The sequence below is a fragment of the Chiloscyllium punctatum genome, chromosome 46 (genome assembly GCF_047496795.1).
Source record: "Chiloscyllium punctatum isolate Juve2018m chromosome 46, sChiPun1.3, whole genome shotgun sequence".
Taxonomy (NCBI): domain Eukaryota; kingdom Metazoa; phylum Chordata; class Chondrichthyes; order Orectolobiformes; family Hemiscylliidae; genus Chiloscyllium; species Chiloscyllium punctatum.
Genome location: NC_092784.1, coordinates 53,250,974 through 53,323,062, shown reverse-complemented (window position 1 = coordinate 53,323,062; position 72,089 = coordinate 53,250,974).

Genomic DNA, 72,089 nt, shown 5'->3' with positions numbered 1-72,089 from the left:
AACCAGAATGGCTTCTCCGCCAACAATCGTTTCACAGTCATCGTTTGACTTCTAATTCCAGATTTCTTTGACTGATTTCAAATTCCACCATGGCGAGATTCGAAACCCGAGTCACCAGAAAATTACCTAGGCCTCTGGATTAACAATCCAGTGGTAATACCTCTCGGCCATCACCTGCCCATGTGTGCTCGCTCAAGGAGGTAGCTCTGTACTACCTTCCCAAAAACCATTAGGGATGGGCAAAAAAATGTTGGGCTTGTCAATAAATATCTAAGAAGCTGAAAATTATCTCAGACTTCCAAAGAGCTCCGAATAAAACTGGGCTGGTGGCTTTGAGGCGCAGGGAATTGAATTTTACACTCTTCTCTTTCAGATTAGCTGGAAGCTGCCTCAAATCATTGCCATTTGGGGGCCTGAGGGGGGTGGTTTATTAGAAAGACAAGGGTGGGTCTGGCCCCTTACTTCGGAGGGCAAACAGAGATCCTTCCATTGCCCTCAGGGCACTCGGTCAGATGTCCCAGTTCAGCTGCAAGATCCATCTCTTTTCTTCATTCTCTTGGGTGGGGAGGGGGGGTGGGGGGTTGGCAGACGTAATGGGACGAATGGCCTCCTTCCGCATGGTAACATGGATGCAAGTCCGTGAGGGACAGTGGGTCGAAGGTCATCACTCACTCAGAAACCCTGCTGAAATGTGCCGAGCTGGTTTATTGAATCTGCAGCGGGCTGAGTTGCCCGGGCCAGGTGGCCAGAGGCATGGCACCTAAAAACACACCTGGGCCTTAACAGAGATAGGTAGGCCCCTGCATTTGCCTGCACTTAAGGTGCCAATTTTCAGTAAATGAGGCAGCCACCTGATAGGTATAAGGTTGTGTCCCATTCCTATGCTCAAATTATCAGAAAGTACCCTCCTGTTCAGCTGAAACCCTTTACTTGTAAACTATAGACAGATCTCAATGTCAATGGACAGACCAAACCATATTGTTTCCTTGTAAATAGGTCGGAAAGGATGTGCAGATTGGTGAACCTCTGACCTGTGCTCTTGTTAGTCAGAGCTGTGTTCTGGGTTCACTTCATTTAAAAATCCCCCTCAACACCCCCCCCCCCCCCCTCCCCTACAGTTATTACTGATACCTTGAAATCATATTGATTAGAAATAAGTGGTCAAGGAAAAGTATTTTCCTGAAATTAAACTGTGTGATGTTTTCTATTGATGGATTAACTCAGAAGGTAGTCGTGCTTACCAACAGACTGAATTAATTGCAAGTTGTCAGTCTGGCTGATTGACAGTACAAGTTTTAGAAGGGTGTATTTAAATATTTTATTTACATGGAAAGAATTTGTTAGTGAATCAGTGTTCAGATTAAACCTGTCAGTAGACTCCAGGTTTTTCTCTGAAAAGTAAACGTTAATGCGAGTGCAAAATGATCTGACTTCGACAGCGTGCATGTGAAAATTAAATTTTATATGTAGATAGCCAACAATTTCTCCTCAATCCATTGCTTATATTTCCTATCACCGATGACAGTCTGGGGAGGAAATGTAAGCAAAGAACTTGTCATTTAACTTAATGCAAACAAAATCCAAAAAATTCAACTTGACCCATTTCAATCCAGCTACCATCTCCTTAGGCCAATACAATCCAACCAAACCCGGCATAATTCAAGTCATCCCAGCCCCCCGTAACTCTATCCAACTCAACTCAACCCAACCCAATCTGACTCGACCCAACCTAACCCTATCCGACCCAATCCAACTCAACTCGATCAAACTCAGATCAACCCACTCAATTCAATTCAACTCGACTCAACTCATTTCAACTCAGGCAAAAGTGAGGACTGCAGATGCTGGGAACCAGAGTTTAGGTCAGAGTGGTGCTGGAAAAGCACAGCAGGTCAGGCAGAATCTGAGGAAAATCGACATTTCGGGCAAAAGCCCTTCATCAGGATTCCTGATGAAGGGCTTTTGCCCGAAACGTCGATTTTCCTGCTTCTCGGATGCTGCCTGACCTGCTGTGCTTTTCCAGCACCACTCTGATCTAAACTCTCATTTCAACTCAGCCTAATTTCACCCAACCCAACCTATTCTAACTGAGCTCAACCCAACCCAACGTAGTCCACCTCAACCAAACCCCAGCTAATTCAACCCAACTTTACCCAACCAAAACTAACTTAATCCAATTTAACATAACCCAGCCTAACTCAAATTAACTAAACTGAACAAAACCCAACCAAACCGAGGCTGATGCAATTGAATCCAACCCAGTAGAACACAATTTTAAACTAACAACTTAATCCTACTCAATTCAACCCAACTCAAACCCATCCAACACAACCCCATCCAACCCAACCCCATCCAACTCAATTCCCATTCAACTCAATCCCAACCAACCTAACCCCATCCAAAACAACACCATCTACCTCAACCTAACACAATCAAACCCAACTTAACCTTACCCTGTTCAAACTGATCCAACCCAAACCAACTCAACCCAATCTAATCTAACCTAACCTAGCCTATCCTAACTCAACCCAACCGAACTACCTGCTCTCCAAGTTAGCCTAACTCAATAAATCTCAACGCAATCCAACTCAACCCAATGTAATCCCATACAACCCAATTCAACTAACACAATCTAAATCAATTACCCCAGCTCCAAATAACCCAAGCTCCTTCAACCCAGGCTCATTTAGCCTTACTTAACCCCATCCAATCAGCCCAACTGAATTAAACTTAATCCAACCACACTCAATCGAAATGAACCCAACTTGACTTCACTCAACCCAAATCAATTCAATGCAACTCAATCGAAATAACTCAAAACAAACTTAGTTTAGCTGAACAATAATGACGGATGATGATACAATGAATAAAAATACAAGATACGGCTTGAAACAGTTTACAAGTGCAATTCGAATAGGGGATGGCTACCTGATGTCCAAGTCTGAGTTAATCCATCACAGCACATGCTTTAATTTCTGTGGAAATTGTGTGTTCCATCAGAGCTACACGACTTGATTAGTACAGCACGAAAGCATCAGCAGAAGCTACAGGAGCACGGCAGGGAGCGGAGGAGGTTTTACTCAATGGGGCACATTCAGAAAATCTTAGCATGACAGGAAATTCAGAGTTGTGGGCTAGCCACCTCGATAGCAGAACGGTTTAGGCTGTGAATAAATGCTGCCGGACCGGATGTGCCTTTCCAGTTCCGCACTCTTCGACTCTGATCACCAGCATCTGCAGTCCTCACTTTCGACCTGTTAAGAAAATAAGCTGACGTTGGGCTCAGGTTTGATGCATGCTCTCCTGTCGGTGGTGTATGTCCACCTTACATGTCATTTCACAGAATGGTTACAACAATCTAGATGTTCAGGTCTGGAAGAATGCTCAAAGATTGAAATTATGTTTCAAAACCACAAAAGTGCTGGCAAGATCACGTCTAAGGGACAATAGATAGGGAGAATCACAGCTTCGGTGTTCCCCCTTGTTGAGTGGAATAGCTGTGGTCTTCTGTAGAATGACAATCATCACACAGGGCAAGTCTCTTCATCCTCAGGCAGCTGAGAAAAATTGGTATGACGGCGAATACCGTTGCCAACTTTTATAGGTGCGCCATCGAGAGCATTTTGTCTGGATGTATCACTACCTGGTATGGCAACTGTTCCATTCAAAATTGGAGACAGAGAGTGGTGACAGAGACACTCAAAAAGACCAACCTCCCATCTATAGAATCCATCTTCCAGGCCCGCTGTCAAGGAAAGGCCGCCAGCATTCTCAAAGATCCGTCCCACCCTGGCAATGTTTTTCTACAACCTCTACCATCGGGGAGAAGGTACAGAAGCCTGAACACACGCACCAGCCGGTTTCAAAACAGTTTCTACCCTACTGTTGCTAGAATACTGAATGAACTCACAAACTTTTAACATTCACCTGTACCTGTGTTTCTGTTTCTGCCTCTGCTTACCTATTATTTACTGGTCCATGCTACTTAACTCTGTGATCTGCCTGTATTGTTCACAAGACAAAGCTTTTCACTGTGCCTCGGTACACATGACAATAAATTCAATTCCGTTCAAGTTGGTTGGCACAGCCAGTGATCAGCATGGCACTCCCTATAGTTAGCTGGCTTCACTAGTTGACCAGCTCCCAGTCTCCTCACAAAGCTGAAAAACATTGCTCACCTGGTTTTCCCAAATGCTATTGGGTGGGATTGTTGAATGGGATCTTTGGCAGATGCAAAGAGTGTGCCAGTTTTGAGTGGGAATGTTGGGTGGACTCAATGGATGGGATTGTTGCTTGGAATCAGTGAGTGGGAATGTTGGGTGGGATCAATGGAACAAATGTTGATCAGAAGTTTATGATGCAGTTCCTGAGGAATGACGACCTATTACAATATGGGATTGGTGAGTTGGAAGGTGATGACTCTCAGTCTGGCCATTTGGAACGATACAGTCCCCAGTTCAACACTCACTGCTTACATTGACTCGACATTGTTTAAATGACCTTTGTGGTAAATTTCTCTCGACAATTTATACTTCCTATTGCATAACTGAGGTGGGACCAATTTCTGCTGAGTCCCAGAGGGAATGGTATCTGATTAACATCTTTGAGCAGCATGGTGGCTCAGTGGTTAGCACTGCTGGCTGACAGCACCAGGTTCCTAGGTTCAATTCCAGCCTCTGGCAACTGCCTGTGTGGAGTTTGCACATTCTCCCCTGTGTCTGCATGGGTTTCCTCCGGTTTCCTCCCACAGTCCAAATATGTGCAGATTAGGGTGGATAGGCCATGTTAAATTGCCCATAGTGCTAGGTGCATCAGTTAAAGGGAAATAGATCTGGATGGGTTACTCTTTGGGCCGAAAGGCCTGTTTCCACACTGCAGGGAATCTAATCTAAACTCAGGAAAAGAAATATCCTCAGGTTTGTCACTTCTTCTTAATCCCCAGTGCACATGATGGATTGATCTTGGTTGTTTTGTGATGCCATTATAGGACAGAATGCTGCATTACTGTGTGTGAATGTGTGGGTGTGTGTGGGTATACGCACACATGCCACTGGACAAGGGTGTGAAGCCTTATAATGCAGGGAAGCTGTTGTGCACCAACTCCCACATGGTTCTGTGTAACTAGGACGCTCTCCCACACTTACTGCCTGCCACTGGGTGTATCAGACAGATTTACAGAGTGATAGCCAATCTTATTGGCTGCATTGCGATACACTTTCTACGGGATGTTGGGCTTATGCGCTGTCTTTTCCAGCAATATGATGCAACTAATTAACTAACTAACTAACAATTAATCTTCTAATACCACACCCCTGAGACCAGGTAGCTGGGGTGTGACGGGCTATTTGACTGGATAGTGCATCATGGTTGAGCCTCCTCTACATCTCTAGCAGAAATTGAGAGATAACAATCAGTAATGGGAATTTGAAAACATAGTAAGTAGGAGGAGGCCATTCAGCCCTTCGACCCTGCTGCACCATTCAAGATGATCTTGGCTGATTATCCAACTCAGTCGCCTGTTCCCGCTTTCTCCCCCATACACTTTGTTCCCTTTAGCTCTAAGAACTATATCTGACTCCTCCTTGAAAATATTCAATGGTGTGTCATAGAACATAGAAGAAACAGCGCAGTACAGGCCCTTTGGCCCTCGATGTTGCGCTGATCCAAGCCCACCTAACCTACACTAGCCCACTATCCTCCATATGCCTATCCAATGCCCGTTTAAATGCCCATAAAGAGGGAGAGTCCACCACTGCTACTGGCAGGGCATTCCATGAACTCACGACTCGCTGAGTAAAGAACCTACCCCTACCATCTGTCCTATACCTACCACCCCTTAATTTAAAGCTATGCCCCCTCGTAATAGCTGACTCCATACGTGGAGAAAGGTTCTCATGGTCAACCCTATCTAAACCTCTAATCATCTTGTACACCTCTAACAAGTCACCCCTAAACCTTCTTTTCTCCAATGAAAACAACCCCTTATCTGCTTTCTGTGACAGAGAATTCCACAGGCTCCCCCACTCTCTGGGTGAAGAAAATTTCTCCTCTTGAATCACAGAATCCCTACAGTGTGGAAGCAGGCCATTCAGCCCATTGAGTCCACACTGCCCCTCCAAAGAGCATCCCACCCTATCAGTGTAACCTTGCATTTTCTATAGCTAATCCACCCAGTTTGCACCCCATCGCTGGACACTGTGGACAATTTAGCATGGCCAGTCCACCCTAACCTGCACATCTTTGGACTGGGGGTGGAAACTGGAGTACTCCCACACAGACACGGAGAGAATGTGCAACCTCCGCACAGATCATCACCTGAGGCTGGAATTGAACCAGAGTCCCTGACCTCAGTGCCCTAATGCAAATCTTTAGTTCTGGACTCCTGGGTCATCAGGAAAATCTTTCCGATGTTAACCCTATCAGCCCTGTTACAATATTGTAGGTATCGATGAGATCTCTCTCTCATGCTTCTAAACCCCAGTGAATATGTCCTAACTGATCCAGTCTCTCTTCACCGCCTGTTCTCTCATGCAGTACAGTCAGGCTGAATTCAAGTCACGAGTTGTTAATCCCATGAAGGTACACTGCATAAATTGGTCCTCCCTTTCAACATGTTAACTCACCATTGAATCACAAATATTGAGCTTTCAAAAGACTCTGAATCGTTTTGAGTTAGGGCAAGCTCATGTGGTTCACAAATGTCCTTCAGGGAAAGAAACTGCCATCTTTACCTAGTCTGAACTACATGTGACTCCAGACCCACGGCAAGATGGTTGACTCTCAGCTACTCTCTGGGATGGACATTAAATACTGGTCAAGCCATGATGTCCTCATCCTCAGATTGATTTTTTAAAAAAATTCCATTAAAAAAGATACAGCAGGCTCTGATTTGGAGACACCAGTGTTAGACTGGGGTGTACAAAGTTAAAAAATCACATAACACCAGGTTATAGTCCAACAGGTTTAATTGGAAGCACTAGCTTTCGGAGCGCTGCTCCTTCATCGGGTGGTTGTCTGATGAATTACCTGATGAAGGAGCGTCGCTCCGAAAGCTAGTGCTTCCAATTAAACCTGTTGGACTATAACCTGGTGTTGTGTGATTTTTAACATAGTAGTCTCTGTCACTCTAAGCACTATGGGTAAGAATTACCACCAATAATCCTTTAACTCCTCATGGTCTGATGCTAAGTCTGGCAGCGGATAGCTACAATTGAGTGATAGCTACAATTCCAGCCCCTGTTAGAATGTGGACAGGATTGACCAGCCGCGAGGGGAATGGGCCATTTTGATTGTGCCCATGGTCTGGGACCCCTGACAGTGAGACACGAAGATTGCAAGGCAGTGATACCAACAGCATGGATTCAATTCCCACACCGGCTGAGGTTACCACAAAGGCTCTGTCTTCTCAACCTCTCCTCTTGCCTGAGGTGTGATGACCCTCACATTAAACCATCACCAATTGTCTCTCTCTAATGAGGGAGAAGAGCTTTCAGTTTTGCAGTTTGCAGGAGTTTTCTGGACACAAGTTAACAATTGCATTTCATAGACTGCATTGCGAAAATGTGTGGGGGACTTTTGGAATATCATGTGGCTGTGAAAGGCATATAGATGCAAGCCAATTTTGATTTGATCCTTGCCCTCCCCCTCACTGTTTGATCACACAGCATTGCCCTCTGAGAAGAGCACGGCTTGTACCTGGCCACTCGGGTGTTTCCTTTCTTCCTGAGGTGGAAATTGAATAAAGAATTGTACATCTTGTGTCTTTCACTGTGTCTCACACCTGCAGACACAAATACATAAATAGAAGGAAAACAAAAATACATATAAACGCAAGCCTTTCGTTCTAACTTGGAGGTGAGGATCTTGCTCTTGAATATAGGTATTTGCATCAATCTTCATATGGAGAACTCTAATAGTGTTCTCAAAATGCTAAATAATCATGGAACCGTAGGGGTGAGGAGGTGAAATACACACAATGACTAGGACTGGAGAAAATATATTCAGGGTAACTAATGACAGATAAGTTCCCAGCCTGATGGGATGTATCCTATGCTTTTAAAGGAAGTAGCTATATAGATAATGAATGCGCTGGTAATAAACATCCAAGAGCCCTTGCTCTGTTCTTTCTGCACAGAGACCAGTATCCCATCACCAAGTCAGCACAGTACAATGCCTGTGGCCAGCCAACTCAGAGTCAGTCCCTGAACTGAAGGGAGTCTGAATCCCCTGTTTATTTCTTCTTTGTTACTTTTACTCCCTGAACAGAAGAGATACTGCATCTCCTGTTTTTTTTTTATTAAAACAGTACAGTTTACAAACAATGAACATTAACAGCTGTATGCTGTACAGAGAAACAGCAATTTTACAAGGGCGAGGAGTGGCAAAGCCAGACCCTAAACCCGATCCTTCAACCAGTTTCAGGGAAATGAGGACAAACCTCAAATCCCACTTGTAGTCATCACAAAAGAAGCAGTAACAAATGATACAAGACAGTCTGATCAGATTAAAAAGAAGTGCACAGAATACAGACATGCCACCACCACAGCAAGCCTCCTGTCCCTCCCACCTTCCGGCCACTCTGAGGCAGCCTGCTCCATGTCCCTTCTGGCTCTCGGCCTGCACCTACGTACCACCGGGCTCTCGCTCACCCTGACACGCCATCCGGCCTGTGGACTGACCTGACACACCTCCTGGCCACCTCTAGGACAGCCCATCCCGGTCTTGGGACAACAGTGCTCAGCATGGCCTACCCACCTTCTGGCTCTCAGGGCGACTGGCATCGGGGTGACAGCTTTCAGGATGATCTATGAGCCTCCCAGCTCATAGTAAGGCCTGCCAGACCCTGGGACACACAAGGCAGTGCAGGTGATAAGCCCAACCAGCAATAAGACAGAGTCAATTATCAACAATCAGAGTCCCTTCTAGTGCAGAATTTTTGATCATAAATTGTTCTCTTCAAAACGTAGGGTCCATTCCAAGGAACAGAGTCCACAACCGAGGGCAGAATCCACTCTGAAGGCAGCAAATGCATACCCCACAGCACACAGGAGCTCAGTCTTCATGGAGTCTGGGCCTTTCCATAGAGAACCAGGCCCACTCACAGGAACAGAGTACATTGTAAAGGTGCAGTTAACTCACAGAGGTTTGGTCTACTCCCGAAGGCAGAGTCCGCTCCCGAACTCCAGGACACAGCGAGTGCTCACCTCCCAGCATACACACACACACACACACACAAGCACACACACACACATTCAATCTTTACAGAGGCCTCGTCCCTCCACAAAGGGCCAGGCCTACCCACAGGAACAGCTCATCTGGAAAGATGAACTTTCTGACAAGGACTCAGTCCAAACACCAAAGAATTGAAAGCATATTAAAAAAAAACAAAGAAACTAGAATGCAAGGGTTAAGCCCTGCCACAAAATCAGCGTCGTTCTTTTCTCAAAGTAAAAAGAGAAAAGAGCAACATCCAGGCTGTAACCAGCCAGTGAAACAACAATCCCCTAATGAAAACTGAGTTACACCAGGAACACATTGACTGTAGAGATCAGGCAGTTTAGAAATCAGCCCTCAACAGAAAAAGAAATACCAGTTAACAAACTGAGTGTGTGGATCAGCCAGTTCAGGAATCAGGTTTTCCCCAAACAAAACACAAACCAACAACAGCAGAACACACTGACCGCAGCCCAGTCACAGCCATGATGAAGGGCTTTCGCCTGAAACGTCGATTCTCCTGATCCTTGGGTGCTGCCTGACCTGTTGTGCTTTTCCAGCACCATACTCTCAACTGTGGCCCAGCCAACACAAAGCCAGACCCCTTGACTAATGAGATTCTAAATTACCTGTTTATTTTTCTTTATTTTATTTTAAAATGTTTTTTCCCCCGCACCCATGTTGTGTGTGTGCAGGTGTGAGTCACAGTGAGAGACACAAGGTGCACGAATCTTTATGCAATTTCCACCACCAGGAAGATAGGGAAAACACCCGAGTGGCCAGTGACAAGCACTGCCCTTCAAACCACAGGGCAATGCTGTGTGAGCAAAAACAGTGAAGGGGACTCTCCTGGTTATATCTTTTCTTTTTTTTAATTTCCACCACCAGGAAGATATGAAAAACACCTGAGTGGCCAGTGACAAGCACTGCCCTTCAAACCAAAGGGCAATGCTGAGTGTCCTGTTTATTTTTTTTTCTTTTTGTTTTACCCTTTTTTTCTTTTTTTTTGTTTTTTTTTCTTTTTTTTAATATATTTAACCCCCACACTACCGCCTAAGTGCGGTAGTGCTTATTTTGTCTCCTTTCTTTTCTTTTCTTCCAATTTCCCCCACACTACTGCCTACATGGGGCAGTGCTTTTTTTTTCTCCAGTTTTTTTTTTCTTTTTTTTTCTTTTTTTTTGGTAGTGCTTATTTTTATTCCCCAGCACCCATGATGTGTGTGTGTGTGCAGGTGTAAAACACAGTGAAAGACACAAAGTGCACGAATCTTTATTCAATTTCCACCACCAGGAAGACAGGAAAAACACCCGAGTGGCCAGTGACAAGCACTGCCCTTCAAACCAAAGGGCAATGCTGAGTGTCCTGTTTATATCTGTCAGCCTGGTCTTCCTGATTGGCCCAAGTCAACAACCTCTTCACTGCCTGTTCTGTCTTGCAATCAAGGATTTCATTGTCAATAAGATCCTCTTGGTTCCGGTCACCCTGTTGTAGGAAGGATATTATTAAATGAGAGAAGTTGCAGAAATGATTCACAAGGATGTTATCTGTTCTGGAGAACTTGCATTATAAGGAAAGTTTTTTTTCACTGGAGGGTCAGAAGCTGAGGGGTGAATTATCGAGATTTATAAAATCATGCGGGGCATAGATAAGGTGAGTAGCCAAGGTCTTTTCCCTGGGGCAGGAGATTTCAAAACTAGAGGGCTTATTTTTAAGGGGAGGGGAGGAATACTTAAAAGGGAGCTGAGGGCAACTTTTTCACCTGGAGGGTGTTGCATATGTGAAATGAGCTGCCAGAGGAAGTGGCGGATGTAGATACAATGGCAACATTTAATACATATTTGGACAGGTACATGGATAGGAAAGGTTTAGAGGAATATGGGCCAAGCACAGGCAAATGGGACTGGTTCACTTTGGGAAACTTGGATGGCATGGATGAGTTAGACTGAAGGGTCCATGTCCTGTATGACTCTATGGCTGGAGAACTGCAAAGCTAACACCCTTCGGTCAAAAAGGGGAGATGAAAAGTAGGCTACCAAATGCTAATTCCTCAACACTTAGAAAATGTTAGAGTCTATTATAAACTAAGGTAATAGCAAGTAGGATAGATAAAAGGTACTGTGCATAAGGCTCTTTAATAAGGGAAGAGCCCATGGTGTTGGGGGAAGTATATTAGCGTGGATAGAAGATTGGCAAACTAACAAACGATAGAGTTTGGATGTGATGGGTATTTCTGTAACTGTTGGAGGGCCAGTGCTGGGACCTCAGTTATTTACAATATATTAATGAGGAAAGTATGTGAAAAAACTTACAAATGATCTAAGAATCGGCGGGAAAATGAGTCATGAGGATGACACAAAGAGTCCATAGGAGGATTGATTCGGGGGGCAAAAACTTGTAAGATGACAGAACGTATGGTAAAATGCAAGGTTATGGACTTTGGTAGGAAGCATTAAGGAGTCAAATATTATTTAAATGGAGTGAGCTTGCAGAAAGCTGCAGTACAGTGGGGTTTGGGAGTCCTTGTGTGTGAATTACATAAAAGCTAGCGTACAGCAGGTAACAGGGAAGGTGAATGGAGTGTTTGTTTTTATTTCCACGGGAATGGCACATAAAACAAGGTGCACCTTGACAAATTTTCACAAGGCACTGGTCAGACCACACCTGGAATACTGCGAACAGTTTTATCTAAAGATGGATATAGAGGAGTCAGTCCAGACACTTGATGAGTCATGACTGTGGAGGGACTATCTTATGAGGAGAGATTGAGGAGGCTGGGCCTGTACTCATTGGAGCTCAGAAGAATGAGGGATAACATGACTGAAAAATCATTATTGTTCAAGGACTGGACAGGGTCGATGCAGAGTGGGTGTTTCCCCTTGAGGGAGAGTCTAGGACTAGAGGACATAACATCCAAGCATGGTGTCACACATTGAAAATAGAGATAGAGTCATAGAGTCATAGAGATGTACAGCACGGAAACAGATCCTTCGGTCCAACCCGTCCATACCGACCAAATATCCCAACCCAATCTAGTCCCACCTGCCAGCACCCGGCCCATATCCCTCCAAACCCTTCCTATTCATATACCCATCCATATGCCTCTTAAATGTTGCAATTGTACCAGCCTCCACCACTTCCTCTGACAGCTCATTCCATACACGTACCACCCTCTGCTTGAAAAAATTGTCCCTTAGGTCTCTTTTATATCTTTCCCCTCTCACCCTAAACCTATGCCCTCTAGTTCTGGACTCCCCCACCCCAGGGAAAAGACTTTGTCTATTTATCCTATTTATGCCCTCATGATTTTATAAACCTCTGTAAGGTCACCCCTCAGCCTCCGACGCTCCAGGGAAAACAGCCCCAGCCTATTCAGCCTCTCCCTACAGCTCAAATCCTCCAACCTTGGCAAAATCCTTGTCAATCTTTTCTGAACCCTTTCAAGTTTCACAACATCCTTCCGATAGGAAGGAGACCAGAATTGCACACAATATTCCAACAGTGGCCTAACCAATGTCCTGTACAGCTGCAACATGACCTCCCAACTCCTGTACTCAAGTCTCTGACCAATAAAGGAAAGCATACCAAACGCCGCCTTCACTATCCTATCTACCTGAGACTCCACTTACAAGGAGTGGGAATTTCTTCTGTGAGAGGGTTGTGAATCTGTGGAATTCTTTACCACTGATGACCGTTAGGGCAAAACTGCTCTCTGTCCTAACTTGGAAATCTATTGCTGTTTCCTCACTGTCACTGGGGTAGAATTCCCTCCCTAAGGGCATTGTGGGTCAAACTACAGCACATGGACTGCAGCGGTTCAAGAAGGCAGCTCGCCCCCACCGTCTCAGGGGGCAACTAGGGATAGGCAAGGTACTCCTGCTCCTGGTCCTGAGGTATTTCTTCTCTGATCCTGAGGTACTCTTGCTCCCAATCCTGATGTACACTTGCTCCTAGTCCAGAGGTGCTCCTACTCCCGGTTTTGAGGTATTCCTGCTCTGATCCTGAGGTAATCTTGCTCCAAGTCCTGAGGTACCCTTTCTCCCGGTCCTGAGGTAATCTTGCTCCCAGTCCTGAGGTACCCTTTCTCCCAGTCCTGAGGTAATCTTGCTCCCAGTCCTGAGGTACCCTTTCTCCCAGTCCTGAGGTAATCTTGCTCCCAGTCCTGAGGTACCCTTTCTCCCAGTCCTGAGGTAATCTTGCTCCCAGTCCTGAGGTACCCTTTCTCCCAGTCCTGAGGTACCCTTTCTCCCAGTCCTGAGGTACCCTTTCTCCCAGTCCTGAGGTAATCTTGCTCCCAGTCCTGAGGTACCCTTTCTCCCAGTCCTGAGGTAATCTTGCTCCCAGTCCTGAGGTACCCTTTCTCCCAGTCCTGAGGTAATCTTGCTCCCAGTCCTGAGGTACCCTTTCTCCCAGTCCTGAGGTACCCTTTCTCCCAGTCCTGAGGTAATCTTGCTCCCAGTCCTGAGGTAATCTTTCTCCCAGTCCTGAGGTAATCTTGCTCCCAGTCCTGAGGTACCCTTTCTCCCAGTCCTGAGGTACCCTTTCTCCCGGTCCTGAGATACCCTTTCTCCCAGTCCTGAGGTACCCTTTCTCCCAGTCCTGAGGTAATCTTGCTCCCAGTCCTGAGGTACCCTTTCTCCCAGTCCTGAGGTACCCTTTCTCCCGGTCCTGAGATACCCTTTCTCCCAGTCCTGAGGTACCCTTTCTCCCAGTCCTGAGGTACCCTTTCTCCCAGTCCTGAGGTAATCTTGCTCCCAGTCCTGAGGTACCCTTTCTCCCAGTCCTGAGGTAATCTTGCTCCCAGTCCTGAGGTAATCTTGCTCCCAGTCCTGAGGTACCCTTTCTCCTGGTCCTGAGGTACCCTTTCTCCCAGTCCTGAGGTACCCTTTCTCCCAGTCCTGAGGTACCCTTTCTCCCAGTCCTGAGGTAATCTTGCTCCCAGTCCTGAGGTACCCTTTCTCCTGGTCCTGAGGTACCCTTTCTCCCAGTCCTGAGGTACCCTTTCTCCTGGTCCTGAGGTACCCTTTCTCCCAGTCCTGAGGTACCCTTTCTCCCAGTCCTGAGGTACTCTTGCTCCCAGTTCTGAAGTACATTTGCTCGCAGTCCTGAGGTATTCCTGCTCCGAGTCCTGAGGTCTACCTCTCCCAATCCTGAATTATTCTTGCTCCTGGCCCTGAGGTACCCTTTACCCTGGTCCTGCAGTACTCTTTCCCCCGGTCCTGAGGTATATTTGCTCTCTGTGCTGTGGCACACTTGCTCCCGGTCATGAGGAACCCCTGCTCCCGGTCCTGAGATGCACCAAAGCTAACTACCACAATGACACCACGCTCTCGAACTGACTCAGGAGGATCCTGTTTATCTGGAGAGGTTTGCGGACGTGCGACACGCTCCCACAGGCAGTGAGGTGGATACAGCAGATATAGTTCAGGGAAATGTCGTTGACCAAATGGGGCAGGAGACTAGAGAAGGATGGCTGAACAGGTGTGGGAGCAACATCAATGACGTCAGGCCGAGCCCTGTACTTCCCTGCAATGGTGCGTTATCGGCCTGGCATTGACCCTACGGTAAGAGGTGCGGCCGATCCTGAGTTAACATCCCATAATGATGCCCTGTGAATGCGTGACTTCATGTTGTAAGCCTGCACTGTTCACCGCGTGATGTATCCCCTCTGATAGGAGGGAGCCTCTCGCCTTCACAGATTAAGCTCCGTGAAGGAGAATGTTAACCCAGCAGCACAGAGCCTGGATTGGTGAACTTTTCAACCAAACACTGGAGGCATAAATCCTATTGTCTTCCCGTATAAATGTTTTCTTATAAGCTCAACTTCTCTTTTCTTCGACCCCCCCCCCGACTTCATTTCCCCCCTGTTGTTTTTGTTTAACAGGAGCATACCCTATCTATTACACTGTGGCGTATTTACCTCAGCCAGTTCTCTCCCAGGACCTGAATCACGGCTGCTGCTCACTATATAACTCACAGAGCAGTACAAACCGCAGTTTGGGAAATAAATCATTCAGAGGGGGAATCTTGAACCATCTCTTCTAACTTGCCAGCCCCTGGGTTGCTCGCCGCTGTGTCAGAGAGTGGCGGCCAATGGGTGAGGGGAGGAACAAGACCTCGTGCTGCCCAGTCCTGGCCTGGGGCCAGTTTGGGAATTTAATAAAGAGAGGTAAAGCCGTGGGACGCTAATCGTCTCTGTCCCTCGGTGAGCTGAGGGCTGGACGTGTGCAAACGCTGGAGCGCCGTATGTGTTTTGGCAGATGAGAGCCCTCAGAGATGACAGATAGCTCTCGGTGCCCAGAGCAACTGGAAGGCTCAGGTCAAAGGGGGTTAAGAAAAGAAATAGGCCAAGAAACCTACAAATGAACCTTCCCCTGACACACTGAAATAGTTCTGTCTACCGCAAGTACATTGATTGCAGATGTTGGAGAGCCATACACGGCCTGCACTCAGCTTCCCAGGCGATTCAAGACTTTGTTTAACTTTCTTCCCATTGAAATGTTTAAGATGGTGGGGGGATGTGGGGATGTGGGGATGTGGGGGTGGGACTTTTCCCTGTGTCTGGATCTGTCGGCAGAGAGGAAGGAAAGGATCCCGAGTTCCCAACTCTGGTGTCTCCCTACCTGCTGAGTTATGGTGCTCAGGAAGATCCCAGGCCTTCTCGGTAGCCAGTGCTGGCTTGGTGCTGAACAGCCAACTGTTGTCAGTGTCCCATGTCCCCAGTCTTTAGTCAGTAGATCACACATATGTTTGTCCGTGTGTGTTGGGGGTTGGCGCATGGATGTCAGGATGTGCCTGAATGTAATCAGGGGCCGAAGCTTTGTGTGAGAACATGTTTGCATGTAGAGCACGGGATAGTACCACATTTGTGTGAAAATGTGTGTGTGTGTATTTGTGAGAGTGTGTGTATGAGTGTGTGTGTGTTTATGTTGCGAGTGCATGTGTGTGTGTGCACGCATGTGTGTAAATATGTATGAGTGTGTGTGTATATGTGTGTGTATGAGGGTGTGTGTGTGTATATGTGTGTGTATGAGGGTGCGTGTGTGTATATGTGTGTGTATGAGGGTGCGTGTGTGTATATGTGTGTGTATGAGGGTGCATGTGTGTATATGTGTGTGTATGAGGGTGCATGTGAGTTGTGTGCGTGTGTGTGTATGTATGTGTGTGTGTATATGTGTGTATATATGAGGGTGTACATGAATGCATGTGTGTGTGTGCGTGTATGCATGAGTGCGTATATGTGTGCGTGTGAGGGTGTATGTGAGTTGTGTGCATGTGTGTGTGTGCGCATGTGTGTGTGCATGTATGAGGGTGTATGTGAGTTGTGTGCATGTGTGTGTGTGTGTGTGTGTATATGAGGGTGCATGTGAGTTGAGTGCGTGTGTGTGTGCATGTGTGTGTGTGTGTATATGTTGAGTGATTTGTTTCATCGTCAGATGTACCTATATACAGTGAAAACCTTTGTTTGCAAGCAGTACAGACAGATCATAGTAAATGAGGACAGACCATAGGGTGAAAAATACTTGGACAGAGTGAGATGTACCAGTTACACGGCACAGCACGGGCGCAAGGCAAAATTAACATTAACAGGATCAACATTATTTGAAGTTAGAGGGTCCATTCATTGGTCTGATAATGACAGGGAAGAAGCTGTTCCTGAACCTGTCAGTGGGTATGATCAAGCTTCTGTATTTTCTGTGTGAGTTTTTGTATGTGTGAGCAATTGTGTGAGAGTTTGTATGAGGTTGGGCATGTGAGAGGCTGTGATATATATGTGTGTGTATGCGTTTGAGAAAGTTTGTGTGTGTGTGTTGAATGTGTGTGTTGCATGTGTGTGTTTGCATGTGTGTGTGTTGAGAGTGTGTGTGTGTCTATGTATGCGTGTGTGTGTGTCTGTGCATGCGTGAGTGTGTGTGTGTCTGTGTGTGTGCATGCGTGTGTGTGAGAGTGCATGTTTGTGTACGTGAGAGTGCATGTGTGTGTGTGCATGTGTGTCTGTGTGAGAGTGCGTGAGTGTGTGCATGTCTGTGTGTGTGTGCATGTCTGTGTGTGTGTGTGTCTGAGAGTGCGTGTGTGTGTGTGAGTGCGTGTGTGTGTGCATGTCTGTGTGTGTGTGTCTGAGAGTGCGTGTGTGTGTGAGTGCGTGTGTATGTGCATGTCTGTGTGTGTGTGCATGTCTGTGTGTGTGTGTCTGAGAGTGCGTGTGTGTGTGCGTGTGTGCATGCGCGTGTGTCTGTGAGAGTGCATGTGTGTGTGTGTGTGTGTGAGAGAGTGTGTGTGTATATACACACACGTGTGTAGAAGGCTGTGATGTACGGAGGAGTGAATGTAGGGAAGGCGAAACAGCTTTCGTTGAAGATTTGTCTGGGGCGCAGAAATGGTGTGCCCCCAGGATGCCCATGGACATGACTTCACTGAGGAATTCCCAGCCCAGCTCCACCCAGAATCCAGTATGAGCCTGATCACTGAGAAAGGTCAAGCCCTAACCAGAGGCTTTGAGTGAAGCCAGTGAGTGCCCATGAAGGTTCTCACCCCACTGCCACCGTGATGGACTCAGCGACTGATCAGCCAGCCTGAGACCAGTCTGTCATCTCTGGAGGCTGTGGAAGGCACTGAGTGTCTGAACGAGGCAGGGACCTGCCTGCTGAGAGCTACTCCCTGTTTTTGTTGCTCTATCCCCTGTCCACCTCACTGTGTGACCCCTGCCCCGTTAACCCTAACCGTCTCCCCAACCCCTGGCCAATGACTTACCAGTGCCCCGCTCTCGATTGGCCATTCTTCCCAAAGCAGCCACCACTTCTACCATGGTGCTGTTGAGCACACCAGCGGCTGGCCTCCTCCACAGCTCCTTGACACCCGGCCCAGGCTCCTGGTCTGAGGAAAAGGCCCACGCTCCACCATCCCCACTGTCTGTTTGCCGGACTGTCCCAAGGAGGGGCAATGCAGGCCCCTGACTGGCGCACTCACCAGAGGGTGAGACCCCTGAACACTTTCCCCGTGTTCTGCCCATACAGGGAGATGGCTTGGCCCATCTGCTCTGTACTCGCTTTCTGTAGACCAATCCTGAGTCCCAGTGCCCTGGTCTTGAACCAGCATCTGGAGAGTTGGGAATTGTTTGGTGTGTACCCTGTACCACATCATGCCTGGATTATAAAACCATAAGATGTAGCAACAGGTCCTTCAGCCCCTCCATCTGCTCTGCTATTCAGTAGGATCATGACCTTTCTGAGATTGCTAATGTACACTTTCCAGACCCTTTCCCTGTCACTTTGGACTCTCTTACTGATTCAGAAACTATCTCAGTCCCCACAAGGGCTCTGCCCCCACAGATCTCTGTGGCAAGGAGCTCCAAAGACTCACAACCCTCTGAGAGAAGGTAATCCTTTCTATCTCAGCCTTAAATTGGTGCCTTTTTATTCTGAGACTATGCCTTTGGTGCTGAACTCTCCCATAAGGGGAAACATCCTCTTAGCAGTGATATTTGTGATACCTTCCTTGAGTTGCTTTCTCCTCATATCAACTGGCCTGATCTGAATGAAATGTGAACATTAGGCAAATAGATAATCTCCACCATTTAATTTTAATCTATTCAATTATAATCTCCGTAGCTTTTACTTACTAGTGGCACGATGGCTCAGTAGTTAGCACTGCAACCTCACAGTGCCAGGGACCTGGGCTCAATTCCACCTTTGGACGACTGTAAATGTGGGTTTGCTCTGGTTTCCTCCTACAATCTGAAGATGTGCAGATTAGGGTGGATTGTCTGTAGTCAAGATGAGAGTGGTGCTGGAAAAGCACAACATGTGAGGAGCAGGAATATTGACGTTTCGGGCAAAAACCCTTCATCAAAAATGAGATTCCTGATGAAGGGCTTTCCCCCAAAACGTTGATTTTCCTGCTCCTCGGATGCTGCCTGACCTGCTGTGCTTTTCCAGCACCACTCTGATCTTGATTCTAAACTCCAGCATCTGAAGTACCCACTTTCGCCGGATTGTCCATAGTGTCCAGGGGTGTGCAGGTTTGGTGGGTTAACCATGGGAAATATAGGGTTGTGGGGTGGGTTTAGGTGGGATGCTCTTCGGAGGGGCAGTATAGACTCGATGGTCCGAATAGCCTGCTTCCACACTGAAGCAATTGTATGATACCTTAAGGTGAAGCATGAAAGGATATAACATAACCTCTCAACAGAGGCAGCTGCTGGCCCTTGTTAGATGTTATGGATGTGAACCAATCTATGTCCAGGACCCAGTTAAATGCCAACTATTAGCAGTTGTACCAAACATTCATCAGGATAAGTCTCCCAGTGATTTTCCTCTCCTCCTTTTTGATGGAAAACCTCTCAGTTGGGAGGCCAATGTGTCATTGACTTTTCGCTCTGACTCACGGAACTGCTCCTCTCTCTCTCCATCGAATTTGTGTGTGTAAATGGGGTCATGGCAGAGTCCTATGAGCTGAGCTGAACTCCTCTCATGGTGAATGCAATGAGAGACGGAAGGAGAGATGGTACCCAGAAACTGAAGAAGTGCAGACATTGTCTGACCTGCTCAAGTGAGGAAGATGTATAAAGAAGCCAATGAAAGACAGGTTTGCATTGAAGAGTTTGGTCAGTCACTCTGTCGATGGATTGACCATCTGAGACAAACCAAGGACATTTAAACAATGAAGATCATTATAAGACCATAAGACCATAAGACATTGGAGCGGAAGTAAGGCCATTCGGCCCATCGAGTCCACTCCACCATTCAATCATGGCTGATGGGCATTTCAACTCCACTTACCCACATTCTCCCCGTAGCCCTTAATTCCTCAAGACAACAAGAATCTATCAATCTCTGCCTTGAAGACATTTAGCGTCCTGGCCTCCACTGCACTCTGCGACAATGAATTCCACAGGCCCACCACTCTCTGGCTGAAGAAATGTCTCCGCATTTCTGTTCTGAATTGACACCCTCTAATTCTAAGGCTGTGTCCATGGGTCCTAATCTCCTTGCCTAAGGGAAACAATTTCCTAGCGTCCACCCTCTCCAAGCCATGTATTATCTTGTACGTCTCTGTTGAGTCTCCCCTTGATCTTCTAAACTCCAATTATGAGCCAGGACTGTTGTTCATTGTCTTAATAGACAAGTACCACATTCACTATGGCCAAGTTATTGCGTGTCATAGAGTCATAGAGATGTACAGCATGGAAACAGACCCTTTGGTCCAACTTGACCAGATATCCCAACCTGATCTGGGCCCATTTGCCAGCATTTGGCCCATATCCCTCCAAACCCTTCCTATTCATATACCCATCCAGATGCCTTTTAAATGTAGCAATTGTACCAGCCTCCACCACTTCCTCTGGCAGCTCATTCCATACACACACCACCCTCTGTGTGAAAAAGTTGCCCCTTAGGTTCCTTTTAAAACCTTCCCCTCTCACCTTAAACCTCTAGTTCTGGACTCCCCCTACCCCAGGGAAAAGACTTTGTCGATTTACCCTATCCATGCCCTGCATGATCATTGACACCTGCGCTAGAACCTTTAGATCGAATAAAAGGATCCTATCTAGTTCAGGTTGGGGGTGTTGGTGTCATTGAATAGTCTGTCTTTGATTGCCCCAGCCACCCTTCAGAGGGTATTAGTGACTGGAGTGACTATATCTAGCATTGAAGAGGTGCTCCTATCTGGGAGCAGTCTCCAGGATTTTAACCGAGCAATATTGAAGGATCAGTAACGTGAGTGGGAAAAATCCGACCCGGCCAATTCCAATCCCACCAAACTACTCTCAGTCTCAGTCACCAGCGAGGTGAAGGATGGGGTCATCAACAAAGCTATGAAGTAGCACTTACTCCTGAATAGCCTGACACTGGCTTGGGTTACAGCCTTGGCCTAAAACAGACAACAGAATGGAGTGCCTGAGATGAGGTGAAAGTGATTGCTCCTGACACCAAGGCAACTTTTAATGAGGAGCCCCAGCAAACCCAGAGTCAATGGGAGCCCCGGAGAAAGCACTCTGGTGGTTAAAGCCATGCCTAGTGCGTAGGAAGGTGGCAATGGTTGTTGAACATTTCGTCCCCAGGACATCTCTGCAGGAGTTCCTCCAGGTCCTAGGCCCAACCATCTTCAGCTGCTTCATTAATGACCTCCCCTCCATCATAAGGTCAGAAGTGGAGATGATAAGGCCTCAAGGCACAGAGGAATGGGAGAGACTGCTTCCAAATGACCTCGAAATAGCTGTACAACTAACAATAACGCTGCCAACTGGTTAACTCAGGCTGCCCTTCATTGCGTTAGGGTGTTGATAATCATCATACAACCTCCCCCCTGCCTCATTAATGAGGGTTACCAACTCTGCAAGATTGTCCTGGAGTCTCCAGGGGTGAAAGGTTAATCCCCAGGGTATCTGCAAGGAACGAATGCGGGAGCAAACTTAAAACCGGCTTGAAAGACATGTGTTTTGTTTTTAAAACCAATTTGTTGAGCCATTTTCATCATTGTGTTAGCCGTGGTGCAAAGATTGGAACCCTTCTGTCTGAGTGACAACAGTCTAACATTCAATTCCCACTCCTGGGCAATGCTGAGGGAGTGCTGCACTATTGGAGGTGCCATTGTTTGAGTGAGATCTTTAACTGAGGGAAAGCTTATCTAATTTGGAGTGGGGGTGGAGCTGTAAAAAAATTCCATGTCAGTACTTTGAAGGACAGAAGGGGACTTTTTTTCTAAAGTTCATCCTCAGGAAGTAGGCTTGTTGGCTAGTTTATTGTCCGTCTCTAGTTTTTTTTTTAAAAATTGATTCACAGGATGAGGGTCTCACTGGCCAGGCCTAGCATTTATTAACCAGAGGGCAATTAAGAGTCAGCCATATTGCCGTGGTTCTGTAATCTCACATAAGCCACACCACACAAGGGCAGTAGATTCCTTCCTGAAAATGAACCAGACAGACAAGTTTTCCCCAGTTAAAAATCACACAACACCAGGTTATAGTCCAACAGGTTTAATTGGAAGCACACTAGCTTTCGGAGCGACGCGCCTTCATCAGGTGATTGTGGAGGGCTCGATCGTAACACAGAATTTATAGCAAAAATTTACAGTGTGATGTAACTGAAATTATACATTGAAGAATTGATTGTCTGTTAAGCCTTTCATCTGTTAGAATACAGTGATAGTTTCACTTCTTTCATGTGTAAATCCCAAAACCCTTTTTTTTAAAGTTGCATTCTCGGGTTAGCTGTTAACAATGGTGATAGCTAGTCAATATGTTGAAGGTGTTAGCCCCCTGTGTTCTCTGTCTATGACCTGATGTTTAGATTGATTCTAATCTAAAAAGTGAGATAATAGAGTTTTACATAAATTCATGCAGTTTTTGAGCTCAGAGTTCTACATGAATGTATGCAGTTTTTGAGCAAAGTGCAATGTAACTCTGCAAGTACAAATTCACCCCACAAAATATATGTGTGCATGTGGGTCTTTGTCTGTCTGTGTGTGTGTTTGTCTGTCTGTCTGGGATGGGGGTTGTGAGTGTGAGAAATGTGTGTGTGTGTGTGTGTGTGTAGTGAGTGCAGAGTGTCTTAAGTCTGTGAGGGGGTGCATGTGTGGGAGTGTTTGTGTCTATAAGGGTGTGTGTGGGTGTCTGTGTGTACCTGTGTCCGTGTGTATGTGAGAGTGTGTGTGTGTAGGAATATCTGTGTGTGTGTGTGTGTGTAGTGCAATGGCGATCACCTGTAATGTGACATGAACCCAAGGTCCCGGATGAGGCCCTCCCTATGGGTACCGAACTTAGCTATCAGCCTCTGCTCGGCCACTTTCCTCTGCTGCCTGTCCCGAAGTCCACCTTGGAGGATGGTCACCTGAAGGTCCGAAGCTGAATATCCTGGACCACTGAAGTGTTCCCCAACTGGGAGGGAACCCTCCTGTTTGTTGATTGTTGTGCAGTGCCCATTCATCGTAGACTTTGCTCGGTTTCCCCAATCAAGTTTTCCCCAGCAATTGATTTGGTCAACACTACCCTCTTAGATCTATATTTACCGAGTTCAGGTTATACCATCTGCCATGGCAGGAATTGAACTCAGATCCCCCAGATTAACACACCAGCAGTGGGCCATTACACCAACCTCAAGAAGGTAGGGGTGAGCTGCCTTCTTGAGCTGCTGCATTCCAAGTGCTGTGGGTTGACCCACAATGCCACTGGGAGAGGGAATTCCAAGGATTTTGACCCAGTCACAGCGATGTAGCGGCGATATATTTCCAAGTCAGGACGGTGAGTGGTTTGGAGGGGAAACCTGAAGGGGGCAGTGTTCCCATGAATCTGCTTCCCTCGTCCTTCGAGGTGGAAGTGATTGTGGGTTTGGAAGGGGCTGTCGGAGGATCTTCGGTGAAGTGATCATTATTCGATTGTGGGAGCTTGCTGCACACAATTTGGGTGCATACTCTATTGGCTACAGAACATTCAGGATTTCTGCTCTAATATATATATGTACCAGTTTTTAATTTTAATATTAAAAAACATCAAAGAATGAGAAGAAGAAGGTATTTTTGACTAGGGGGGGTGTGCTTATGAGTCATTTGATGAAACCTCCACAGGTACATCCACTCATCATACCTCGTCAGCACAGATTCCCTTCAGTGTGGAAGCAGGCCATTCTGCCCATTGAGTCCATACCACCCATCCAAATAACATCCCACTCAGACCCACACCTCTACTCTATCCCTGCAACCCTGCATTTCCCATGGCCGACCCACCTAACCTACACATCCCTGGACACTATGGGGCAATTTAGCATGGCCAATCCACCCCAATCTGCAAAACTTTGGATTGTGGGAGGAAACCGGAGCACCCGGAGTAAACCCACACAGACACGGGGAGGGGGGAATGTGCAAACTCTACCCAGACAGTCGCCTGAGGGTGGGATTGAACCTGGGTCCTTGGCGCTGTGATACCCTAGTAGGATGAGGACAATGTCTAGCGTGGATTGAATGTCTCATCTGCTCACTTCTGTAGTCGCAAATGTATATGGAGGAAGGTGCCAGGCAAGAGCTGAAAAGTTACGCTTCTAGAGGCAAGTGGAAAAACCCAAATGCCCCAGTTGGGGGGGTGGGGTGGGGGCATGATTGTGTGAGGATGGCACACGCTAAATCAGCACGGCATGCCCTGACACCAGGAGTAGCCACCAGCAGGAAAAGCACACCTCACTCTGCCAGTGGCATCACTGCCACCTAATAGCATCCTGACGATGAGAGGGCATGACCCTGGGTACTGCAAGAAATGCCAGGCGCACAAGAGGTGGTGGGGCGTGGGGGGGGGGGGGGGGTGGGAGGAGGTGGGGGGTTGGTGGGGAAGTAGTCTCAAACGAGCTATTGATCCTCAGGGACCGCCCAGAAGGTGACACTCTCTATGGGGTGCTCACCTTGGCCAATGTGGGGAGCAAGACCCACCAAACCCATGGTGTACTGCTAGAAATGAATGGCACGTGCACTGCAGCTCAGGCAGGCCGGGTTATCGAAGGAAACGGGGTCTAGGAATCAAGGAATGGCCTGCTGCAAGTCGCCTGGGCCAGCCTGTGTACAGTGGGTGTATTAATGTGAGAGGGACTGTGTCCCCTTCCATCTGATAGGCCCCTGCATCCACCAAGGTCAGCATCTTCACCGGAATGCATTTGGTGCCTCGGGATGAGATGGAGGAGGGTGAGGTGAGGGATCTGATTGGGCCACTCAGCAGGAAGCCCCTCATCCCCAACTCCTCACCATCCGCCCCCACCTACCCCCACCCTCGGCTTTCTTGCTGACCATCAGCAGCCACCCTGTGTGTATTCAGAGGGCACGGTGCTTCCCACGCAACGGGCTGCAGATTTCTCCTGGAAAATAAGGAGCTCCGAGAAGCTAGAGCCCTGACCCTCCCAATCGCCCCCCCCCACCGCCTCCCCCCACTTCCCGGCAAGGAGGGGGTCTGAGAAAGCAGTCAGGAAAACGGGATGTCACCAGAGGAGAAGGTAGTGCACCTGGCGTGAGACTGCGGTGGAAAGGACAATGCGTCATCGACTTGAACCATTACAAACTCCGTCCCACATGAAACACATGCCAATTTCTCAGCGTGACAGTGTTTCCTTTGCAATTTGATGACCAAATGGGATGATACTCCCGCTGAGTCCTAGCCCCCACATCTTGGATGGTTTTATGATTGATTGATTCATCCATCTGTTCCTTAAACAGGTATCCCGCTCTCCCCCCAACCCCTCGCTTTTGGAAAGTTTGTTTTACGCCATTTCACTTTTACAAAAGTTCTACATTAATACCTGTTTTCACTAACTGAAAGAAATCTGACACAGATTTTGGCTTTTACGGCTAAAAGAATAAGAATTTTTCTCCCATGTAAATGAATGCTTCTTCGCTTACGCCATTTCATTCATTAGAACACTCTTCTTTCAGATAGTAGGGGCCCCAGTATGTTCCTTTCCAATTATGGCTGGTTTTCTTTCAAACTCTCTCTTTCTCCCTCTGGCCTGGCCAAGGACAGCACCCTGTTCTGCTGTATTGTCATGGACGTGACGGTGGGGGATAATGTCAAGCAATGGACAAAGCAGCCCACTTCATTGGCACCACATCCACAAGCACCCACTCCCCCTACCACCAAGGCTCAGTAGCAGCAGTGTGTACTGTCCACAAGGTGCACTGCAGAGATTCACCAAAGATCCCCAGACAGCTCCTTCCAAATCCACTTGCGTACAGAAGGACAAAGGCCAGCAGATACATGGGGAACTCCCCATCCTGACTTGGAAATATATCACTGCTCCTTCACTGCCCTTGATTCAAAATCCTGGAATTCCCTCTCTAAGGGCATTGTGGGTCAACCCACAGCACGTGGACTGCAGCGGTTCAAGAAGCCAGCCCACCCCCACCTTCTCAAGGGGCAACTAGGGACGGGGCAATAAATACTGGGCCCAGCCAGTGATGCCCATGATTAAAAAAGATGCAAAGATTGGCAGATTGAATCTCAATTTGATTGAACATTTGCTACTTCAACCACCAATGGTGTGTCTACCATTGACATGATTCGGTGCAACAGCACAAAGGCTATGATGGCAGCACCTTACATACTGCCCTGTCTCTGCCAGCTGTAAGGACAAAAGCAGCAGATGTATGGGAACACCATCATCTGCAGGTTCCCCTCCAAGCTGCCCACCATTCTGCCTCTGTATACATCTCTGTTCCTTCAGTATCAGTGGATCCCGGAAACCCCTCCCTCACTGCAATGGGGTGGTCCCTACACGAAACAGACTGCAGTGGTTCAAGAAGGCAGCTCACCACCACCTTCTCAAAGGCACATAGCAGTGGGCAATAAACACTTTCCTGACCAACATTGCCCACATCCTGTACACTTGAAATCCTTCGTAACTTTCAAGGCTACTGTTGGGGAAGTGGGGCTAATTTAGTTGGTAGAGTCATGGCGTGGAAACAGACCCTTCAGCCCAATCAGTCCATGCTGACCATAACCAAACCAGTCCCTTCTGGCATATCCCTCTAAAGCTTTCCTATTCATGTACTTACCCAAATGTCTTTGAAACATTGTTAGTGTAAACAAACAATACTTCCTCTGGCAGTTCATTCCACACACGAACCACTCTCCTTGTAAAATAAGTTCCCTTTTTTAAAAATCTGTCACCTCTCACCTTAAAAATATGCCCCTTACTTAGTCTTGAAATTCCCCATCCTAGGGACAAGACACCTGCTGTCCACCTTATCTATAGCCCTCAGTAATTTGGTGGTAGTGCTTGGCTTGATGCACTGAAGGGTCTCCTCTGTGGTGTATGATTCTGTGATACGAGACATTAGCCCTCATGTACTGCACAGCAGTTAACATGTTCTTATTTTATTCTTATTAAGGTGGCATGGTGGCTCAGTGGTTAGCACTGCTGCCTCACAGTGCCAGAATCCCAGGTTTGATTCCAGCCTCGGGCACCGGTCTATGTGGAGTTTGCACATTCTCCCCGTGTCTGCGTGGGTTTCCTCCGGGTGCACCGGTTTCCTCCCACAGTCCAAAGATGTGCAGGTTAGGGTGAATTGGCCATGCTAAATTGCCCATAGTGTCAGGTATATTAGTGGGAGGGAAATGGGTTTGGGTGGGTTACTCTTCGGAGGGTCAGTGTGGACTGGTTGGGCCGAAGGGCCTGTTTCCACACTGTAGGGAATCTAATCTAGTCATTTCACGATGGCAATGGAAGTGTAACACTGAGCTTGGTGCGTCCTTAGAACAGGGAGAGGGTATGGAGAGAATGTGAAACGTGGGTCATAGAGTGTGACCCGTGAGGGGGAAGAAAAGGTAACGCTCAGGCAAAGTAAACAAGGGTGATGGTTCCCCCAACTTAACCCGCAACGTCACTCAGAGAGCTGAAGTGATTTTATTTTATTTCCTCTCGCCTTTCCCAACTGAGAGATTAGAATTGGAAGCAAAATATTTTGCCTGGAAAAGAAAAATAAGCATGGTTTATTTTTGCACTGGCAGAGATGAGAGTTCTGGTGATTCATGCAACGCTCACAGTACATGGAATGTGTTGACAGCACACCCTTGTATGAAGCAAGTCCTTCCCAGAGTTGTCCACACACTTCCAGCTGGTGAGAACCTATTTCATGGCAAGGCAGCATTGAGAGATCTCCTCTCCCCTGTGTTCGCCTGTGGCCCAGATCAGTGTTTGGTCACTCCCTTTGTTGTGAAATCTAACCCCCACTTGAATCGTGGCCACCTCGATCATCAGAGATTTCCGATCAGAGCCACAGTCTCTCTGCTTCTCTCCCCACCGATGCTGCTAAGTCTCTCCCACATTTTCTGTGTTCGATTAGATCAGATTCCCTACAGTGTGGAAACAGGCCCTTCGGCCCAAAGTCCACACCGACCCTCCGAAGAGTAACCCACCCAGACCCATTCCCCGACCCTATATTTACCCCTGACTAATCACCTAACACTACGGGCAATTTACCACGGCCAATTCACCTGACCTGCACATCTTTGGACTGTGGGAGGAAACCGGAGCACCCGGAGGAAACCCACGGAGACACGGGGAGAATGTGCAAACTCCACACAGTCAGTCACACAAGGCTTGAAGGAAACCTGGGTTGCTTTAGCATCCAGAGTCAAAGCAGGGCCCTGGTTTGATTTGATTATTGTCATGTGTACCTAGACACAGTGAAAAGTGTTGTTTATGGTGCCTAAAAGGCCGATTGGTCTATACAAATGCATCAGGGTAATAGAACAGAGTGCAGGACACAGTGTTAATGATAAGGTGCATAGAGTCATAGAGATGTACAGCATGGAAACAGACCCTTCGGTCCAACACGTCCATGCCGACCAGATATCCCAACCCATTCTAGTCCCACCTGTTAGCACCCGGCCCATATCCCTCCAAACCCTTCCTATTCATATACCCATCCAAATGCCTCTGAAGTGTTGCAATTGTACCAGCCTCCAGCACATCCTCTGGTAGCCATTAACATTACAGAAAGGCTGTCAAAACTCTGATGACAGCGCAGAAGGAGCTGTTCTTGAATCTGTTTGTATGTGTATCTTTTACATCTTCCACCTGGTTTTTGCAAATGGGTTCCATTCTGGAGTTCAGTTGTAAGACAATTTGTTCACAAATTTGGAACACAACACAGGACAATATTAAGTAGCTGTTGAGAATTCCAGGAAACATTTGTCTATGGGATGATTAAAATCACACCCTTGTTTGAGATCATACTCGTAAGCATTTGTAAGTCAGCTGTTGGTGAATCAGGACACTCCCCCCCCACCCCCCCCCCACCCCATGCATTTTGACTTTAACCAATTCCAGCCTCTTGCACATTTCCTGCTGTCCTTCACTTCCCTCACTGTCTCTCTCAAGCTGCCTGAGCCCTCAGCTCTACACAGTGAGCTGCAGTGCTTAGTACTGCTGCCTCACAGCGCCAGGACCCGGGTTCGATTCCAGCATTGGGTGACTGTCTGTGTGGAATTTGCACATTGCGTTTCCTCCCACAGTCCAAAGAGGTGTAGGTTAGGGTGGATCGGCCATACTAAATTACCCATAATGCCCAGGGATGTGTAGGTTAGGGTGGATTGGTCATGCTAAATTACCCATAGTGCTCAGGGATGTGTAAGTTAGGGTGGATTCGCCATGCTAAGTTACCCATAGTGCCCAGGCATGTGCAGGTTAGGGTGGATCAGCCATGCTAAATTACCCATAGTGCCCAGGCATGTGCAGGTTAGGGTGGATCGGCCATGCTAAATTTCCCATAGTGCCCAGACATGTGCAGGTTAGGGTGGATCAGCCATGCTAAATTACCCATTGTGCCCAGGGATGTGCAGGTTAGGGTGGATTGGCCATGCTAAATTACCCATAGTGCCCAGGCATGTGCAGTTTAGTGTGGATCGGCCATGCTAAATTACCCATAGTGCCCAGGGATGTGCAGGTTAGGATGTATCGGCCATGCTAAATTACCCATAGTGCCCAGGGGTGTGCAGGTTAGTGTGGATCGGCCATGCTAAATTACCCATAGTGCCCAGGGATGTGCAGGTTAGGGTGGATCGGCCATGCTAAATTACCCATAGTGCCCAGGGATGTGCAGGTTAGGGTGGATTGGCCATGCTAAATTGCACATAGTGTCCAGGGATGTGTAGGTTAGGTACATTAGTCAGGGGTAAATGCAAGGGAATAGATCTGGGCAGGCTACTCTTTGGAGGGTCGGTGTGGATTTGTTGGGCCGAAGGGCCTTTTCCCACACTGAATCCCACACTGTAGGGATTCTGTGATTCACTCAGATCAAAGCAAAATCCTGCAAGCACTGGAAAACAAACACGGAAATCACTGGGGGAAACTCAATTGCTCCTGGCAAACTCTGAGAAAAAGAAACGGAGTTAATGTCTGAAGCCTGACATGATGCTTCTGAAGAAGTCATGGGAGACTTGATAACTTTCTCTCTCTCTCTGTCTCCTGCCAGTTGCTCCTAGCATTTTTTTTTCTCTTTAGTTCTTTGGAACCTCCCTGAACCTCTCCCATCGAACAATCCTTTCTCAGACAAATCGATTCTTGCACATCTATTTTATTTAACCAGAGGTGCTACACAAATGCAAGTTATCACTGAGCTTGTTTTCGTTGCGCTGGTGAAAAGAAGGGTGGGGGAAGCTGGGGTCAGTGATACGTTGGTGGTCTCACTGTTTCCTAGGAGTGAAACAGAAATCCTGCTCCCGGTAATACTGTTGAGCAGCTTGGCGAAGCTGCACCCCCTCCCCCCCCCCCCTCCCCCAGCCAAACAGCCTGCGAAAGTTACTTGAGGGGTCTGGGTGACAAGAGGCAAAAACCAACGAGAAATGGAACAAAATTGATGTAGACTTGAGGTCAAAGCAGGAGAAATCCCAGTACTGGTTAAAACACTCTTTCAACACAACTCCGCAGAGCACTAACACATCTCAAGTTTAAAGATGTTTCAAAACTCCCTTGGTCTCCTCAGAAAGAAGCTGGAACCTACAAAAAAATGATCGTTTGTGTCAACTTTGTAGTCACCCTGTGGAAAAAAAAAAGCAATTGCAATGTCTCTTAATTTTATTGGACTGTGTGCATAAAAAGACTGACATGTGATAATATTATTACAGCTGAAGTCAGGGGACCCAGGTTCGCCTGTTCAGCTGGTGTCTAACCCAGGTCTCAGGGCTGCTGAAGGCTTATTGATATCTCCTGTCTGTATCCCTAACACAAGCCACATGGTTTGCTTGTTTGTCTCCAGTTTAAAGGTACAGTCCCCTTTGTTTGTGCCCCGCCCGGGATGGGGGGGAAATGAGACTGTTGGAATCACAATATGAGGGCGTGACTAGCCCGGCCCAGCATTTATTGACCATCCCTAACTAACCAGAGGGTAGAATTAGGAGAATCTCCACTGGGCGGAAACAGGCCCTTCGGCCCAACAAGTCTACACTGACCGCCCACCACCCCCAGAAAAATATCCCACCCAGACCCTATTACTCTACATTTACCCCTGACTAATGCACCTAACCCACACATCCCTGAACACGATGGGCAGTTTAGCACGGCCAATCCACTCTAACTTACGTAATTCTGAACAGTATGGGTAATTTAGCATGGCCAACCCACCCTAACCTACACATCTTTGGATTGTGGGAGGAAACCAGAGCCAACCCTCACAGACACAAGGAGAATGCGCAAACATCACACAGACAGTCACCCGAGGCTGGAATCGAACCCATGTCCTTGGCGCTGTGAGGCCACAGTGATAGCCACTGTGCTGCCCCACAGAGTCAACCCCATTGCTGTGGGTCTGGAGTCACACGTAGGCCAGACCAGGTAAGGAAGGCAGATTTCCTTCCCTAAAGGGCACTAGTGAACCAGATGGGGTTTTTTCTGGTAATTGGTAACAGATTTACAGTGGTCATGAGATTAATTCCAGATAGTTATTGAATTCACATTCCACCATCTGCTGTGGCCGGATTCAAACCCGGATCCTCCCGGAACATTAGCTGGGCCTCAGGCTTAGCTGTCCAGTGATAATACCACCAGGCCATTGCCTCCCCCATTAATTACCGCACGGGCAAGGTCAGTGAGCTGTGCCAAGGTCGGGCAACAGACACTCAAATAATAATGGGGGTCAGTGCGAGAGGCGTAAACTGTCAGCTCCTGCTTAGAGTCATCGAGTTATACAGCTGGAAGTAGACCCTTCAGTCCAACTCGACCATGCTGACCAGATATCCTAAATCAATCTAGTCCCCTTTGCCAGATATTTGGCCCATATCCCTCTAAACCTTTTCTACTCACGCACCCATCCAGATGCCTTATCAATTTTCTGGCTTCTTTGCCCCTCTCTGTAGAATAGGGGGATTGTGTCTTTATTGGCTGCTGCATAGCAGCAATTATACATCCCTGATGGCCTTGTGACATCAGGACGGATGCTCAAGGAACAGGAGGAGGCCATTCAGCCCTCGAGCCTGTTCCACCATTCTGTATGATCATGGCTGATCTCACTTCAAGCCTCAACTCTGTTTTCCTGCCTCCTCTCCACATATTACTGATCAAAAGTCTGACTCTTGCACTGAGTCAGAGAGATGTGCAGCATACAAACTGATCCTTCGGTCCAACTTGTCCATGCCGACCAGATATCCTAAATTACTCTAGCCCCATTTGCCAGCACCCAGCCCATATCCCTCCAAACCCTTCCTATTCATATACCCGTACCAATCCCTTTTAAATGTTGCAATTGTACCAGCCTCCACCTCTTCCTCTGGCAGCTCATTTCATACACGTACCACCCTCTGCATGAAATAGTTGCCCCTTAGTCCCTTTTAAATCTTTCCCCTCTCACCCTAAACCTATGCCCTCTAACCTGGGGAAAAAGATTCCCTCCTTAAACTTATTCAATGTCCCAGCATTCACCATACTCTATGGGAGTGAGTTCCATGGATTCAGACCCTTTGAGGGAAGTAATTCCCCCTCATCTTGGGGTGGCATGGCGGCTCAGTGGTTAGCACTGTTGCCTCACAGTGCCAAGGTCCCAGGTTCAATTCCCACCTCGGGTGGCTGTCTGTGTGGGTTTGCTCCGGTTTCCTCCCACAGTCCAAAGATGTGCAGGTCAGGGTGAATTGGCCGTGCTAAATTGCCATAGTGTTAGGTATATTAGTCAGGGGTAAATGTAGGGGAATGGGCTGGGTAGGTTACTCTGCAGAGGGCCGGTGTGGACCTGTTGGGCCGAAGGGCCTGTTTCCACACTGTAGGGGATCTAATCTCTGTTTTAAATCTGTGTTCCCTTCTCCTAAAACTATGATGCATGCTCTGCTTCTGAGGCAGGAGGCCTGCATTCATCTTGTAACATCTCAGATCAGCCTTGTTCTTATCTCTTAGCGGAATACGCTCCAGGGGCTAAAGCCCTGTCCTGATTTCTTCTGGATTTATCTCTGAGCAGGTTCATTAGAAAACATCTGCAACAATTATGCTTCAGGAGAGCATCCTGAGGTTTCGATGGGTGCATGTATTTTGGGTCAACAAAATCAGCTACCATTTGCATTGACGTAGCACCTGGGAAAATGTTGACACAGTTATGTTACCAAAATGCCAAATTGGCATCAAATCACGCAGGAGCTATCAAGAGAGGAGTGTGACTATTGATCAGAGAACTGGGTTTGAAGGGGTGTTTCCAAGATGGACAGAATTGTGGAGGTTCGGAGGAGGGATGCCAGAGCTTAGGGGCTAGACAATGGAAGGTATGACTTCCAAATTATAGAATTCCTACAGTGTGTAAGCAAGCCTTTTGGCCCATCATGTCCCCACCAACCCTTTGAACAGCATCCCACCCAGATCCACTGCCCCACCCTGCCTCTGTAACCTTGCATTTCCCACGGCTAATCCACCTCATCTGCACACTATGTGATTTAACATGGCCAATCCACCTAACCTGCACATAGGGTCCTAGAGATATACAGCACGGAAACAGACCCATTGGTCCAACTCGTCCATGCCGACCAGATATCCCAACCCAATCTAGTCCCGTTTGCCAGTATTTGTCCCATTTCCCTCTAAACCCTTCCGATTCATACACCCATCCAGATGCCTTTTAAATGTTGTAATTGTATCAGCCTCCGCCACATCCTCTGGCAGCTCATTCCATACACGTACCACCCTCTGAGTGAAAATGTTGCTCCTCAAGTCCCTTTTATATCTTTCCCCTCTTGCCCTAAGCCTATACCCTCTAGTTCTGGACTCCCTCACCCCAGGGAAAATACCTTGACTATGTACCCTATCCATGTCCCTCATGCTGTTATAAGCCTCTATAAGGTCACCCCTCAGCCTCCAATACTGCAGGGAAAACAGCCCCAGCCTCTTCAGTTTTCTGTACAGCTGAAACCCTCCAACCTTGGCAACATCCTGGAAAATCTTTTCTGAACTTTTTCAAAGTTTCACAACGTCTGCAAGTTTTGCAACAAAGTTAGAATTTCAAGAAAGGGAAACAACATAAAAGGGCAATGGATTTCAAAGGCAGATAGAGGCAGAGAAGCAGAGAGGGGATTGAAGTTAAAATGGGTTGAAATGCATAGGGACAGAAAACAGAAGTAACAGGGGCAGGGCGGTGGCTCAGTGGTTAGCACTGCTGCCTCACAGCACCAGGGACCCGGGTTCGATTCGAGCCTCGGGTGACGGTTTGTGTGGAGTTTGCATGTTCTCCCCATGTCTGTGTGGGTTTCCTCTGGATGCTCTGGTTTCCTCCTGCAGTCCAAGGATGTGTAGGTTAGATGAATTGGCCATGTTAAATTGCCCATAGTATTCAGGGATGTGTAAGTTAGGGGCATTAGTAAGGAGTAAATATAAGATAATAGGGTAGCAGAATGGGTCTGGGTGGGATACTCTTCAATGGTTCAATGGGCCTGTTTCTTCCAAGTATGGATTCTATTATCTATCTATCCTTCCAATAGGAAGACCAGAATTGCACACAATATTCTAAAAGTGGCCTAACCAATGTCCTGTATAGCAACATGACCTCCCAACCCGTATACTCAATGCTCTAATCAATAAAGGAAAGCAAATGCCTTCTTCACTATCCTATCCACCTGCGACTCCACTTTCAAGGAGCTATGAACCTGCACTCCAAGGTCTCTTTGTTCAGCAACACTCCCTAGGACCTTACCATTAAGTATTTAAGTTCTGCTCTGATTTGCCTTTCCAAAATGCAGCACCTCGCATTTATCTAAATTAAACTCCATCTGCCACTCCTCAGCCATTGGCCCATCTGATCAAGATCTCGTTGTAATCTGAGGTAACCTTCTTCACTGTCCACTACACCTCCAATTATGGTGTCATCTGCAAATCTACTAACTATATCTTCTGTGTTCACATCCAAATCATTTATATAAATGATGAAAAGTAGTGGACCCAGCACCGATCCTTGTGGCACTCCACTGGTCACAGGCCTCCAGTCTGAAAAACAACCCTCCACCACCACCCTCTGTCTTCTACCTTTGAGCCAGTTCTCTATCCAAATGGATAGTTCTCCCTGTATTTCATGAGATATAATCTTGCTAACCAGTCTCCCATGAGTGGAGCAGTGGCTCAGTGGTCAGTATTGCTGCCTCACAGCGTCAGGGACCCAGGTTCGATTCCAGACTCAGGTGACTGTGTGGAGTTTGTACATTCTCCCTGCATCTGTGTGGGTTTCCTGCAAAGATATGTAGGTTAGGGTGGATTGATCCATGCTAAATTGCCCACGGTGTTTTGGGATGTGTAGGCTAGGTGCATTAGTCAGGGAAAATGTAAAATAATAGGGAATGTGTGGGATATTCTTCAGAGGGGCGGTATGGACTTGTTGGGCCAAATGGCCTGTTCCCATACTGTCGGGATTCTATGATCTATGAAACCGGAGCACCTGAAGGAAACCCACACAGTATATACAAACTCCACACAGTCACCCAAAGGTGGAATCGAGCCCAGGTCCCTGGTGCTGTGAGGCAGCTGTGCTAACCACTGAGCCACCAAATAGTAGATTGATGGAAATTGCAGATTCTCTTGGGGCTAGAATTGGAGGATTGATGACCTGGAGGAAAGTACAAAGATGTGACCAGCAATTTAAAAATAGAAATAAATTCATGAGAGCATCGATTTCTGTTTGATGTGTTAGGTTTGAGGACCGTTGATCTACAGGATGGACAGTGAAGAAAAATAATTTGGGCATCCCAAGCTATGACAACTGAAGGGTTTATTTACAGTTAAATGAAACAAATTTAAGGATATGATCACAACACTGGAGGTATTAATATCTAGAGTAACATATCGGTTTTGATAATCTCTACAACAACTTTGGACAAAGTCTTTCATGAATCATGTTGTGCATGTGTTTGGGGTCTGAGTGGGGACTAATGTAGAGAACATCAAATTTTACATTACGGCCTTCCTCCTTTAGGCTCAACTTTAGAGTCAGAATGTACTGGACAGTGGCAATGCCAATTTACATTTATATAGTGCCATCAAATGTCCCACAGTGCCTGACAGGGTGCAAAGGATATACAATTACAAAAGGCAAAGTCATTAAGCATAGCCACAGGTGGATTTTAGGGAGCTCAAAGGAAGGGGGACACAGAGAGGTTTTGGGAGAATTCTAGAGCTGCAGATCTGGATAGTAAAGGTGCAATCACCAATATGGTTTTCTTTGCCCATTCATGGGAAGTGGGCAGCATTGGCATGGCCAGCTTGTGTTGACCATCTCTAACTGCCCTTAAGTGACAACTGCATTGCTGTGGGTCTGCTGTTGTATGAAGACCAGACCGGGAAAAGATGGCAAAGTGCCCTTCACTAAGGGTGGACCCAGTGATTGCAATTTGTCACCACAAATTCAGATGGGGTTTTCAGTTCCAGACTGATGAATTCAGTCAGCTGCTGCGGCAGGATTTGAACCTGAAGATTTAGCCTGAAGCTCTGGATTACCAGTCCAATCACATGACCAACATGCCCTACTATCACCTGAACAAACAGAAATGAGATATGAACAAAAGGACAGAATTGGAGTGACGTAGGTCTCGGAGGGTTGTGGCACTGGAAGGATTATCCACAATAAAGAGAAAATAAAGAAGGAGTTGAATATCTGACCCCATGAAGGGAACATCTCTTCCTAATCTTGAGGAGCTGAATCCCTTTTCCTGCCTGTTATGGTCAAGTTAAGGTTAAGCAAACCAGCTAAGTTCAGGTGAGTATCAGCTGTCCAGCGAGTGATTGTTACTTGAATATGGAAAGTTCCAAGATGTTGCTGTCATAAACGATCATAGAATTTTACAATATAGAAGGAGGCCATTCAACCCATTGTGTCTGTACTTGCTCCTGAAGGAGCTACCTAGCTAGTCCCACTCTCCGGCCCTGTTTCCTAACAGCCTCTTCTTTTTTGGTTCAAGGTTCTTTTTATTTCAAAAATACACTTTATTCATACAAAGTATCTTTAAGTATATACACAGTCATAAACGCAGTTCGGTTCTGTACAGCAGCATACCAAGGAAACAATACCATTGGAGTTTGACACTATCCAACAACCCAAAGACATCTCTTACACATGCAAGACAATATTTACGTGCATTGAGACATTGAGAGTGTCCAACAACTGAATGGACCCCCATTTACCATCAGCAGGAAGACCTCAGACAGTGGTCTTTCCCCACTGCACCTTGGCAGCAGCTCCCCAAACTTTAGTGAGCCCCTCAGCACATAGTCCTGGACCTTGGAATGTGCCAGTCTGCAGCACTCAGTCAGGGTCAACTCCTTGCTCTGAAAGACCAACCAGTTTCAGTCAGACCAGGTGGTGGGTAGAGAGGGAAACACTACAGTGTCGTATTGCTTGGGTCTTCACCATTCTTGGACACCAGGTCTTTTGCGATCCCCTGCTTAGCTGTGGTGACCAAGCCGACTTCTCTCAGAATCCTGCTCAGTCCCTGGTGCCATCATTATGTATCAGATTCTGATGAAGCTTCGTGTCTGTGTGTGTGTGTGTGTGTGTGTGTGTGTGTGTATGTGTGTGAGTGCGCGTGAGTGTGTGTGTGTGTTTGTGTGTGTGTGCATGTGTGAGTTTGTGTGTTTGTATGTGTGTGAGTGTGCGTGAGTGTGTGTGTGTGTTTGTGTGTGTGAGTTTGTGTGAGTGCGCGTGAGTGTGTGTGTGTGTTTGTGTGTGTATGTGTGTGAGTGCGCGTGAGTGTGTGTGTGTGTTTGTGTGTGTGTGCATGTGTGAGTTTGTGTGTTTGTATGTGTGTGAGTGTGCGTGAGTGTGTGTGTGTTTGTGTGTGTGTGTGTGAGTTTGTGTGTTTGTATGTGTGTGAGTGTGCGTGAGTGTGTGTGTGTGTTTGTGTGTGTGTGCGTGTGTGCTTGTGTGTGTGTGTGTGAGTGCATGTGTGTGTGTGTGTTTGTGTGTATGTGTGTGTGTTTGTGTGTTTGTATGTGTGTGTTTGTGTGTGTGTGTGTGTGTGTTTGTGTGTTTGTATGTGTGTGTTTGTGTGTGTGTGTGTTTGTGTGTGTGTGTGTGTTTGTGTGTTTGTGTGTATGTGTGTGTCACGTTCATTGCCCCCCCCCTCCCTAATTGTGCTGGAGAAGGTGGTGGTGAGCTGCCTTCTCGAACCGCTGCAGTCCACGTGGTGTAGGGACACTCCCTGTGCTGTCAGAGAGAAGGTTCCACAATTTTGACACAACGACAGTGAAGGAACGGTCAATATAGCACCAAGTCAGGACACTGAGTGGCTTGGAGGGGCTCTTTCTCCCATGTGCCAATTGCTGTTGTCAGTCCAGGTGGGAGATGTGATGGGTATTACCACTTTCAGCAGTATTGTCAAAATGTGGTGAGCACGAATGTTGGAAAATCAAAAAAAATTGATCTATATCAAGTTCTTCACCAATAATTTCTGTAGTAGCAGTAGAAGGAGAAGCTTCAAAGTGATATGTCCTTATATTTTTATCAAAATATAAAATACTTTTTAAGCATTAAATCATGGCATTTTGAATGTTTTCACCTGTGTTTAATTGTATTCTCATGTTCTGGTGCCAGAGAAGGGTTTTTACTCCAACCTGGAGGATTAGCTTCAAGTCCTACCTGCTCCAGAGAGTGAGCAATGCCTCACTGGGCTTGTATACCCTTGAGTTTAGAAGACTGAGAGGGGATCTGATTGAGACATATAAGATTATGAAAGGATTGGACACTCTGGCAGCAGGAAACATGTTTCCGCTGATGGGTGAGTCCTGAACCAGAGGACACAGCTTAAAAATATGGGGTAGAACCATTTAGGACAGAGATGAGGAGAAACTTCTTCACCCAGAGAGTGGTGGCTGTGTGGAATGCTCTGCCCCAGAGGGCAGTGGAGGCCCAGTCTCTGGATTCATTTAAGAAAGAGCTGGATAGAGCTCTCAAGGATTGTGGAATCAAGGGTTATGGAGATAAGGCAGGAACAGGATACTGATTAAGGATGATCAGCCATGATCATAATGAATGGTGGTGCAGGCTCGAAGGGCTGAATGGCCTACTCCTGCACCTATTGTCTATTGTCTATTGTCTATTGAGAAGGTTGTTTTAAAGGCTGCTCCTGATGGGCAGAGTTTGTTAACTGGAAAACTGCATCCAATTCTGCTGTGCTTCCTATAGGAAAGGTATTGTTAAACATGAAAGGGGGCAGGAAAGATTTACCAGGACGTTGGCATGGTTGGATGGTTTGAGCTATAGGGAGAGGCTGAACAGGCTGGGGCTGTTTTCCCTGGAATGTTGGAGGCTGAGGGGTGACTGTATAGAGGTTTATAAAATCATGAGGGGCATTTGGTAGGGTAAGCAGGTAAGATCTTTTCCCTGGGGTGGGGGAGTCCAGAACTAGAGGGCATTGCTTTAGGTTGGGAGGGGGAAAAGTTAAAAGGGATCTGACGGGCAACTTTTTCATGCAGAGAGTTGTGAGTGTATGGAATGAGCTGCCAGAGGAAGTGGTGGAGGCTGGTACAATTACAACACTTAAAAGGCATCTGGATGGGTATATGAATAAGAAGAGTTTAGAGGGATATGGGCCAAGTGCTGGCAAATGGGACTAAGTTAGGTTAGGATATCTGGTCAACGTGGATGAGTTGGGCTGAAGGATCTGTTTCTGTGCTCGACAGCTCTATGCTTTCGGTGGTGGTTTTGCCATCTAGAAGGAGGTCTGTATGCTCATTATTTACCCAGTTGTGATGTTTGCAATGATTTGACTCCCTTTGCTGTTCCCTGTCACCATCTTACATCCCAGTGACAATGCCCAGACCAAACACCGTTATGGTGTCTGTTTGTCCTTTTGACTGAGATATGACAGGGAACAGTTTGTGCTGCATCTCCATGCCAGCCATAAATCAGAATCCTCTTCCTACGCTGCATTAATTGTTACTCTCCTCCCGGAATTTGTGTTTCTTGCATCTCGGTCCTGACGAGTGCAAGTTGGGCTCTAACGTCATGCCTCTTCTGAGCTGTGTTTAAGTCCTGCATTCTGTTCCCCAAGAACAGGAATACCTTGATATAATCTGAGCTAACTCCAACCACAGAGACATCTTACAGTGACTGTGGTTATCTTTATTAACATTAGAAATTGTGGGTGAGCAGTGGGAAGCACAGTTACTTCTCCAAACAACCATCTCCAGTGATTTATCAAAAAGCCTGTTCACCAGCATGATTGGTTTCTGAACTCTTTAAAAACATTCAAACCACAGGAATAACTCTGATTAATGATTCTGACTTGGTCTCTCTATGTCCCAGCAATGACTACAATTCCAAAGTTATTTAGTAAATGATTTTGGAACATCTTAAAATCAAAAAGAGTTTCTCAAAACTTTTCCACTTCACTGCTTTGTGACAATTGCTGGGTTGCGCAATCTTAGAGGTAGAAGGGCTTCCTTCACTCGTGAGGAGCATTAACAGATGGCCAACTCGACCATTGGGATGGGTACCTAAGAGAGTTCGAGGAGAACATGGATGAGATTGAGTTCACTGGGACCGGAGAGCAGTGGAGGGTGTGCCATTGGAATGTACTCAAGGCTGAGTTTGGCAGATTCCTGGTTGACAAGTGAGTCAAGGGAAACAGGGACGTCGAGGTTAGGGAGGGAAGCTGACAATTACCATCTACAAAGTACGAGCAGGCCACTCAGCCCTTCCAACCTGCTCCATGTTTCAATAAGATCACACCCTTTGTGTTGCAAATTCCACATTCCCATCCAAACCCAATTGCATTGACCATAAGATACTGGAGTGGAATTAGGTCATTCAGCCCATCGCGTCTGCACCACCATTCCACCCTCATAGCTGGTATGTTCCTCAACCCCATTCCCCTCCCTTCCTCCTGTAACTCTTGATCCCCTTACCAATCAAGAACTTACCTACTGTATATAAAACACCACAGGAAAACCGTGGATGCTGGAAATCGGAGATGAAAAGCAGAAATTGCTCTGTGGAGAGAAACCAGGGTTAATGTTTCAGGTCCAGTGACTCTTCTTCAGAATCTATCTCTCTCTGTCTTAAACACTCCCAGTGACTTGGCCTCTGTGGCAATGCGTTCCACAGAGTCACCACCTTCTGGCTGAAAGGATTCCTCATCTCAGTCCTAAAGGATCATCCCTTCACTCTGAGGGTCCCAGTCTCTCCTATGAGTGGAAACATCTTCTCTACATCCACTTTATCCAGTTGTCTCATAGTATTCTGTCAGTTTCAATCAGGTCTTACCCCAATTCCTTCGAAACTCCATTGAAACGCAGACCCAGGTTCCTCAACCACTCCTCATATGACAAGGCCTTCACCCCTGGGAACGTTCCTGTAAACCACCTCTGGTCACTCTCCAAGGCCAGCAAACCCTTCCTTAGATACGGGAGGCAAAACTGCTCACAATATTCCAAATGGGGTCCGACCAGAGCCTTATCCAGCCTCAGCAGTACATCCCTGCTCTTTTATTCGAGCCCTCCTAGGATAAATGCTGACGTTACATTTGCCTTCCTAACGCCGATGAACCTGCATGCTAACCTTAAGAGAATCCTGAACCAATTGCCTTCAGGTTTTCAAAGCCTTTCCCCATTTCGAAAGTATGTCCCTACTCCTCCTACCAAAGTAGATCACCTCACACTTTCCCACATTGTGTTCCGTCTGCCACACCTTTGCCCTCTCCCCTAGCCCGTCCACATCCTTCTGCAGCCTCCCTGCTTCCTCAACACGACCTATCCCTCCGCCTGTCTTTGTGTCATCTGCAAAAGTAACAACAACGGCCTTCAGTTCCTTTGTCCACACTCTTATGACACACATCACGCAGCCTGGAGGCTGCACTTCAAGCTGGGGATTTGTACGTGTGTGGATCGCAGGTGAGTGCAGGGTCAGAATGAGCACAATCACAGCAAGCCCTTCATAGTCACGTCAGCCACTAGTTTGCAGGTGCGATGGTATGCTTTTTTTGTTTTGAAATCTGGCTGGAGTCTACAAGAAGAAAGCTTTTGTCTGTTTGAAGGATTAATCTGTGGATCAGGCAGGGAGATAGCCTCCCCCTGCACATCGCTCTGTTGCTGCGCAGTAACAGATTGTGAGAAGACTGACTGACGTTATTACAGGTGTACAAACAGAACTGAAGCCTGTCCCTGGGCGCTTAAACAGAATGGAAATGAATGTGAACTCAAGTCTTTGCTCATGACTTGAGGAGGCAGAGTTTTCAGGAGATAGTGTAAAGAGCAGTTCCTGAAGGGATTGTACCGGGTTATTTTTTCATTCACAGGATGCGGGTGCCACTGGCCAGGTCCAGCGATTATTGCCCACCCCTAATTGCCCAGAGGGCAATTAAGAACCAACCACATTGTCTGGAGTCATGTGTAGACCATAAGACCAGAAGACATAGGATCAGAAGTTAGACCATTCAGCCCATCATGTCTGTTCCATCATTCAATCATGGCTGATAAGTTTCTCAACCCTATTCTCCCACTTTCTCCCTGTAACCCTTGATCCCCTTGATACTCAAGAGTCAATCTATCTCCATCTTAAACATACTCAAGGGCCTGGCCACCACAGTCTTCTGTGGTAGTGAAATCCATAGATTCGTCCTGCTCTGGAGATAAGGATTCTCCTTATCTTTGTTCTAAAGGGCCTTCCCTTTACTCTAAGGCTGTGCCCTCGGGTCCTAGTCTCTCCTACTGATAGAAACATCTTCCCAACATCCATTCTGTCCAGGCCATTCACTGTTCTGTAACTTTCAATTAAATCCCCCCTTATCCTTCTAAACTCCATCAAGTATAAACCCTGAGTCCTCAAACATTCCTCTTATGTTAAGCTTTTCATGCCTGGGACCATTCTCGTGAACCTCCTCTGAGGACTCTGGGCCTGACTGCTGTCCTCTGACCTCTCACCCCCTCCATCGACAAGTGCATGTAGCTGACGGACAAGTGGAAAACCGCTCTCCGTCGCCAGTCTCTGGCCCCACCTCAGTCACCTTGGCAGCTGTGTGCTTCAGGATAAGGAACAGATGATCGAAGGCAAATCATCCTCCATGAGTCATATCTGAGTACGGCTCGGGAAGAGAGAAAAATGAATTGGCAGGAGAAAAAAAAAACAAGCAGAGAATGTAATAAAGTGAAGAGTAAGGTTATAGACTCCCGACAGTGTGAAAACAGGACACTCGGCCCAGCAAGTCCACACCAGCCCTCAGAACAGCATTCCAGCTAGACCCATCCTTAACAGCCAGTGCACCTAAGCTACACATCCCTGGATACTATGAGGTAATTTAGCATGAGTCAAGAGTGCTGGAAAAGCACAGCAGGTCAGGCAGCATCCGAGGAGCAGGAGAAACAACGCTTCCGGCTTAAGGCCTTCATCAGGGATCGTTTCCAGCACCACACTCTGATCTCCAGTCCTCGGTTTTTTTCCCCCGAGTAATTTAGCATGGCCAAACCACCTAACCTGTACATCTTTGAACTGCAGGAGGAAGCGAGAGTACTTGGAGGAGACCCACAGGGAGATACCTGCAAACTCCACACCAGCAGTCACCTGAGGGTGGGATTGAACTCAGGTCCCTGGTGTCGTGAGGCAGCAGTGCTAACCACCAAGCTACTGTGCCATTGCTATGTCTGGTATGCTAAGATTAAGAGACATTCCAATACCAACATTATCTTCAAAGGTTTGCATCGAGAGGTTTGATAACATTTGATGTGGGGAGTATTGAGGATTCCTGCTTGGGTTATGAGTTGCTGCTGGCTGTGGAATCTTACTCTCAGTCTGTCCCCATTCAGAGGCTGGTTTCGACTGGTAGGTCATGGGAAGGGTTTTGCTCTTTAGACCAGAGTTTTCCAAAGTTGAGGGAGAGGGTCTAAGAGCTTGCGAGGGATTCCAAATGCATGACCAACCAAGAGGCAGCTTCCAACCCAGAGCAGAAAGAAAGGGCCGGCCTTAAACGCTTTGGGAAGAAGAAACATCCCTGAGATGTCCTCACCGCCCCTCCTATCACACACCCCCCTACATTACAGGGGCTGCCCTCCCTCCCCCCACCCCCAACCCTCCCATGAGCAGGCCCCAACAATTGCTCATCTGGTGTCCCGATGGAAATGGGTTTGAGAACCCGGCTCTACTCAAATGTAAAAATATACACCATGTGAACGTGAGATTGTACAGGCCAGATACAAAATAGACTGACAGTGATGATGAGGATGTAATGTTATCAAGATGTTGAGATATTAATCATTAGCTTCAAGTGAAATTCCATTCTTTAACTCCTCTCAGGGTATCTTGAGTTCCCCTATCTTCGATTTAACCTTCTCTCCCCAACACCCCTCTCCATTTCTCCGCCACCCCCAACTCCCTGCCCCTCAGGGATTTCCCTTATCCCTCGCTAATTGTGAAAGATCTCAGATAGGCTCAGCTGCCACTCAAGGATTTACTTCTCATGTACAACCCGGAGACAAGGGCAGAAAGGTGAGACAGTCACAAAGTGGAAGATAATGTGGAAAGTCTGCTTTTACAAGGCCTGTTTCAGGATACTCCTTAACTGAGAGAAGGCAGTATCGACAATATCATAATGTGTCTGTGTGTCTGTATGTGTGTGAGGGTGTGTATGTATATGTGTGTGAGGGTGTGGGTGAGTGTGTGTGTGGGTGACTGTGGGTGAGTGTGTGTGTGTTTTCAGGCGAGTGTGTGCGTGTCTGTGTGGGTGTGGGTGTGTGGGCGTGAGTGTGGGTGAGTGTGAGTGTGGGTGAGAGTATGGGTGTGTGTAGGTGAGTGTGAGTGTGTGTGTGCACGTGTGTGTGTCCATGTGGGTGATTGTGAGCGTGTGTGGGTGTGTGTGTGTGGGTGAGAGTGTGTTGGGTGCGTGTGGGTGAGTGTGAGTGTGTGTGTGCACATGTGTGTGTCTATGTGGGTGATTGTGAGCGTGTGTGGGTGTGTGTGTGTGTGGATGAGAGTGTGTTGGGTGTGTGTGGGTGAGTGTGAGTGCGTGTGTGCGCGTGTGTGTGTCCATGTGGGTGATTCTGTGTGTGTGGGTGAGTGTGTGAGTGTGGGTGTGTGTGTGTGTGGGTGAGTGTGTGTGTGTGTGTGTGTGTGTGGGTGAGTGCGTGTGTCCTTGTGGGTGAGTGTGAGTGTGAGTGTGTGTTTGTGAGGGAGAGGGGCTATGTTGGCTATAGTACACCAAGTATCTCGGAGGAAAGTTACATTTATCAAGAGATTGTGTGAAGTTTCCTCAAGTTTCCGATGCCTTCAGATTCAGAAAGGAATAACTGTTTGAAGGTTGCAGAACGCAATGGGAGCTGGATGAACAGTGGGCCAAGTGTGCGTTTCTCCATGTGAGGTTTCAGAGCATTTAATAACAGAAATATTAGTGTGCAAAAGGGCACCTTACAAACCCTGATAGAACTAGTCAAAGATATTAACGGGGAAAGGAGAGGGTACATGTTGGGGATTCGCTAGTTGGGGATTTCACTAGTTGGGGATTCGAGAACTGGATTGAGAATGAAGGCCTGGCGGTACAGGAGAGATGTTGGGAAAAGCAGAAGGAGCTTTAGAAGTCTCTTCCACAAATGGCAGTGAATGCTGGACACCTTGTTAATTTTAAATCTGAGGCTTATTTTGTGAAACGTTCCTCAGTTCAGACTCAGTGGATGCCCAGCAGTCAGCATTTGAAACTGAACGCACAGAAAGAAAATGTGGAATACCGCAGGTGCCGAGGATGGGAATGAGAGAAAGCACTGGAGGCAGCCGCCCGGCCTTGGAGCAGCTGCCGGGGAGATCACGAGTCAGTGTTCTGGCTGTCGAACTCTTCCATCTGCACATCTTCTACTTTCAGGAGTTGACTTGGTGGTCCTCCTGGGGTGGTCTGGTCTGTCCTGTTGGACAAGGGGGGGGGAGGGGGTTTATTTAGTGAAAGGGTAGAACAGAAAACGGTGTCAAACACGAACACAGCTCACCAGCACTTCAAGAAGGACTGGGCTCGGATGGGTTTTGCAGTTGGGAAGGATTTCTGAGGAGAAATGGTTGGCCAGGCGGGAGAGTGAGAATCCAGATGGGGAATAATTACCAGAAGAGTCAGAGAAGGGGCGAGGGTTCCATCGCACACACACTGAGCTGCTCTGAACTGAAATGCTTTAGGTGAGAGGGTGCAGATTGAATCATAGCTTTCAGACAAGTAACTCAGGACAAGGGGGTTCAGAAATGGTACTGTAGGGCGTAGTTCAATAGGAAAGTCAGTGCCAGTACAAAGAGCTGACTGACCTCCAGCAGCCCTGTAATTCATTGATTTGGAGGGGAATCCATGGCAGAGTAGTGGGAGATGCAGATTCAGTGTAATGTGGACAAATGTGTGTAAAGATAGGAAGGCAGATTGTTTTTTTTTTAAATTAATTCTTGGGATGAGGACACGGCTGTCCATGCCATCATTTATTGCCCATCCCTAATTGCCCAGAGGGCAGTTAAGAGTCAACCCCATTGCTGTGGGTCTGGAGTCCCATGTAGGCCAGACCAGGGAAGGATGGCAGTTTCCTTCCCTAAAGGACATCAGGGAACCAGTTGGGTTTTTCCACTCCACCACCCCACATCCCCCCCCCAACATTTTATCACGGTGAGCATCAGAATATTAAATCCAGGTTTTTATTGAATTCCAATGTTGCCGCCTGCTGCAGTAGAACTTGAACCCAGATCCCCAGGACATTACTTGGGTTCCTGGATGAACAGTCCAGTGATAATACCACTAGACCATCGCCTCCCTGTGAATGACTGGGAACGGAGAGAGGGGAATGTTGAACAAGACTTTTAGAATATTGGTTGCAATTCTGGTCTTCTTCCTATCGGAAGGATGTTTTGAAACTTGAAAGGGTTCAGAAAAGATTTACAAGGATATTGCCAGGGTTAGAGGGTTTGAACTATAGGGAGAGGCTAAATAGGCTAGGACTGTTTTCCCTGGAGCGTCGGAGGCTGAGGGGTGACCTTATAGAGGTTTATAAAATCATGAGGGGCATGGATAGGATAAATAGACAATGTCTTTTCCCTGGGGCGGGGGGAGTCCAAAAGTAGAGGGCATAGGTTTAGGGTGAGAGGGGAAAGATATGGAAGAGACCTAAGGGACAATGTTTCTCACAGAGGGTGGTACGTGTGTGGAATGAGCTGCCAGAGGAAGTGGTGGAGACTGGTACAATTACAACATTTAAAAGGCATTGGGATGGGTATGTGAATAGGAAGGGTTTAGAGGGATATGGGCCAAGTGCTGGCAAATGGGACTAGATTAGGTTAGGATATCTGGTCGTCATGGATGGGTTGTACCGAAGAGTCTGTTTTTGTGCTGTGCATGTCAATGACTCTAAGATCTGGGGGTGTCTTTGTTCACCAGTTGTATGAAAGCAAGTATGCAGGTGGAGCAGATAGTAAAGAAATGAACTGTATACTGGCTTTCACCGTGAGAGGGTTCGAGTACAGGAGCAGGGCGATCTTGCTGCAATTGTACAGGAATATTGAGCCATTTTGGTCTGCTTATCTGAGGAAGGACACTCTTGGTACAGAGGGAGTGCAACAAACGTTTACCAGACTCGCTCCTGGGCTGGCAGGAATGATACATGAAGAGAGACTGAGTCACTTGAGTTTAGAAAAATGAGGTGGAGATCTCTTAGAAATCTACAAAATTCTAACAGGATGAGACAAGTTTAGAAGCAGGAGGGACATTCCCAATGGTCCAGAATCAGGGGTCACAGTTTAAGGATAAGGATATAAAGTTAAAAATCACCCAACACCAGGTTATAGTCCAACAGGTTAATTTGGAAGCACACTAGCTTTCGGAGCGCCGCTCTGAAATTTGGAAGCACTATCTTTTGGAGCACTATCTTCAGGAGAATAAGATTGTAAGACACAGAATTTATAGCAAAAGTTTACAGTGTGATGTAACTGAAATTATATATTGAAAAAGACCTGGATTGTTTGTTAAGTCTCTCATCTTTTAGAATGACCATGTTGGTTTCAGTTCTTTCGCATGTAAATTGCAAAACTTTTTTTGTAAGTTATATTCTCAAGTGAACATTAACAACTGGTGTCATGTTGGCCCAGATAATGCGTTGAAGGTATGAGGTACCCTGTGTGAGGCTGTCTGTGCCACAATGTTCAGACTCATTCTCATCTAAAAAATGGATTTACTGAATCTTACATTGATTCATGCAGTTTTTGAGCAAAGTAAAATGTAAAAAATTAAACCTTTCAGAACTGAGATAAGGAGATATTTCTTCACCCAGGGAGTTACCAGCCTGTGGAATTGACGACCTGAGAAAGGGGTTGAGCCCAAAATATTGAGTCTTCCAGAAGGAGGTAGATACAGCTCTTGTAGCTAAAGGGACCAAGGGAAATGGGGGTAGGGGGGATTAGGATATTGAGCTTAGTGATCAGCGTGATCATAATGAATGGTGGAGCAGGCTCGAGGCGTTGAATGACTGTCTCATAGATTTCTACAGAACTGGATGTTTCTCACTGGCTAGATGGGCCGAATGGCCTCATATGGTGCTGTAAGATGCTATGATTCGGTGACTGAGACTGTGTTTTTGGTTCTTGACTCCTCCTTGTTTTTATTTCCTTTCCACCTCCAACAGCGACCCTCACCCCCCCACCCTGCCTCTCCCTTCTGCAGCTGGCTACTGAGGCTGTGTCAATGGCTGTCATCCAAAGCCTGTCCCCAGTGTCCCAGCTCCTTGTGTGGTCCTCGATGAGGCCTTTCCCAGCATGCACTAGGAGGTGACAGATAGCCAAATGCCAGGTCCCGCTCGCCCTTTCCACCTCACTTCCTCCTCCACAGGGATTCTCCTCTGCTCACACTTGATGACCTCAGCAGACATCCACCTCTCCCGCTGAGCACTCACTTCAGGAACTTCCTTCACTGGCTTTAACTGGGCCATTTTATTTTCTCCTTTCACAATGCGTTCCAGCAACAATCGATCAAGCTGTGCAGAGGGGTGACGGATGAAATTCGATGCAGAAGTGTGTGAGACGATGCATTTTATAGACTCCTACAGCACGGAAACAGACCCTTTGGTACAACCAGTCCATACTCACAAACCAAACTAGTCCCACCTGCCTGCTCCTGGCTCATATCCCTCCAAACCTTTCCTATTCGTGTATCTATCCAAATGTCTTTTAAACATTGTAACTGCACCCCCATCCACCACTTCCTCAGGAAGTTCATTCCAGACACGAACCACCTCCCGTATAAAACATTTGCCCCTCATGAATTTTTTAAATCTCTCTCCCCTCACCTAGTCTTGAAATCCCCCATCTTCAGAAAAAGACATCTCCCATTAACTCTATACCCTTCATTATTTTCTCAACCTCTATAAGGTCAGCCCTCAACTTCCGACACTCCAGTGAAAAAGATTCCCAGCTCTACTCCATAACAGGTCAGCTATGTCGAGCTGAGGGAGATTCGAGTGGACAGGAGAATGGTACTAGTATGGAGGGACATGGGCCAGGAGTAGACAGGTGGGACTAGTTTAGTTTGGAATTAAGTTCGGCACAGAGTGGTTGGACCGAAGGGTTTGTTTCCATGCTGTATGACTCTATACTGTGACTCTGTGTGAGAAAGGTCATTCTTTTCAGCATATTCAGAGTCAGACAGCAGTTACCTACAGCTGTCTACACATTAGGGACACCAGGGATATGAAGATAATGCAGGAAAATAAAGTTAAGGTTTGAAGATCTACCAGTAACAGCAGAGTTGACTTGATGGGCTGAATGGACTCCTCCTGCCCCAATTTTCCTATAGATTATATAGATAGGAAGCGGCACGCATGATCAAAAGTATTTTTCCGTCTCTCCTTAGGTCAAAAGCAAAGAGAACTTCTTACTATGAGATCAGCAGTGATCGTCCATCTGCCATATGTCTACATCATTGTTTCCAGGTTTGATCTTCTTTTGCCTCTGATGTTACCGTTCTCCTTTAGCACAGGGCACAGCCTCAGAGTGAAGGGGCGGGCCTTTCAAACTGAAATGTGGAGGAATGTCTTCGGCCAGAGGGTGGTGACTCTGGGGGAACTCATTGTTACAGAGGGCTGTGGAGGCCAAGTCATTGGGTGCCCTTAAGACAGAGAGAGAGAGAGGTTCTTGATTAGTAAAGGGATCAAGGGTTACAGGGAGAAGGCAGGGTTGAGAAACATATTGTTTGCGAAAAACATTTGGGGCAGCACGGTGGCTCAGTGGTTAGCACCGCTGCCTCATAAGGGTTTGATTCCACCCTCGGCTAACTGTCTGTGTGCAGTTTGTGCACTCTCCCTGTGTCTGAGTTGGTCTGTTCTGGGTTCTTCTTCAGAGGCTGGGTGTGGACTTGATGGGCTGAATGGACTGTTTCCACACTGTAGGGGCTATGACCTCAGCCATCATCGAATGGCAGAGCAAAGCTTGTTGGGCAGAGTGGCCTCATTCTGCTTGTATAGCTTGTGGATGGATTGGGGTGTGGAATTGGAATCCTGATTGAACTCCATCAGGTTAAGACTGGAACCACAATTATTATACAGTGCTAGGAACAGGGGCAGATTATTGCACTTGATCCTCAGAGACCCTTCATTTAACTAGAGCCTGGCTCATTTACGCTTCAACTCCATTGGTCACGGGGTGGGGGGGGGGGGTGGGTGCGTTGTTAGCATCATGGCAACGTCACTGAGTCAGTAGCCTGGAAGTCCAGACTAATGATCTGGGGACTTGCCGTAGATCCCAGTGTCACTGACCCCGAATGTTAATTCTGCTTTCTCTCCACAGATGCTGCAAGACCTGCTGAGCTTTCCTAGCGATTTCTGTTTTTGTTCAGATTTCTGTCAGTTTTGTTTCGTTCAGCAAATCAGATGGATTCTTCCCCCTCCCCCAAAAATGTCATAATGGTCACCATTGCTGCAAACTGCTTTGGGTTCCAGATCTGTTTAACTGAAACTGAACGCTACCAGCTACTGTGAAGGGACTTGAACCTCATGCCCAGAGAATTAGTCTGGTACTTGGATTATTAAGCCAGTGACATTAAACCACTCCACCGCTGTCGTCCCAGGCAAAGTTCCAAGTGCTGACAATCACCAGTGCAGATATCCCTGGACCCCAGGAGGACAGAGGTCATGAATGTTTCAGTGGCTTCACTTCTGAGTTTCCCATTTTGAAAGCCAGATCTCAGTGTCGTGTTTATAACAAATTACAAAGAGGATGTCTTTCATTGTGCATAGTAATGAACCATTTGGATTCCACCCAAAATGTCAGCAGCTTTTGAAACTTTATCCTTAATATTTTTAAACAAGCATTGCTTATTCCCCTTCTCAGGGCAAGCACTTTTCCACAGCATCTGAATGAGCAATGTTTCTGTGAACTAGGCAGACCCAACACACTCCTGAGCACAGCTTCTGATGATGAACTATTGAAATTCTGTCTGCCTGTGTGTGTGTGTGTGTGTGTGTGTATCTCTCTCTCTTCCTAACTGAGATTAATAGCTGTACACTCATGTCTGGATCAAATTTACCAAAACATTAAATCAACAGAAAGGGAAAGTTAAGTTTGTGTTTCAGTAAAATATTCACCATCCACGGCCCCCTCCCCCCCCCCCCCCCCCCCCCCCCCACCCCACCCCCTGCCAATCTGGGTTTTCCTTTTTTTATTCAGCTTGCTGAGTTGCTATTTTTTTGAAGCTACTTCTGTGAGGTTGACCGAGAGGTGATTCACTCCCTGGGAGATTTGGGCAAGTTTCAGAGACTTTCAATATCAAGAGAGTTTCTCATCGGGCTGAGGGTGTAAATGGGAATGTCTGAATGTATTAGCCTCTGCTTCGGAACTAGCCACTGCCCCGCTGGACTAAAAAACAGGGATAAGGTGGCCTAGTCCAAAAAAAACAATTCGTTTTACAGGAACAAAATAATTTCTACGTTGCGAAGGGTGGAAATCTATTGCAAACGGCAATAGTTTGATTCATTTTCACAGTGAGGCACTTGGGTTCACTGAAGATTTGTGGAAATCCAAGTATATGGAGTTAACCCACATGTCAGCCACGACCGGTCTTGAGGGGCTGAGTGGCCTCCTCCTCTTTAGAAGAATGAGGCAGGATCTCATAGGAACACATAAAATCCTGATGGGACAGGACAGGCTCGATGCAGGAGGGAGTTTCCTGATGTTGGGGAAGTCCAGAACTCGGGGTCGCAATCTAAGAATAAGGTGTAGTCAGGATGAGGTGAGGAAGAGGTTCTTCACCCAGAGAGTTGTGAACCTGTGGAATTACCTCCCACAGGAAGCTTTTGGGGGCCAGTTCATTCGTTCAAGATGGCAGCTCCCTTGAAACCCCAGGACCTTCCAGCGTGTTATAACTAAGGAAGCGCTCTTGACATGCACTAAACTGCAGGTAGACGATCTACCAGTAACAGCAGGGTTGACTTGATGGGCTGAATGGACTCCTCCTGCCCCAATTTTCCTATAGATTATATAGATAGGAATCAGCGGCACGCATGATCAAAAGTATTTTTCCGTCTCTCCTGAGGTCAAAAGCACACACCATCTCCGAGCAAAGAGAACTTCTTACTATGAGATCAGCAGTGATCATTCATCTGCCATACGTCCACATCATTTTGCCTCTGAGTTTACCTTCCTCCTTTAGCACAGGGCACAGACTCAGAGTGAAGGGGCGATCCTTTCGAAGATATTAGCTCAAGAGGGAGCTGGATGTGACCCTCTTGGCTAAAGGGATCAAGGGGTATGGAGGGAAAGCGGGAATGGGGTACTGAGATTGCATGATCGTATAGAATGACGAAACAGGCTCATAGGGCCAAATGGCCTCCTCCCACCACTATTTTATACCTTTCTACGTTTCTTGTTGCATCAATCTTCAAGAAACAGTTTGACACCTTCCCTGACAATATAGAATTGAACAATAATTTATTATCACAAAAGAACAAACAGTTTGAGTCCCCATACTCTGGTGTTGCTTTAATAACAGAAATTGTATATGTTTAAAACAAAGTTCATTGACGTTCAATCAGTTGTGGTGGTGAATGGTAAGGGAGAAGGAACCGAAGAATCTTAGGAACTGTGTAGCACAGAAGACCATTCGGTCCATCAGATCTGTACATATTCTTCAGAAGAACAGTTGACCCAGCTCCTAATCTACTGCCACCTTCCCTTTCATCGCCCTGAACCAAACACTTCTCCATCGCAGGAAATGATATCACCACAGGAAATGATGTCACCAACCCAAGGAAACCCAAACATATAAATAGAAAGCGGGCCATGCCACTAGTGCTTCATCAGGAGGTTCACTGATGATGTTACTTAGTATGGTGACGAAACGTCTGGAACTGAACCTTCCAGCTCAGCGAGCAAACCTACATTCACTTCCCCACTTTGCTGTTAAAACCAAGCTTTCACTATTGCCTCTATTTCATGTTACAGCAACCCTCAACATTTCAAATAACAGTCTCTTAAATCTGTCCCTATCCATGGTGCTCCCCTTCACCCTGACCCTCTACAGTTACTGAGTCACAGGGATTACTCGTGACAGATTCAGAGGGAGCTGGGTCATTTTGGTGGCCGGGGTGGGGGTAGGGAGAATCTCTGGGATATAAGAATAGGTTTTGTGAATTAACAGTCAGTGCACAGAGCTTCATATAACTAGAGCCTCGTTTGGGAACAGATGGAATGAGAATTCTTAGGAATTCCAATCCCCGCTCCCCGCTCCCAAATTCACAGCTTACACTCCCGATGCACCCACATCTGCAATGGGAGCTTTTGATTTGTCCATCTTTCCCATACAGTGATGCACATACATTGAAACAGCTCAACAGGACCCAGTGCTCTCTTCATTACCTACTGCTCCCTGTAGTTGCTGACAAATGCATAGTAATCACCTTTCTAAATTGTAAATACTTAATCTGGTTCAATTTCTATGGTACCTTTCAGGAGCACCAGGAGCTTCCAGAGTTTTATGACTAAGGAAGCCCTCTTGAAATGCACTAAATTGCAGCTAGTTTACTGCACAGCAAGATCCCATGAACAGCAATGAAATCCATGAGCTGTTTTAATGTCAGTGGTTGGGGAATAAACATTTGACAAGGTATGATGGAGACTGAAAAAGCCTCTCAATCCACCAACCCATTACTGTAGACCATACAATCTATCCTCTCATGCACTCTAACCCCACTCATACAAGCAACATTCATGCCACACAAATGCCAGGCAGTGACCATAGAGTCATAGAGATGAACAGCATGTCTGATAAGAGACAATCTAACCACTGCCCCATGACATTGAACAGTGTTACCATCGCTGAATCCTCCACTATCAACATCATTGACCAGAAACTCAACTGGACTCACGACATAAACACAGTGGCTACAAGACCAGGTCAGAGACTAGGAATACTGCAGCAAGTAACTCTCCTCCTGACTCCCCAAAGCCTGTCCACCAAGGCACAAGTCAGGAGTGTGATGGGATACGCCCCACCTGCCTGGATGGGGGCAGCTCCAACAACACACAGGGAGCTTGACACCATCCAGGACAAAGCAGCCCCCTCGATTGGCACCACATCCACAAGCATCCACTCCCTCACCCACCAACACTCAACAACAGCAGTACTATCCACAGGTTGTACTGCAGGACTTCACCAAAGTTCCTTAGACTTCCAAACCCCCAACCACTTCCATCTAGAAGGACAATGGCAGCAAATATGTGGGAACGCTACTATCTTCAAGTTCCATTTTGACCCTCTCGCCATCCTGACTTGAAAATATATAGCCATTCCTTCACTGCCGCTGAGTCACAATCCTGGAATTCCCTCCCTAAGGGCATTGTGGGTCAACCCACAGCAGGTGGGCTGCATCGGCTCAAGAAGGCAGCTCACCCCCACCTTCTTAAGGGGCAACTAGGGACAGGGCAATGAATGCTGGGCCCAGCCTGGGACAACCACATCCCATAAATGAATTTTAAAAAATTACCTGGGTGCAGTGATGTTATGGTGGTAATTTCACTACACCATAATCCAGAAAAGCCCAGACTAATGGGTTTATGAACAAAAACCGAAATTGTTGGAAAAGCTCAGCAGGGTCTGTGGAGAGAAATCGGATCGAGTGACCCTTCCTCAGAACTGGGGTCATGACGCGGAATTGAACATGACCATGGCACTCTGAGAGAGTTGCGTTCAGTGAAATGATTCAGGAAAAGTGTGCAAGAGACCATAAGACCATAAGACATAGGAGTGGAAGTAAGGCCATTCGGCCCATCGAGACCATTCCGCCATTCAATAATGGCTGCTGGGCACTTCAACTCCACTTACCCGCATTCTCCCCGTAGCCCTTAATTCCCCGAGACAACAAGAATCTATCAATCTCAAGAGGAAAGATTTTGGACGTGCCTCTGTTTAAACCCCCGTCCCACCCCACCAGTTATCTCGGTTTGAAGGAGAACATCTCCAAATTTCTTCATTGACTGAGTGCCCTTTCCATCCTTCTCATTCCTGCACCCCTCCACTCCCCCCTCCCCTCCCCAACCCTTCCTGTCACCTCTCCCACCAATCCCCAGCCAAGGTTCACTGTGCTGGGCTGGTTTGGAGCAGGAATTCAGCCCATGCCCCTTCGGTTCAGCTGGCCAGCTTATGAGCTCATTGGATCAGTGCGCTCTATAATGGCGAGGGAGCTCTCGTCAAGGCAGTAAAGCCGAAGATGTCGGCTCTGAACTTGAACTTGTCAGCGCGGGGACGTAGCGAGGGAGTCATTAGCTGTCGAGAGTTTAAAAGTATACTGTTAACTCGAGGGTTTACAAGGCGATCGGGTTTCATTCTGGGTCAACGAGCGGCGTCAAGTCCAATGAGAAGTGGCAGCAAAGAAATGCAGAGTATGAAAGCTGGAGTGACCACACAGCTATTTGGATAGACCTCCAATGGGTTAACAGCTTGCTATGGATTTATTGTGAATAAGCTCACAATGACTACACAACCGTTCTGTGCATTTGGGAAAAGCATATTTGGTACTGAAGTTCTACCCTCTTAAATTTCTTGTTCTTTACCTCATAAATAAATGCAATAACTTGAGGGATCATGTCCAACCCAGTACTGATTTATGATTGTGCTTAGACGCAAACTCTGTGCTGTTTTGACTGGACTCCTGTCTGTTAAATCTGACTTTCGGGGAGCAGAAGGGTAAGGAGCCCTGGGGTTTTATCATTGGTTTTATTAATTTGAGATATGTTGCCCAGTTACGGTGGGGCTAGGGTGGGGAAGTGGAGGCAATTAATGTCTCAAATAAATTCTAACTTCAAAATCTATTAACGGTTATCATGAGGGCTAAAATAAAATGGGTTCTTTTTCTGTTTGGTGTGCTATTTCGCAGGAAATCATTCGAAGCCAGTCTCTGTGGCATAGTTGGTCAGTGTGTTTTGCTGTTAACCAAAAGGTTGGTTAGGTTGGACAGTGAGAGCCTTTTTCCTCGGATCGTAATGGCTAGCACGAGGGGACATAGCTTTAAATTGAGGGGTGATAGATATAGGTCAGATGTCAGAGGTAGTTCCTTCACTCAGAGAATATTAGGGGTGTGGAACGCATTGCCTGCAACAATAGTGGATTCGCCAACTTTAAGGGCATTCAAATGGTCATTGAATAAACATATGGATGTGGAGGTTAGATGGGGTTCAGCTTGGTTCCACAGGTCGACACAACATTGAGGGCCGAAGGGCCTGGACTGAGCTGTAATCATAGAGTCATAGAGATGTACAGCACGGAAACAGACCCTCAGTCCAACCCGTCCATGCCGACCAGATATCCCAACCCAATCTAGTCCAATCTAGTCCCACCTGCCAGCACCCGGCCCATATCCCTCCAAACCCTTCCTATTCATATACCCATCCAAATGCCTCTTAAATGTTGCAATTGTACCAGCCTCCACCACTTCCTCTGGCAGCTCATTCCATACACGTACCACCCTCTGTGTGAAAAAGTTGCCCCGTAGGTCTCTTTTATCTTTCCCCTCTCACCCTAAACCTATGCCCTCTAGTTCTGGACTCCCCCATCCCAGGGAAGAGACTTTGCCTATTTATCCTATCCATGCCCCTCATAATTTTGTAAACCTCTATAAAGTCACCCCTCAGCCTCCGATGCTCCAGGGAAAACAGCCCCAGCCTGTTCAGCCTCTCCCGACAGCTCAAATCCTCCAACCCTGGCAACATCCTCGTAATATTCTATATTCTAATTATTTCTTGATGCAGAAACAGAAATTGCTGGAGAAACTCAGCAGGTTAACATTTCAGGCCCAGTCTCCCTTCTTCTGAGCTGATTGTAGCTCAGAAAGGGTCGGTACAGATGCTGAAGGCAGAGGGTGAGGGAGGAGAGGGAAGAAAAAATGATAGGTGGAGATGGAGACCACAGAGAGAGAGAGAGAGAGAGAGAGAGAGAGAAAGAGAGAGAGAGAAAGAGAGAACAGCAGTTAGTCAGAAAAAGAAATGGATGATGTGAACCTGGGAGAATTAATAGCTGCAAATGAGGACCATTTGTAAGTGACAATGGGTTGACTGTGCTTCAACCAGCTCATGTAATCACAGGGCCTGGGGCGTTGGGATGGATAAAAGAAATTTAGATCAATTGAGTGAGTGGGCAAAGGGCCTGGCAGATGGAGTACAACGTTGGTAAATGTGAGGTTATCCACTTTGTACGTAAAAAGAGTAGGTCAGTATTATTTGAAAGGTGAAAGATCGCAGTGTGCTGTTGTGCAGAGGGACTTAGGAGTGTTCGTACATGATGTGCTAAAAGTTGATTTGCAGGTGCAACAGGTAAACAGAAAGGCAAATGGAATATTGGCTTTCATTGTGAGAGGGATTGAAGTTAGGAGCAGGGAGGTTCTACTGCAACTGTCCAAGGTGTTTGTGAGCCCACACCTGGAGTATTGTGCACCATTCTGGTGTCCTTACTTGAGGAAGGGTACACTAATTTTGGAGGTGGTGCAGAGAAAGGTCTCCAGGTTGATTCTGGAGATGAGGGAGTTACCTTATGAGGAGAGGTTGAGCCGCCTGGGACTATGCTCACTAAAATTTGGAAGGATGAGAGGAGTCATTATGGAAACATATAAAAGGAAACATATAAAATTATGAAATAAGATAGAGACAGGCAAGTTGTTTCTGCTGGTAGGTGAAACCAGGACTAGAGGATATGGCCTCAAGATTAGGGGGAGTAGATTTAGGACATAGATGAGGAGTAACTGCTTTTCCCAAAGGATGGTGAGTCTATGGAATTCTCTGCCCAAGGAAACAATAGAGGCAGCTTCATTAAATATATTCAAGACACAGTTCGACGGGTTTTTGTATGGTAGGAGAATTAAGGGTAATGGGGCTAATGCAGGGAGGAGGAGCTGAGACTATGGATAGATCAGCTCTGATCTTAATGAACCGTGGAGCAGGCTCGGTGGGCCAAATGGCTTACTCCTGCTTTTATTACTATTAAACTATGAAATGGAAGCAAGTCTTCAGGCCCAAAAATGATTGAACTTGATCATAGAATCATAGAATCCCTAAGTGTGGAAACAGGCCAGTTGGCCCATAAAGTCCACACCGACCCTCCAAAGAGTAACCCACCCAGACTCATTCCCCAATTACTCTAAATTTTCCATGACTAATGCACTTAACCTGCACATCCCTGTACACTATGGGTAATTTAGCATGGCCAGTCCACCCTAACCTACACATTCCTGAACACTATGGGTAATTTAGCATGGCCTATCCACCCTAACCTACACATTCCTGAACACTACGGGTAATTTAGCATGGCCAATCCACCCTAACCTACACATCCCTGGGCACTATGGGTAATTTCGCATGGCCTATCCACCCTAACCTACACATCCCTGGGCACTATGGGTAATTTAGCATGGCCAATCCACCCTAACCTGCACATCCCTGGGCACTATGGGTAATTTAGCCTGGCCAATCCACCCTAACCTGCACATCTTTGGATTGTGGGAGGAAACTAGAGCACCTGGAGGAAACCCACATGTACACAGTGAGAACGTGCAGACTCCACACAGACAGTCACCCGAGGCTGGAATCGAACCCGGGCCCCTGGATCTGCAAGGCAACAGTGCTAACCACGTGCAGGGTCCCCAAGTGGACAATGAGGTGCTGTTCTTCCAGCTTGTGCTGAGCTTCAGTGGAGCACTGCAGCAAGCCTGAGACAGAGATGTTGGCCAGGGAACAGGGTGGGGTGGTGAAGGGGCAGGCAACTGAAAGCTCAGGGTCATTTTGGCAGGCAGAACGTAGGTGTTCTGACCCAGTGTGTGTGTCACCTTCCTAATGATAAGGAGACAACATTGTGAAGGACTCAAGGGTGGATGGTGTGGAACCTGTAGACTGTTTCCACCTCCGTATTGACTGACAGGCTCCATGATACATTGGCTGAGGACCTCGGTTGTCTGATGATGACTTGCCAGTTCAGTGAGAGACTTGAGTATTGCAGCCAATTGTGAATGGTCAAGTCTCAGCCAGATGATAGCATGGGGGAGTTCAGAGTCCCCACTTGACTGGAAACATGTAACCCTTTAGCTCTGCTGCTTGGGGGAATGAGGAACCACTCTGTGAATCGGTACAAAGCTAAAATGAGGCAAATCCCGATATAATAATTCAGCAAGGCAATCAAACAGTTTGGTTCTATGGAATTCAACATATTAACCCTGAACATTCAAATAGTTTCAAAGAGGAATGGAAAGTCATCCTTCCTGGGAAATCCAGGTTCTCCATCGGTTGTCTTGGTCGGCCTTCGAGCCACAGAGACGTACAGCATGGAAACAGACCCTTCGGCCCAACTCGTCCATGCTGACCAGATATCCTGAACTAATCTAGTCCCTTGTGAATTCTCACTGCTTAAATCTTCTCATTTCTCAACAGGAAAGACAAAGATCCTGCACTGTCTATGGATCTCCTGGTAATGAAGCATTGTGCTTCCAGGAGGGTAAGCCAAAGTAAAGCCTTTACTTCAGTCGAATGCTTTTGCTTTGCCTGTTATTACATTGATCTGATTGGTGCCCATATTGTGGAGGGGCTGATGTTGGACACGGGTGGACAATGTTAAACATCACCCAACACCAGGTTACAGTCCAACAGGTTTATTTGGAAGCACTAGCTTTCGGAGCGCTGTTCCTTCATCAGGTAGCTATGGAGCAGGATCATAAGGCACAGAATTTATCACAAAAGATTGGTGTTAATGTTCCACAGATTGTGTTTTTCATTCATTCAGGGGATGTGGGCAGTATGTTGCCCTCCTTGAGAAGGTGGGGGTGAGCTGCCTACTTGAACCGCTGCAGCCTATGTGTTGTGGGTTGACCCACAATGCCATTGGGAGAGGGAATTCCAGGATTCTGAACCAGTAGCAGTGAAGGAATGGTAATATATTTCCAAGTCAGGACGGTGAGTGTCTCAGAGGGGAACCTGCAGGTGGTGGTATTCCCATATATTTACTGCCCTTGTCCTTTTAGACAGAAGTGGATTTAGATTCAACAAGAGGATTATTTACACTTTGGAGGATAGAAAGAGGTCATTTATCTTCACTCGAGCCAACAGCCAAGGTTCCTCATCACAATGAAAATAAATACCGCAACTGGTCTCGCCTGTTGGATACATAATTGGCTTAATGGCAGGAGACAGAGGGTGGTGGTGGAGGTGTTTTGGACTGTAGGCCTGTGAACAGTAGGGCTCTACGGGGGGATCGGTTCTGGGTCCTCTTCTGTTGGTCATTTATATCAAAGATTTGGATGAGAATATAGAAGGCATAGTGAGTAAACTTGCAGAGAACACCAAAATTGGTAGCATAGACGGTGAAGAAGGCTTTCCAACGTTACAAAAGGATTATGGTCAACTCGGTCAATGGGCTAAAAAATGGCAGATGGAGTTCAATCTGGATGAATGCAAGGTACAACAAACAAGGGTAGGGGTTATACAATTAACTGGGTAGTGCTGTAGAACAGACGGAGCTCGGGATTCAGATACACAATGTGTTAATGTTTACATCACAGTTGGACAGGGTGGTTAAAAAGGTGTTTACCACACTCACCTTGATTGCTCAGTCCTTTGAGTACAGGAGTTGGGACGTTCATGTTGAGTGTATACAGTTCATTAGCAAGGTTGTTTCTGTAGTACTGTGTCCACTTCTGGTCACCCTGTTTTCGGAAGGATGTTCTGAAGCTGGAGAGGATCCAGAAGAGATTTACCAGGATATTGCCGGGTGTGGAAGGTTGGAGTTATAAAGAAAGGCTGGGACTTTTTTCATTGAAGCCTAGAAGGTTGAGAAGTGAGCTATAAAAGTTTATCAAATCATGAAGGATATGGATAGAGTAAATGATGGGTGTTTTTTACTGAGGGTGGGGGATTTCAAAACGAGGGGGCACATCTTTAAGGTGAGATGAGGGAGATTTAAAAAAGACGTGAGGGACAAATGTTTTACACCGATGGTGGTTCAGGTGTGGAGTGAACTTGCCCACGAAGTGGTGGATGTCGGTACAGTTAGATGATATTAAGACATTTGGATAAGTTCATGAATAAGAAATATTTGGAGGGATATGATCCAGGAGCAGGCAGATGGGACTAGTTTACTTTCGGATTATGTTCTGCACGAACTGGATGGACTGAAGGGCCTGTTTCCGTACTGTAGGACACTCTGGAAGAAATCTTGACCCAAACCCAGGGAGTGCTGGAGAGGCACAGCAATATCTGCGGAGGGGGAGAAAGAGTTAACATTTCAAGCACAATATAACTTCTTCATCTATACCCACCAGAATATACCCGTGAGCGTATTCCCTATTTCCTCATCCACACCCACCAGTGTATTCCCCATTTCCCCATCTACACCCACCAGTATATTCCCCATTGCCCCATCTAAACCACCAGCGTATTCCCCATTCCACACCTAAACCCCCCAGCATATTCCCCATTTCCCCAACTACACCCACCAGCGTATTCCCCATTTCCCCATCTACACCCAACAGCATATTCCCATTTCCCCATCTACACAACCCAGCGTATTCCCCATTTCCCCATCTACACCCACCATTGTATTCCCCATTTCTCCATCTACACCCGCCAGCGTATTCCCCATTTCCCCATCTACACCCACCATTGTATTCCCCATTTCTCCATCTACACCCACCATTGTATTCCCCATTTCTCCATCTACACCCACCAGCGTATTCCCCATTTCCCCATCTACACCCACCATTGTATTCCCCATTTCCCCATCTAAACCCACCAACGTATTCCCCATTTCCCCATCTACACCCCCCAGCGTATTCCCCATTTCCGCACCTAACCCCACCAGCGTATTCCCCATTTCCCATCTAAACCCACCAGCGTATTCCCCATTTCCCCATCTACACCCACCAGCGTATTCCCAACTAAACCCACCAGGGTATTCCCCATTTCCCCATCTACACCCACCAGCATTTTGCCCAATTCTCCATCTACATGCACCAGCTTATTCCCCATTTCCCCATCTAAATGCACCAGTTTATTCCCCATTTCCCTATCTACACCCACCAGCATATTCCCCATTTCCCCATCTACACCCACCAGCATATTCCCCATTTCCCCATCTACACCCACCAGCTTATTCCCATTTCCCCATCTAAATGCACCAGCGTATTCCCCATTTCACCATCTACACCCACCAGCGTATTCCCATCTAAACCCACCAGGGTATTCCCCATTTCCGCATCTACATCCACCAGCATATTGCCCATTTCCCCATTTAAACCCACCAGCATATTCCCCATTCCACACCTAATACCCCAAGCATATTCCCTATTTCCCATCTCAACCCACCAGTGTATTCCCCATTTCCCCATCTACACCCACCAGCGTATTCCCCGTTTCCCCATCTACACCCACCAGCGTATTCCCCATCTAAACCGAACAGCGTATTCCCCATTTCCCCATCTACACCCATCAGCGTATTCCCCATTTCCCCATCTCAACACACCAGCATATTCCCCATTTCCCCATCTACACCCACCTGCGTATCCCCAGTTCCTCATCTACACCCACCAATTCATTCCCCATTTCCCCATGTATACCCACCAGCATATTCCCCATTTCCTCATCTACACACCCCAGTGTATTCCCCATTTCCCCATCTGCACCCACCAGCGAATTCCTCATTTCCCCATCTAAGCCAACCAGCCTGTTTCCCCATTTTCCATCTCAATACACCAGTGTATTCCCCATTTCCCCATCTGCACCCACCAGCATATTTCCCATTTCCCCATCTAAACCCACCAGCATATTCCCCATTTCCCCATCTACTCCCGCCAGCACATTCCCCATTTCCTCATCTACAACGACCAGTGTATTCCCCATTTTCCCATCTAAACCCACTAGCATATTCCCCGATACTGTATTTATACCCACCAGTGTATTCCCCATTTCCCCATCTACCCCCACCTGCGCATTCCCCATTTCCTCATCTACTCCCACCAGCGTATTCCCCATTTCCTCATTGACACCCACCAGTGTATTCCTCATTTCCCATCTAAACCCACCCGTGTATTCCTCACTTCCCCATGTACACCCACCAACATATTTCCCACTTCCTCATCTACACCCCCCTGTGTATTCCCCATTTCCCCATCTACACCCACCAGCGTATTTCCCATTTCCCCATCTAAACCAATCAGTGAACTCCCCATTTCCCCATCTATGCCCACCAGCATATTCCCCATTTCCCCATCTACACCCACCAGCATATTTCCCATTTCCCCATCTAAACCAATCAGTGAACTCCCCATTTCCCCATCTACACCCACCAGCATATTCCCCATTTCCCCATCTACACCCACCAGTGTATTCCCCATTTCCCTGTCTAAACTGACTGGTGTATTCCCCATTTCCCTGCTACCTTTTTTGCCTCCAGCTTTCTCTCCAAAACACAGTGGGAGGATTACTTGCTTTGGGTCATTTGGCACCAGGAAATCAGATTGTTTCTCCAATCAACCTTACATTGGATGCCTAATTCCAGATTCTCCATCTGACCTTAATTTCAGACAGAGATGGATTTCAATCACTGGTTTCCTTCCAACCTGGTACAGTGGCCTTCCTCACGAGTCTGGTCACTGGGGGATCGTGTTATGGGATGAGACGCTCCCATATAGGAACCTCCAACCCTTTTGTAGTCAGGTCTCTTGCAGAGATTGCCGGTTTGCTGCATTTGCAGCTCTGCGTTGGGAAAGGGGAATACAATACGGACCCAGCCGTTGCAAACACCGTTTCTGAACCATGGTCTAACCCCTTGGCTCCATCCTCATCCATCAGTAAAGGCACTGAAAATTGAAACGTCAAGCCTTCCCGACCTCGGGGCAGGAATGCTCCCCAGTTCTTTGATGCCAGTCCTGACTGAAAGACTGTACATGACCCCCTCATGAAGTACCACATTTAAACTGTGCCCATGGGTGGATAGCCCACATTGTTTTGTTACAGTGTCTGTCCTAATTAAATTTAAAGTGCCTCTTGTCTTTTTTCGTTTTCGCGCTCTGTTCATTTGGACACGTTTATTTGTAAGGCACTGCAATGGAACACACAATGTTCCTCAAACCTCCAAACAATAAGGTTTGACCAGAATTGAGTTGCTGGCCTCCAGGCAGCTCTACTCAGGGCTTATACTCTGTAGCTCCAGTCACTTGGAAATGAACGGTGGTCAGGGGTAGGGATTTACATTAAGTTTGATCTCAAAACCCTACCAATTTGACAACCTCAATCCCAAAGCAAAAGGAGCCATCCTCCTCCTGTCTCTGTTTCTTCATCAGCACTGTTTTCTCTGTCTGTCTGTCTGTCTGTCTCTCTCTATCTCTCTCTCTCTCTCTCTCTCTCTTTCTGTCTGCAGTCCTTTCCTCTTCATGTGTTTTTCCCGAACCTCTAGTCAGAGCATTGAGTACAGGAGTTGGGAGGTCATGTTGTGGCTGAACAGGACATTGGTTTGGCCACTTTTGGAATAGATTGGATTAGATTCCCTACAAAATGGAAACAGGCCCTTCGGCCCAATAAGTCAACACCAACCCTCCAAAGAGTGACCCATTCCCCCTACCCTATATTTATGCTTGACTAATGCACCTAACACTATGGACAATTTGGCACAGCCAATCCACTCTAACCTGCACATCTTTGGATTGTGGGAGGAAACCAGAGCACCCAGAGGAAACCCACACAGACACAGGGAGAATGTGCACACAGACAGTCACCCGAGGCTGGAATCAAATCTGGGACCCTGACACTGTGAAGTAGCAGTGCTAACCACTGAGCCACCATGCTACCCCATAATACCATGTTCAATTCTGGCCTCCCCGCTATAGGAAGGATGTTGTGAAACTCTAAAGGGTTCAGAAAAGATATACAAGTCATAGAGTTATAGAGTCATAGAGATGTACAGCATGGAAACAGACCCTTCGGTCCAACCTGTCCATGCCGACCAGATATCCCAACCCAATCTAGTCCCACCTGCCAGCACACGGCCCATATCCCTCCAAACCCTTCCTATTCATATACCCATCCAAATGCCTCTTAAATGTTACAATTGTACCAGCCTCCACCTGGGCTGGGGCTGTTTTCCCTGGAGTATCGGAGGCTGAGGGGTGACCTTATAGAGGTTTATAAAATCATGAGGGGCATGGATAGGGTGAACAGTCAAGGTCTAATGCCTGGGGTAGGGGAGTTCAAGACTAGACAGTGTAAGTTTAAGGTGAGAGGGGAAAGATTTAAAAAGGATCTAAGGGGAAAAATTTTCACACAGAGGGTGGTGCATTTATGGAATGAGCTGCCAGAGGAAGTGGTGGAGGCTGATACAATTACAACATTTAAAAGGCATTTGGATGGGTATTTGAATAGGAAAGGTTTGGAGGGATATGGGCTTGGTGCTGGCAAGTCTCTAGATTAATTTAGGATATCTGATCGGCATGGGTGAGTTGGACCAAAAGGTCTGTTTCTGTGCTGTACATCTCTATGCGTCTATGACTCTCTCTCTCTCTCTCTCTCTCTCTCTCTCTCTCTCTCTCTCTCTCTCTCTCTCTCTCTCTCTCTCTCTCTCTCTCTCTCTCTCTCTCTCTCTCTCTCTCTCTCTCTCTCTCTCTCTCTCTCTCTCTCTCTCTCTCTCTCTCTCTCTATATATATATATATATACATACCTTGTGGAGGCTCTGTCTTTGAGGGTGCGGCTTTCATTTGGTATAGGCCATTCAGCCCATCAGCATTACTATTTTTTCTACCCTCGTGTCTCTCATCATGCTCCAGATGAAGAAGTACTGGACTGGATTTATGAGTGAGTATTTTACATTTATGATCTGTGGATGGAACTTCCTCATAAACTGAAACACCTTGTCAGCAACATTTACTCCACCAAATTCCTTCATAAATTTCAAGGCTCCTGTAAGGTCACGGCTGACACCAGTCTATCTGATCTTCCCTGATGACTATAATCTCTCCATTCTGATACATCCCTTGTAAACCTTTCATTGCACCTCCTCCAACATATCTGGATGATCTTTACTGGTCGTAAATCTAATTTTATTTATGATTGAACAAATGAATTACAGGGGAGTTGAACTGAAACTCTACAGGGTCTGGGTGAAAACTCGTCTGGTGGACTGCATAGAGCTTGGTCTCCTTATTTTGAACCAAAAGCTAGAATTACTTTTGTAGCAGCTCAGAGAAGATTCACTTATCGCCTTCTTGGGATGAACGACTTAGGAAGGAAGTTTGAAATTGTCGGGGCCTGTATTCATCAGAAGAATGAGAGGTGATTGTATTAAAACATATAAGATCCTGGACAGTGTACTTAGTGAGACAATGTCTCCTCTTGTGAGGGAGACTAAAACTGGGTGACATTGTTTAAGAATAAGATTTGCCTTTTAATATAGAGATGAGAACATCTTTTTTCTTTCCAATGGTGGTGAGTACGTGGAATTCTCTTCCCCAGAAGGTAGCTGGATCTGGAGTTGTATAGATTATCAATATAACTGGAAGTCCAGGGCTATGGGGAGGTGGGGGCAGGCAGGAAATTGGAATGGAGACCACAGACAAATCAGCCATGACCTCACTGAATGGTGGAGCAGGCTCAATGGGCTGAATGGCCTCCGGCTGCCGTGGTGTTCCACTGTGCCCACCTGCTGTAAACAGAGCACCGCTTTGAACCAGGAATAACTACAATGACCAATTATTCCATCAGAAATCATCTTGTGGTTGAATAGATCAGCAACTCTCACCCGTAACTGACTGCGATTTACCAGTGATTTACCAGGTAACCTGGGAACTGGAAACTGACTTTAAGGCCCTCACTCACTTACTCCCTCACTCCCTCACTCACTGTCAGTCAGTGACTCACTCATTCTCAATCACTCACTCACTCACTGTCAGTCAGTCAGTCACTCATTCTCACTCACTCACTTTCACTCACTCAATCTCACTCAGTCACTCTCACTCACTCACTCGCTCTCAGTCACTCACACTCACTCATTTACTCAATGATTCATTCACACTCACACTCACTCACTCACTCACTCAAGCTCACTCACTCACCCTCACTGTTGATCGTTCACCCTTAGTCAGTCACTCACCCTCAGTCACTCACTCACTCACCATCACTAACTCAACCACTCACTCTGCCTCACACATTGAGCATCCCACTCTCACTTGCTGCCACTCCCTATAAACCATGGACCCTCTCCTGTGAACGAATAAAGGTGCAGATATTCTAAAGGATAGAGACAGACATTCCCAGAATGGAATTTGGAGAAAAGTTTGACGTCCACCTGGTGGGAGAAGTTGGGACTCTTATCCACAAATGCTGTTCCCTCTTGACTGCTCTCTGGACCATTAGGGCTCACCATTGAGTACTGGCTGAAACAGTAGTGCCTACATCATGTGAATGAATGAAAATGGAAAGCTTTTTCATTCACTCAGGGTCTAAGTGCAGAGAATGTGACAGAACAGATACAGGAAAACCCATCACCACCATAAAAATAAGTCGCCAACAAGAAACAAGGTTTTCTGGAGATCAATTGTACATCTGTTTTGTGAAAAACGTGTTTATCTGATTCACAGTTACATCCATGTATCCTTTAATGATTAGATTAGATTAGATTCCCTACAGTGTGGAAACAGGCCCTTCGGCCCACCAAGTCTGCACCGACCCTCCGAAGAGATTTGTACATTCTTGCCTCAAAGTGTTCATTTTTGTTTCTCCCAGTAAAATATTTCAACTTATACATATCAAATTGAATTTCTTCAGTCTTCTGAAGAATATTCGTAGCGAAGCATCAGTATCAGTGAAGTGATAGAAGGTGTCATCAATGGTGCTATCAAGCAGCACCTACTCAGCAGGAACCCAGTTTGGGGTCCACCAGGGCCACTCAGCTCCTGACCTCACTACAGCCTTGGGGTCAAAGATGGAAAACAGAGCTGGATTCCAGAGGGGAGGGGAGAGGGACAGCCCTTGACATCACAGCTACATTCAACACAACTTTAACGAATCAATTAAAACCAGGATCCAAATTAAACAGCTGGCAGCTCCTGAAGGGGCACGAAAGGCAAAGATAAACTCTTCAAGGAAACCTAAATTCAAATGTGGATTCGGGAGGAGAGTTTCCCTCCGTACTACTTTCAAGTGAAGTCAATTCAACTGAATGCAACCAAAGTTGATGGGGCTTCACAGGACATTGTCCCCAGAGACCAAACCATCAGAGAAACATTTCACTTATCGCAATTTGGTAAAACGATGCACTCCTGTAGTGGTCACAAAGCGTTTGGAGCGAGAAAGTGGTTCCTGGGACACTCTGATGTCCTTTAGTGTTCCCTCTTTATAGATACTTTCTGAGTCAACCTGTCATGACACATGTCTGGAGCAGGAAGCACTCGAACCTAGGCCTACCCCTGTCCAGAGGTACGGACACTGCTCCTCAAGAGACGTAAGCTGGTCCCGCTTTTTTTTGAACTCACTCGCAGGATGACATAGTTGGTCAAGCCAGCATTTATTGTCTGGAGGGCAGTTAAGAGTCAATCACATTGCTGTGGGTCTGGAGTCACATGTAGGCCAGACCAAGTAAGGATAGCAGTTTCCTTCCTTAACGGAGCTTAGTGAACCAGATGGGTTTTACCCCAACAATCAGCAAAGGATTTATAGTCATCATTAGATTTGTGCTTCTGAATTTTCATTGAATCCAAATTCCACTGCGTGCCATGGCGGGATTGTGAACCCAGGTCCCCCGCACATCACCAGGCTCTCTGGGTTATCAGTCCAGCGATAATGCCATTAGGCCATTGCCATGGCATATCAATATTTTCTTAACAAACTGTTCAGAAATACTAACGGACATACCTGGAGCACTTGATCCCATGCCTCCTCAACCAGAGATAGGAACACTCAGTGAGTGACTGAGGATGCGTGAGTGACTGAGGGTGAACGACTAACGGTGAGGGTGAGTGATTGAGAGAGTGAGTGTGAGTGAGTGAGTGAATGTGTGTGATGAGTGAGTAAGTGAGAGTGAGTGACAGAGTGAGTGAGTGAGTATGAGTGATTGACTGAAAGTGAATGAGTGTGAGTGTGAATGAGTGTGTAAATGAGTGAGTGTGAGTGACTGACTGAGAGCAAGCGAGTGAAAGAGTGAGAGTGAGTGCAAGAGGTAGGGACGCTACCACTCTGGTGCAAGAGCTCTCTGGGGTGGGTAGATAATTTCTCAATCAGAGACATTATTACAGGCCTCTGGAGCAGTTGGAACTTTGCACCAAATTCATTTCTATTTGTTTTTTTTAACCTTTTTGAGTTTCTTTTCTAATCAACCTGCTCAGAGATTCTATTACACACCTCTGGGGCAAGCAGAACTTGAACAGGCCTTCTGGCTTAAAGGTAAGGACACTACCATGGTACCACAAAAGCAGTATGCAATGTTTAATACTCAATTGAACAATGTTATGCGCCAGTATATCTGACCATAACTGACATATACCATCAATACTATTTTCCCCTCCCCCATTAACTTTCATAAATTCACTGTTCACCTCAATATTCTTTACAGGATGTCACTTGCATGAATAATCCTCTTTTAGACACTTGATAACAATCACGACACTTTGTAAGTAATCTGAATACCTGAATCGGTTACTCATGTGTTAAAGGTTTTGGTTTTCGAAAATACAAGCAGGGATCGAAGATTTGAATGTCAAGTAAATAGATCCACGTGGTTGTGTAAATTGGTAAATAGATCTGGAGTCAATATGGCTCAGAGTGTTTTCTTTATTGACTGATTGTTTGATTTGATTTATTGTAATCACGTGTACTGAAGTACAGTGAAAAGCTGTGTTTGCGAGCAGTACAGGCAGATCATGGTAAGCAAGGATGTACATAGCATAGGGGGACAAAGACTTGGATAGAGTGAGGCACACAGCTTACACCGCACAGAACATGTATGAGGCAAGATTTGCATTCACAAGATCAGCATTCTTTGAAGTTCGAGAGTCCATTTGTCAGTCTAATAACGGCAGGGGAGAAGCTGTTCTTGAACCTGTTGGTGCGTGTGCTTAGCGTTCTGTATCTTCTGCCTGACCGAAGAGGTTGTAGGAGATCATTACAGGGGTGGGAGGGGTCTTTGAGGATGTTGGCTGCCTTTCCATGACAGTGAGAGGGGTCCATGGATGGGAGTCCCCTGATGGTCTGGGCTGTGTACACCACCTCCTGTAGTTTCTGTTTCATTTCATTTAAAAATGGGATCAGGATTCGAAAGGTGAAAACCAAAACAACGGATAACCGTTTGCCATAAGATCCCATTCGGCACCAAACCCTGCCATTCACTCTCTGGTTCAAGCTTTGACCTCAGGAATGCACAGTCAAGGAAAATGCCTCCAAAATAAGACAACCTGCAACACGGGGCTGCACCAATGGCGGGGGTAAAAGTGCGACATATTCCTGGTCAGTGATGTGTTGGGAGGAATGTCCAGTTCTCTGCCATTGGGCTTATGCATATCATGCAGGTAACAGAAACAGAGTCCTTTAGTGGTGTAAGGAACAGCCAGTGTGGGTTTGATTGGTCAGGAGAAAGTGAGGACTGCAGATGCTGGAAATCAGAGTCGAAGAGTGCGGTGCTGGAAAAGCACAGCAGGTCAGGCAGCATCCGAGGAGCAGGAGAGTCGACATTTCGGGCGTAAGCCCTTTATGAAGCTCCTCGGCTGCTACCTGACCGGCTGTGCTTTTCCAGCGCTACACTCTCTCGACTCTGGATTGGATTGGTTCCAACCATACAATGGATTTGAGAGCTATGTCCTTGCTCCTCTGACAATGATGTGGATTCTGTCTTGGGCAGAGAACTATAGAAGGGACCAGGAAGTTTACATTTACCTCAATAAATTAGTTATGCAACCCCCTGATGATAAGACACTAAAACCAGTATTCAAACAGAAGATTTTCCTTTGGGAGCCAGTATGTTTAAAGTTAAAAATATAAGTTATTTTTTGTGGATCTAAGAATCAATAAGTGTGGGTTTGAAAGTAACTGCTGGTTTACATTTTTGTTTGCAACATTCCAAGAATGTAACGTTCCCTTGGAGCTGAGGGTTTAAGGAGGTTCTGAATGGATGTGGGGTGAGATATTAGGGGTTTGTTCACAGCAATAATTGTACAGAATTTCAGTTTGGGAACAGACAAAGGCAATTGCAACTTCCTGAAACAGGGGCAAAAATAACCCCAACCTGGACCTTAAACAGAGAAAATATTCATTTCATTATTGACTGGCTGGCATGCAGTTGACAGCTCAAATTCAGTTTGGAAACAGAGTTTGTGAGTGATAGATTTGTGTGACTTCCAGCTAGAGGAAAACTTATGCCATTAGTCTCACGGGTGAAAAACAAGCCATTAACTTGGAGAATGCAGTGTGATCCGAGTGACATCGCAAAGACCATAGTTGTGAGATTTTGAAGCAATGCTGGAGGATTGCTTT